Raw genomic sequence first — 72,089 nt, forward strand, 5'->3', positions numbered from 1 at the left:
AGCATAGATCACTAGGATCTTTGATATCTTGAATTATCTGTTTGAACTAGTGTTTCCTTGGAGAAGAGCTAACCGCCCTCCTTGAGACCTAGTGTTCACTATCGGCTCGCACCTAGGCATATCTAGAAGCCGTTGATCGATATCCCGACAGGTGAATCGATCGGCGCTGCGAAAGGTGTATCGCTCGATATCACTAAAGGATATCGATCGACTTTTTTTCTGGTCAACATACGACAGTTGAGGCCAGAGATCTAGATTATTTAACCAGTGAGACATCACTGAGAGTTAAGCGGCTGAGTTCTATAGTATCATGCAAGCAACTTATTAGGCATTTATGGATATTATAATCTCCATTCCTGAATAAAAGCCCTAAGTCTAGCACTCTTCATTATCATTTAAACAACCATCATATTGTTAGTTAAAGCAACTACCTTGCTCATTTTAGGATTGTCATTTACATTTCATCATTTAAAACCAACTTCACCTAGGACTGATTAATTGATTAGATTTAATTGGTTCCCTAGCTCCTCGTGATTCGATCCCTAAGTACTACAGCTGAACCTCTTATTTGAGAGAGTAAGCTCTATAGGGTAATTTGAGCAGTACCAAATTTGGCGCCGTTGCCGAGGAGCTTTGATCGCCATTAGATTTAATTTTATCAATTTTAGGGTTTTCTTTTTCTTTACCACCTTTCTGATTAAAAATTTTCTTGTCTTCTCAGGTACATGCCCATCAGTACCAGAAGCAATAAGGAAAATCAACTACTATTCTCAGAAGATACTGCACACTTGGAACGTTCAATCCGCAAAGACCTACGCTCCGCATCGATCGACAGAACCGCAGTACCGTCGACTGATATTCACGTTCAACCGTCGACCGATACTCAAACAGCACCGTCGACCGATACCGTTCACCGATCCACATCGTTCGATACTACCCACCGTACATCGATCGACAGTAACTCGCGAGGCATGGTTGCATTTGTTATTCTCACGCAGGGCGAGAATGGAAACATGTATGACCAAGATGGTCATCTGCGTAATGCAACAGGTCAGAAGCTAGATGCACAGGGAAACATAATCCCTGAGCCGGAAGCTGAGGCTACAGGAGAAGCTCAAATACGATCGTTGGCAGACAACAATCGTCCTGATGAATACTACACCAACAGATCAGCTATTCGACTTCCAGATATTCAGAAGCCGAACTTCGAGCTCAAGCCTCAGTACTACTCTCTCGTGTCACAGATACCTTACTCTGGGTTATCACACGAGCATCCTATGGACCATCTGGAGAGGTTCGAGGATCTTATAGCTGCTATTCGTATGGATGGAGTCCCTGAGGACTACCTACTCTGCAAGCTCTTCAATTACTCACTGATTGGAGAAGCTTCACACTGGCTCAAGTAGCTACCTACAGGATCACTGACATCCTAGGCCGACATCAAAAACGCCTTCCTGTGTAATTTCTTTGATGAGGCACGTGCTGAAGACTTAAGGAGCAAAATCGCCACTTTCGCGCAAAAGCCTGGTGAGACTTTTAAAGGCGCGTGGATCAGATTAAGTTCTTCCAGCAAGACTGTCTACACCATGGATTCAATGAAGTGCAGCTGCTAAGCACTTTCTACAGAGGTATCGCCTTGAGGTATCAGATGGCTCTTGATACTGCTAGCGAGGAGGACTTCAACACCATGAATCCAATAGAGCCTGCGAGACTTATTGAGAACCTAGCCAACAGCAGCAGCACCAAGAACACTGACTCTGACAAGAAGAAATCGGTTGCAGCCATCGGGGAGAACCAGATGAATGAAGTCAGAGCTAAGATAGATGCTTTACATGCATTTCTACGGCAGCCAGTCTGCTCAGCTGAAGAAGGAGAGGCTAGAGAAGATGATACAAAGGAAGATGTGAACTACATTGGAGGTACTGGATTTCAGAAATATGGAAACCAGAGTGGAAACAAAAACTTTTTTGGCAGTAGTCAGAACAGTAACTACAACCAGAGTTCACAGTATCAGAAACCGTTCACCAACACCAGGAACTACGGCAACTCAGCTTACCAAAACCCACCACCACCCACCCAGGAGAGTAAGTTTGATGCCATGATTGATAGAGTTCTTGAAGGACAGCAGAAGCTTACAGCGGATTTCAATGGAAAGATTGATTATGTCTTCAACAATCTGAACACAAGGATATACACCATTTGTACTCAAGTTAGGAAGCTTGAGACACAAATTTTCCAAACTGAAGACTCTATCAGGAGAATTGGAACTTCTAAGGAAGTAGGAGAAGGAAGCATGAAACACCACGTGAATGCCATTATAAATGATGATTTCTGGCAAGTCGTGAAGCATGAGAAGCTACAAGAAGGAGACTTTGAAGTGGAAAGTTCACTAAGTTTCGGAGGATCACAATGGTGTCGATCGACACCAACTAGTCCACATCGATCGACACCAACGATGTCATTTCCAGATACGACTGCAGATTGCAACGCGGTTAGGATCTTGACACATGCTGAATTCACGGCTTCACATCCTCATCCACCCACCCCCACCTACGAAGATATCGATCGACGAGATGAGCCACTCATCGATCGACACAAAGATGATACACGCATCGATCGACCCTTTACTCTACCTATCGATCGACACGCACCTCTCACATACCAAGTGCAACTACCATCGATTGACAGCAACTGGATCAATGCACTCCGACCCACACCGAAACCACAAGCTGACCCTGCAGAGACTACTGGTAACCCTTCAGACACTACACTAACATCAGAGGGAACTGAAGGAAGAAGGTTAAGGAGTAGGAAGGAGAAAACTCCTAAGAACCTTAAGAGGGAAGCTAATGAGAAGGAGATTGATGGTTTTACTAAGAGAGTTATCAGAATCCCACTAGAGAAACCCTTTGAGGAGGTTTACTTCACAAGTAGATTGTGGATGTTCTTCAGAGAAACAAGGGAGACTGAAAATGACATTAGGAGAATGTTTGACAATGTCAGAGAAGATATGAGGAAAAGGATCACATTGAAGAAGAAGAGTGATCCTGGGAAGTTTGCAATACCCTGGAGGCTGAAAGTAGAGCCTTCACCAGAGATCTTCACATTTGTGGACTACACTCAGAAGAATTCTGGAGGCTTGATCAGAGACCTGGAAGTGCAGATTGGTAATGCCATTGTCCCTGTGGATTTTCATGTCCTAGACATTAAGTTAAATTGGAACTCTTCCCTCTTACTTGGAAGAGCATTTATGGCTACAGTAGGAGCTGTATGTGACATGAACACCAACAGGATGTGCTTGACTATGATAGATCCATATATCCACTACGACCCTGTCAAACTTGGCAAACCACCAGCCAAAACCGTGGAAAAAGAAGATGATCTTGGTATCATTGCAGTTTGTCATTGTGAAGTAGAGTATGAGACAGAGTACTCGGGATCGATCGACAACATCACTACATCATCGATCGACACCAACCATGGATTATCGATCCACAGAGGCACACCAGATGATGAACTCGACTTACCAGATCATTGCTACCCAAATTTCGCCATCCAACCCAACAGGAAAGAAGATGATTACTCAGTAAGAAGTTGGGCAGATATCGGATTTCATGAGAGTTTTGCAGTAGATACAGCCAGATCTTCCCACAGTGGAAACCACGTTGAAGAATTTGATGAAGATTATTGGGAAGAAAGAGCTTGGAAAAACTACATGGAGAATGATAGATTTGCAAATCGTTTCCCAAAATCGATCGACATCCACCGTCCACCATCGATCGATTATCTACTCCGTCCAGCAAAACGACATCGTCCATCGATCGACATCGCCAGCATCACATCGATCGATATTGACCCAGACGACTTAAAGGACAAAATCGGAATTTCACCGATTAGGACAACAGACGGGTATATAAAGTTGTCAACATCGGCCACGAAAATTCAAACTTCAACAACTTATACGAACAGCTTCCAGCAACTAGCAACATAACCATGGAGGACTGCAACATCAAGAACAATCGATCCAACCCTGCAGCTAGACGATCACCATCGATCGCCACCACCACTGCACCATCGATCGATGCCTTTACCAGAGCTCAATCTCGATTTCATGATCCATATGATATCAGGAATGTTTCACTAACACCTGACGAATTTGGTATTTTCAGGGACAGAGATGGCTTTGCAAAAGCAATGGATGGAAGATTTCTGCAGATATCCAAAGAAGACATAGCAGACATCCTTCAAGTTGCCAATGGACCAGACAACCTGTTCACACATCAACGTGGCCATCCAGACATCCTAGCTCACGTCCAAGACAAACACCACGTCACCATGAGGGAGGATAATCTTCCTCAAAGTTTCGGTCATCATCGGAGTTCACCATCGATCGATATCGTTTCAGCACCATCGATCGATGGCGAGCTACCCAGATCGATCGACAGGGCAAGAGTCAGATCGCCCGACAGACGTTTGGAGTTTGGATGACGTGTCTTTGATTCCAACGGATCCAGAAGATTCAAATGGGAAGCGAAGGATGAATTTGGTGTCCACATAGATGAGTTTGGACATGCTAGAGGAGTTGATGTGAAATCATACCTGTCACCAAGGAGCACATAAGGAGAATCCTGGAGAGAGCATCTCTTTTTCACAGGGGTTTCTTACGCCTTCCGGAACATATACGCCCTTACCATGCCTACATACCACCACCAGTACCTTACAGTAGAGAGGAGATAGATGATATGGTGACTGATGTATGGAGAGCTCAGGCACACCTTGAGGCAGATCTTCACACATTGGTGGAAGATACTTTCCAACCTTTTGATAGCAGCTGTGAAGCTCTCCAAAGTGATATGGCAGTGCTTAGAATGGAGATTGAAAGCATTAGAACCATGCTTGATAAGGAAGCCACGCCACAAGTATCGATCGACACAGCACATGCACTATCGATCGACATCGGCAAGACTACATCCAAGGACCAACCAGAATGTTCATCACCTAAAAGAGATTAATGGGAGATTGCTTACATCAATACACGGATTGGAGACGTCTACAGCCCTCTCAACAACAATGTCGAATTGTTAAGCAAGAGGATTGATCTTCTACAAAAAGAGTTGGCAACAATTCGCGAGAAAGGTCAGGCTCAGAATGCTACTGTTCCGTCGATCGACACCCAGTCTTCACCATCGATCGACACAAGGTTCGCAGCAATGGAGGATGGGATGAAATCATACGAGGAAAGGCACAATCACTTCAGTTCACCTATCATGCGATAGTTGGATACACTGTCACAACAGTTGAACGAGTTGCAACAAGACATTGGCATTGTTCAAGATCATCTTGGTCTTCGTGACAGAAACGCGACATCGATCGACAGGATCAGACCCATATCGATCGACATCGATCAACCACCAGCGCAGAGAGCATGCACAGCAGCAGCAGTTGATCAGATCAAACATGAGCTATACGAGGCTATGAATGCTATGGAGGAGAGATTCAACGGGAGAAGTGATGACATTGACGACACTGTCAACGAAAGAGTGAACAGCCTATGCAGAACTACTCGTCAACTGAAGAACGAGATACGTGCTATGCAGCACCAAAGATAGCTTTCAGAATCGATCGACACAGTTACCACTGGATCGACCGACATTACTCCCAGCGAAACGACCGACGCACATGTTGTAGCATCGATCGACACAGACTCCTTGGCAGACCGAGATCAGCTGATTCATGACAAGATCGACGCATTGCAGAATGAACTGAGGGAACTGTCAGAATACTCCTACAACACCATCAACAAGAATGTTGGCAGCATCGAATCTATTGAAAGAACTCTGAGGAAACTCACGGATACAGTCCTCAAGATAGATGAGAAACAGCTAAGAAGTGATGATGCCACAAGAAGCTTCATTGCCACATGGTTTGATAGGAGGAGAAACGAAATTGATGCTTGTTGCCCGATAATCAGCAGTTTCTGTACCAACTGAGTCACACACCAACCAAAGTCAAGCTAAATGACTATAACAAAGCGCTGAGTGGGAGGCAACCCACTATTAGTTTTTTTTTATTTTCTTTTTAAGTTATTTTTCCATTTTTACTTTTATTTTCGCATTTATTTTTGCAGTTCTTAAACATCCAAGTAGAATGATGATTCCGTCGACCGACACATTCCATTCGCATCGCTCGACACCACACGACCATTACTAACGCTCGACGTACGTCCTTACGTATCGCTCGACACCATATCGGTCAGGTTTAGTCGTTCTATCTTGTTACATTCAGTTCTTATGATTTATTTATTCACTCCTGCTGTGTTACACTGGGACATTGTAATTTAAGTTTGGGGGGGGGGAGTTTACTAATATGTGTTTTTATTTTGGTTTTTATTTAAAATGTTCTTCAAAATTATTTTTCACATAAGTACTAAATGGGGACATTGATATAGATTTATTCCTTATTGTCTAACCACTCTTTAGCACCATTCTAGATTTACTGATTGCAGATAGTACTAAAGATGCTAAAGTGGATCAACCTGTCACCTATATACACTAGCTGAGATTGTTTGAAGGAACCAAAGCTGACCTCCAACACTAATACTGACTTTATTTGCTTGTCTTAGGGCTTGGTAATCACTGGATCGGAATCCTCTTACGAGTCTGGAAGGTAATGTGGGAACCGAAATTCGCACCGTCAATATTTCGTATATTTTAGGAAAGTAGGAAAACCCTAATTTCCCAGAAGGTCCCGGATTTCTGAGAAACCACACGTCAAGCAATCAGAACACGATAACAACGGAAAAATAAAATATAAATCGTAGAAAGAGAGCAAGAAGGGTTTTATTCTGAATCTGCGTATAAGCGTGACAACAACAGGACAATGTGCTTCGGCTACGAGAGCTGTCGGCGAGATCCTAGTTCTAATACCCGAAGGTGGTTAAACCGAATTGAGTCGCAGCTCGAAAACAAAAACGGAAAGTTGCCTAAAATGCTCTAAGTGCTAGTTTGCTCTGGAAAAAGTGATGCCTCTATGCCTCTCGCCTTGAACTCCTTATATACTCCCTCCAAGGTCGGTTTACGCTTCCCCCTTTTGCCCTTAAGCCGTCATAGTCGAAAAAATGGGAATATTCCATTTTTTCCGATCTTCATGATTATCTGCGGAAAGTTTCCATTTTTCCGCGGAAACTGATGCTTATCCACCAAGCATAAACCGTCATAAGGTTTATGGGTTTTAAAGAAATCGCAAGTGGGCCTCGAATCAAGTTTAGGACCTCCTTTGGGCAGTATTTTTGATTCGAGACTTTTTTACGATTTTTCCGATAAGGTTAAGTTTCCGCGGTTTTTATCGCAAACCAAACGGACGATTCAATTTGATCGAGAGATCAAGAAACGGATAGTCGTGAGTCGCGGAGAACGGATATACGGATAGTCGAGAATGCATAGTTTTACGTCGTATCGTCGTTTCGGAAAACTTTGGACGTTTCGGAAAATGATCGATGCACGGATACTCGCTCGCTATAGCGACCGGACTTTGTCCGCAGCTCGGTCGCTATAGCGACCAAGCTTCGTATGATCCTGCGATTATCAAGTTCCTATTCTCGTGTTTCGACGATTCTTTTGCTATCTTCGATGATCGTGTTTTGTCGAGAACTTTGTTTAATCTGCGAACTTTTCGAAAGATTAAAATAAAAATAAAGATAAAATTTATTTTTATCGAATATTTGGATACTAACTTCGTAATGACGGTTTTTGACCCCAACAGTTAGCCCCCCAGTACGTTAGAATCGTAGAAAGATTCAAACGTATGTTTAGGTGAATCGGACAAGACAGTCGTTTCTTTTGACGAAGTTCGTATTCGTAAACTCGTAAAGGTATACGAAAATAATTTTTTTTTTTTTTGAATAGTATGCAGCCACAATCTTATAAGTATTGAGCTTTTCCACTTCATTTCTTTCACACTTCTTTTCTTTCTCTCAAATTTTCTCTCAAGATGTCTTCCTCTCAAGATGGCAAGATGAACTCAGATGCTGAAATGGTTGAAGCTCCGCTGGCCCCAGTTGATGGATCTGCACCTGAGCCAACTTGTGTGCTGGTTTCCTCTCTTTCCGCGAGAGGGTGGCTCGTCGCAAGGCCGAGAAGGAAATCATCCAGACCACCGAAGAAAAATCGTTCTCTCCTGCCGCGACGGACGTCCCAATTTCTGGTTCCGAGGTTCCAGTTCTTCCCGAGGTCGGAGAGCGCTCCGAGACGCAGTCTCTTGGAGCTCCATCCCAGGTTCCGGGATCGTTGTCCGTCCCGATCATCCTTGAAGACAAGGAAGAGGCTGTTGAGCCCGTTCCTCCTGCCAAGAAGGAGATCGTTCTGGGGTTGCGAGCAGCAAGCGCTGTCCCGATCTCTCGGTCTCGGAAGAGGAAGTGTGTGGTACCTGTCGAGGGAGGTCCTCCGCTGCCGGAGGGATTGCGTATTGCACCCGTTCTCCGCGGAAAGGTATGTTGTTCAGATTTTAACTTATCCTTCCGTTTTGATTTTATGCTTATTAACACGGTTTTTCTTCCCGCAGTTCATATCTCTGATCGACGGGATGATTGGGGATTGCAGTACCGAGGCCGCTCGTCTTGCCAGGGAGCTCGGAGAAGCGCAGGGCCAATTATCCGAGGTCCAAGGCGCAATGACGGCGCTGACGGATTCCTGCACCGCCAAGGTGTCTAGGCTCGAAGGACAGGTCGGCGAGCTTGAGAGGGATCTTGGGAAAACTGCGAGTGCTTTGATCAAAGAGAAGAAAACCAGGAAGGCAAAGGCTTCGGAAGTTCGTCGACTCCAGCACCAGATTGAGACTAATGAGGGCTTGATGCGTCGCTAGGGATGTTAATATGGGTTTTGGTTTGTAGGGTTAACCCAGCCCGCATCAATTTTTTTAACCCAAAGCCCGCTACATTTTATGTGGGTTAAAATAGGGCCGACTAACTTTACACACGGGTTAATCCAAAAACCCTTTATTTTTTTTAGAAAACAAATCACTCAACTCAACGGTGCCGTTTTTTATTTCTTCTCTCCATCTCTCTTCTCTCGCGATCCTCCCCATCTCCTTGACGACGATGAAACCAGAAAAGAGATATCTTACTTGAAAATCGAGAAACAAGAAACGAGATATCGCCTCTCAGCTCTCACCATCTCTCCTCTCTCGCGATCCTCCTCATCTCTCTCCGAGATATTGTAAGTAGATGTGTTCTGTAATTTCTGTAGCTTGCTTGTGTAGTTGTGTTCTGTTATGTTATGTCTCAGTTGCAAACTGTTTTTGTTCTCGTACGATGCTCATGTTTGAGCTCACAGGTTCAACAGTTTGACTAAGTTACATGTTACATGTTTTTAGAATATTTCTGATGCTTGAGAGTTCACAGATTTGCTTATATGATGCTTGTTTGACTGCTTTTTACATGACTGCCATCTCTCTAATTTTTGCAGAGTGGAACTGGGAGCTTAGAGGAGAGACACGAGAGTTGGAGACACAATGGGAGGAGTGGAACTTTTTTTTTAATCATTGATATGAATAAAAATATGTAAAACTTGGTTTTTTAAATTTCAAACTTAGAATTTGAGGACAAAAGTGAATAAAAGAGACTTTTTCCATTTATATAATCATGTTTTGAGTTTTAAAAAACATGTTAACTTTGATTAAATTTGACATACAACAATTTTTGCCTTGCATAAAAATTAAAATGGGCTACCCTAGTACCAGCCCTAACCCATGATTAACAAGAGGGTTAAAATAGGGCTGGGCTTATATTACACAAGTGAGGGTTAGGCCCTAACCCGCAAATTAACATCCCTACGCGTCGCAGTGCGGATGACGCCTTAAGTGCTTTGTGTGCCGGGTTCCAGTCTCGTTTGGCGGGTTTTGCCGAGATCCTGGGCTCCTTAGAGCTTGTTTACCGCAGGGATCTGATTTCAGCGAGCATTGATGGTGGGATGGCGGTTATTCATGCGCTTAAAGGCGATCCCTCTTTGTCTCTTCAGTCCGAGGAGGATAGCTTGTTGGCCCGCATGTCCGAGTTGGGATCTGTAGACAGGACTTTCGAACTGCTGCTGTCCTATCTGCGATCTGAGTGCGTTCCGGATCGATTTGCGGAGGATGCTGAGAAGCCCGGTTCGGCGACTGGGGAAGATGGTGACGAAGCGGCTGGGAGCGAGGCAGGTGAAGGGGACGTCTAGGTTTAAGGTTGTGGTCTTTTGGTTTAATCATTTTATGAGTTTGTGTTTGTTCCGGCCTTGAAAGGTCATGTTTTTATCTTCGGGACTGGCCACTTGTGGCTTTGAATCCCTACCGCGTTGCGGTTTTTAATTAATGAAAATTTGGATTCGCGTTTTTATAAGAACTTCCGTATATCGAAGTTTGAAAGGTAGGGTATGAGTTGTCGTCTCACTCCTGCCTTTCCGATGATCACCGTATCTATCGTGTGTTTAAAGCGAGATTTTCCGCAGTTTACAAATTTACGCGAAGGTTCGTACAACGGATAGATTTTAGCGAAGAGGCAAATTTTGGGATCTCGTATCGGGTGTTGATACTATGCCTATGAGATGTTAAGTACCAGTAAGACTGGATTTAGGGCAAGACCTAGGTTTACTTTCGGACTGAGGCTTTGCGATGACAAATCGGCTTTCGTTTTGCCTGTTTGCGATTTTGACCTGACTCGTACGGTTTTAAAATCTGCGAAGTGTTATCGGCTTATTATGTTTTGTCTGGATACGAGTCGGAGCTACTTCCTTTACGAAGTGCCCAGACGAAATTTCGATTTTCTTGTATAGCGCGCTATGGTATCCTGGTCGGATGTAGGAGAGCCTACCCTTAGGTGGCTTGTCTGTTTAGGACGTTAGAGTTCGTTTGTTGTGATCAGCAACAAAGACGTGATGCCGTTCTGTAGGCGTTTTTTATTTTAAAAGTTTTTACGAGAAAAAATTTATTCGGGCACGAAGCAACGTCTCGCAGTGCGGTGAACGGATTTTTCTTATGCCATAAAAGAGTTATGGGTTTTTTGATAGTGTAGTTTAGATGAGTGACGATTTCTGGACGTGATAATAGTTGTTGAAGAGTTTCGAAAATTCGGAGTTTTCCGTAAAATTTAGAAAGTCGTGGGAGTATACGAATATACGCACCCCACTCCCCCCCTTTTTTAATCTGGGGGGATAGCTGAACCCGCCGGTTAGCGAGTTGCCTACATACCCCTTTCCGGGGATCAAGCCATCTCGTAGTTCTTCGATTGTGATTAGTGATAGTATTTTTTGAGATGCATGATGTTCCAAGTTCTTGGGATTTTCACACCTTGCATGTTTTCGATTTCGTAGGAACCAGGTCGGACGACTTTTATGATTTTATACGGTCCTTCCCAGTTGGCTCCTAGCTTTCCTACGTTTCGTTCAGCAGTGTTCTGGAAAACTTTTCGCAAAACTAAGTCTCCTACGTGAAATCGTCGATTTCGGACGTTGGAGTTATAGTATTTTGCGGCTGCGTGTTGATAATTTTGGATTCGGGTTAGGGCCAGATCTCGTTGCTCGTTGACAAGATCGAGGTTATCCAATAGCATGGCATTGTTTATTCCTTCCCGCTCTGGGAGAAGCCGTCTACGGATCCCGGGAAATTCGACTTCTGCAGGAATCATGCACTCGGTGCCGTATACGAGGGCGAAGGGTGTTTCTCCCGTCCCTCGCCTCGGAGTTGTGCGGTGTGACCAGAGGACTCCTTCGAGTTCCTCCGCCCATCTCCCTTTTTTCGTCTAGGCGTTTCTTAAGTCCGACGAGGACGGTCTTATTGATTGTTTTTGCCTGTCCGTTGCACTGCGGATATCTGGGAGTTAACTTGTTCAATCGTATCTTCCATTTTTCGCAAAATGCTTCAAAGCGGGTAGAGATGAACTGGGATCCGTTATCCGTTACTATTTCGTATGGGATCCCATGTCTACAGATAATGTTTTTCCATACGAAATTTTCGACTTGGGCGTCCTTTATACTTGCGTATGATTCGGCTTCTACCCATTTTGAAAAGAAATCCGTGAGGACCAGCAGGAAGCGTTTTTGCTTGGATTTGTGAAGAGGTCCTACAATATCCGTAGCCCAGCGCATGAAGGGGTATGGTGACGTAATGGAGGAGAGTTCTTCTGCAGGTTGCCGAATAGTTGGAGCGTGCCTCTGGCATTTTTCACATTTTCGTGTGAATTTTTCGCAGTCTCCGATCATCGTTGGCCAGTAGTATCCGTGGCGTTTTATTTTTACGGCGAGCGACCTTCCGCCGGAATGATTTCCGCAGGAACCAGCGTGAACTTCTTCCATTACCTTTCTGGCCTTATGTCCCTCCAGACAAGTCATGAGTGGTCCAGAAAATTTCCATTTGTAAATTTCTCCGTCGACCGTTACATAACGGGCAGCTTGGGTTCGGACTTTTTGAGCCGCCCACTTCTCAGGAGGTAATTTTCCGTCAATGATATACGCTCGTATCGCCTCTAGCCACGGCGCATCGTAGCCATATTCGTTTTGTTCTGGCGTTTCTTCTGATTCGACTGCGATTTCGTCCTCGTTATCATCCTGAATAAGATTGATGATGACGGGAGGTCCAATGCTTGGATGTTCAATGAACTCTACCGGGATTACTCTTTTAAGTCCCGGATCTGAACTCGAGGCCAGGGCTGCGAGTGCGTCTGCTTGCGTATTCTCGGAACGAGGAATTCTAGTCAGGGCGAAAGAATCAAAGTCCTGGGATAAGTTTTGGACTAGTTTGAGGTATGCTTCCATCCTTTCGTCCCTGGCTTCGTAGTCCCCGCTATACTGGCTTGCAACGAGTTGAGAGTCGCAGTAAGCGTGGATATTTCGTATTTTCAAACCGTGGGCTAATCGTAATCCCGCGATAAGGGCCTCGTACTCTGCTTCGTTGTTCGAGGCATGAAACTCTAATCTAAACGATTGTTCGAGGATGCCGATGCCGGATCCTTGTTTTGATGATGATCCGTCAACGTGGAGGAGCCATGTTGAATTAGGCTCTTTGTTGGTTATGGCTTTGGTTGGTAACTCCACCAAGAAATCCGCGAGGACTTGGGACTTTGCACTCGTCCTGGGGCGATAGTCTATATCGTACTCGTTGAGTTCGACGGCCCATTTGGCTAACCTTCCCGACTGGCTCGGACTATGCAAGATAGTTCGGATGGGGAATGTCGTAAGGATGATGATGGTGTGGGATTGAAAATAAGGTCGAAGCTTCCGCGCCGATGTTACGACTGCGTACGCTAATTTCTTCATCAGGGGATAACGGGTTTCGGCGTCCAGGAGCGTCTTGCTTACGTAAAAGATGGGTTTCTGATCCTCACGTTCTTCTCTTATCAGGAAGCCGCTAACGGCCGTTGCCGATACTGATATGTACAGGAATAGAGGTTCCCCTTCTACGGGTTTTGCGAGAACCGGAGGAGTCGCCAGATAGTGCTTTAGCTGTTTGAAAGCGTCTTCGCATTCGTTTGACCACTCGAATTTTTTGTTTCCCCGCAGGACGTCGTAGAAAGGCAAGCATATATCCGTTGATCGGGATATAAACCGATTGAGTGTTGCGACCCTCCCGGTCAACCTTTGTACTTCTCGCTTGTTTTTAGGGGAGGCCATCCCGATGAGTGCATCGATCTGTTTTGGGTTGGCTTCAATCCCGCGATAAGTTACCAAGTATCCGAGGAATTCTCCCGATGCTACGGCAAATCTGCATTTGGCCGGGTTAAGTTTCATGTTATGTGAATTCAGCCGGGAGAAGCATTCCTCAAGATGGTCGACATGGTCGTTAGCGTGGAGGGATTTGACGAGCATGTCGTCAATGTAAACCTCCATCGTTTTTCCGAGTTGATCAGCGAACATTCGATTGACGAGTCGTTGATACGTTGCGCCGGCGTTCTTGAGGCCGAAAGGCATTACTTTATAGCAGTAAGTCCCGCGATCCGTAATGAACGCTGTTTTCTCGCGGTCATCGGGATTCATCATAATCTGATTGTATCCCGAGAACGCGTCCATGAAGGACAAGAGTTCATTTCCTGCTGTTGCTTCGACTAACCGGTCGATGTGCGGCAAAGGAAAACTATCTTTCGGGCATGCTTTATTGAAATCGGTAAAATCGACGCATACTCGCCATTTTCCGTTCTTCTTTTTAACCACGACGGGATTTGCGAGCCAATCGGGGTAACGAACTTCTGTTATAGATCCCACTTTAAGAAGTTTTTCGACTTCTTCGTTGACTGCGGTTGCTCGCTCGGGGCCTAGTTTCCGCCTTTTCTGTTTGATTGGGTTGAACGTTGGATCGGTGTTTAGTTCATGGCAGTGATGTTAATGTCAATTCCTGGCATATCCTTCGCAGTCCATGCGAATGTGTTAAGATTCTTCTTAAGACAGGCTTCGAGTTTTGTTTTCAAGGGCTCGCGGAGATTGGCTCCGATTTCAACACATCGTTCTGGGAATGCTTCATCGAGACAAACCGTAACTACGGGTTCACAGGTTGGTTCGCGTTTTTCTTCTAGGGCATCAGCCCTTCGAGATTGCCAGAAGAGTTCAGCCAAATCCTGTGTGTCTTCGTCTGAAATCGTTTTCTTAGTTTTCTTGGGAGCGGTGTCGAGATCGGACCTCTTGCGCTTGAGTTCCGCAGCGAGACATATCTGCGACACTCTGGGATTTCCCCAGATTGTTTCGATCCCGTGGGAGGTCGGAAACTTGAGGCACAGATGATATGTCGATGGGACTGCTCTCATTGAATTTATCCAGGGAATGCCCATGATCGCATTGTACGATGCCGGGAGATCCACTACTAGGAATTCCGTCAGTTTTTCTACCGTTCCAGCTTTGACTGCGAAACTGATCGACCCCAAAGCGATGGTGGGTTCTCCCGAAAGCCCTACCAGCGGGCTGGCGTCTTCTGTAATTTCCGACGGATCGATCTGCATCTTCGCGAGAGTTTCTTGGAAGATGATGTTAACCGAGCTTCCGGTGTCGATCAGTACTCTCGCGACATCGATGTCGTGGATCGTCAGCTCAATTACCAGGAGGTCGTCGCGAGTTTTAGCCTGTTCGGCCGCTGCTCCCTCCATGCATGAGATCTTGTCTGAAATTTCCATCTTGCGTCTGATTGTTGAGCTTGAGCTGGTCGTGAGTAAGATTGATCCGTACCCCCCTCCTTCTAGCGCCAAACTGTGGGAACCAAAATTCGCACCGTCAATATTTCGTATATTTTAGGAAAGTAGGAAAACCCTAATTTCCCAGAAGGTCCCGGATTTCTGAGAAACCACACGTCAAGCAATCAGAACACGATAACAACGGAAAAATAAAATATAAATCGTAGAAACAGAGCAAGAAGGGTTTTATTCCGAATCTGCGTATAAGCGTGACAACAACAGGACAACGTGCTTCGGCTACGAGAGCTGTCGGCGAGATCCTGATTCTAATACCAGAAGGTGGCTAAACCTAATTGAGTCGCAGCTCGAAAACAAAAACGGAAAGTTGCCTAAAATGCTCTAAGTGCTAGTTTGCTCTGGAAAAAGTGATGCCTTTATGCCTCTCGCCTTGAACTCCTTATATACTCCCTCCAAGGTCGGTTTACTCTTCCCCCTTTTGCCCTTAAGCCGTCATAGTCGAAAAATGGGAATATTCCATTTTTTCGATCTTCATGATTATCTGCGGAAAGTTTCCATTTTTTCCGCGGAAACTGATGCTTATCGACCAAGCATAAACCGTCATAAGGTTTATGGGTTTTTAAGAAATCGCAAGTGGGCCTCGAATCAAGTTTAGGACCTCCTTTGGGCCGTATTTTTGATTCGAGACTTTTTTACGATTTTTCCGATAAGGTTAAGTTTCCGCGGTTTTTATCGCAAACCAAACGGACGATTCCATTTGATCGAGAGATCAAGAAACGGATAGTCGTGAGTCGCGGAGAACGGATATACGGATAGTCGAGAATGCATAGTTTTACGTCGTTTCGGAAGACTTTGGACGTTTCGGAAAATGATCGATGCACGGATACTCGCTCGCTATAGCGACCAAGCTTCGTATGATCCTGCGATTATCAAGTTCCTATTCTCGTGTTTCGACGATTCTTTTGCTATCTTCGATGATCGTGTTTTGTCGAGAACTTTGTTTAATCTGCGGAACTTTTCGCAAGATATTTTATTTTTACGATTTCATTTCGTAAAAATAAAAATAAAAATAAAAATAAAAATAAAGATAAAATTTATTTTTATAGAATGTTTGGATACTAACTTCGTAACGACGGTTTTTGACCCCAACAGGTAAAAAGTCTGTGTGTTTCTGGTTCCATTCCTTCTCTCTCTTCGGCATCTCAAAGATCTAAGTTTTATGTTATAAAAGATTGAAATGATTTCTTCAGAGGCATAGGGGTAGGAGTGTCTCCTGCGACCCCAATATTCTAAATCTCAGGGATGATCACACATTGTGGAAACGAGTGATATGTAAATTACCTGAGACCCCAGTATTCGCTACACTTTGTCAAAATGTATGAGTTACAAATGCAAATGTCAATGAGATAGACTAGATGACCTTTGTGGCATCGAAACCTGTTGAAATTGAAACTAATAATAGATTTAGAGAAGAGAGATGAGGGGAGAAATGGATCAGAGAAGACTACCTGAACACAAGGATAGACACCATTTGTACTCAAGTTAGGAAGCTTGAGACACAAATTTTCCAAACTGAAGACTCTATCAGGAGAATTGGAACTTCTAAGGAAGTAGGAGAAGGAAGCATGAAACACCACGTGAATGCCATTATAGATGATGATTTCTGGCAAGTGGTGAAGCATGAGAAGCTACAAGAAGGAGATTTCGAAGTGGAAAGTTCACTATGTTTCGGAGGATCACAGTGGTGTCGATCGACACCAACTAGTCCACATCGATTGACACAAACGATGTCATTTCCAGATACGACTGCAGATTGCAACGCGGTTAGGATTTTGACACATGCTGAATTGACGGCTTCGCATCCACATCCACCCACCCCCACCTACGAAGATATCGACCGACGAGACGAGCCACTCATCGATCGACACAAAGATGAGACACGCATCGATCGACCCTTTACTCCACCTGTCGATCGACACGCACCTCTCACATACCGAGTGCAACTACCATCGATTGACAGCAACCGAATCAATGCACTCCGACCCACACCGAAACCACAAGCTGACCCTGCAGAGACTACTAGTAACCCTTCAGACACTACACTAACATCAGAGGGAACTGAAGGAAGAAGGTTAAGGAGTAGGAAGGAGAAAACTCCTAAGAACCTTAAGAGGGAAGCTAATGAGAAGGAAATTGATGGTTTCACTAAGAGAGTTATCAGAATCCGACTAGAAAAACCCTTTGAGGAGGTTTACTTCACAAGTAGATTGTGGATGTTCTTCAGAGAAACAAGGGAGACTGAAAATGACATTAGGAAAATGTTTGACGATGTCAGAGAAGATATGAGGAAAAGGATCACATTGAAGAAGAAGAGTGATCATGGGAAGTTTGCAACACCCTGTGTAGTAACACCAAGAACACTGACTCTGACAAGAAGAAATCGGTTGCAGCCATCGGGGAGAACCAGATGAATGAAGTCAGAGATAAGATAGATGCTTTACATGCTTTCTGGGGCAGCCAGTCTGCTCAGCTGAAGAAGGAGAGGCTAGAGAAGATGATACAGAGGAAGATGTGAACTACATTGGAGGTACTGGATTTCAGAAATATGGAAACCAGAGTGGAAACAGAAACTTTTTTGGCAGTGGTCAGAACAGTAACTACAACCAGAGTTCACAGTATCAGAAACCGTTCACCAACACCAGGAACTACGGCAACTCAGCTTACCAAAACCCACCACCACCCACCCAGGAGAGTAAGTTTGATGCCATGATTGATAGAGTTCTTGAAGGACAGCAGAAGCTTACAGCGGATTTCAATGGAAAGATTGATTATGTCTTCAACAATCTGAACACAAGGATATACACCATTTGTACTCAAGTTAGGAAGCTTGAGACACAAATTTTCCAAACTGAAGACTCTATCAGGAGAATTGGAACTTCTAAGGAAGTAGGAGAAGGAAGCATGAAACACCACGTGAATGCCATTATAGATGATGATTTCTGGCAAGTGGTGAAGCATGAGAAGCTACAAGAAGGATACTTTGAAGTGGAAAGTTCACTAAGTTTCGGAGGATCACAATGGTGTCGATCGACACCAACTAGTCCACATCGATCGACACCAACGATGTCATTTCTAGATACGACTGCAGATTGCAACGCGGTTAGGATCTTGACACATGCTGAATTCACGGCTTCACATCCTCATCCACCCACCCCCACCTACGAAGATATCGATCGACGTGATGAGCCACTCATCGATTGACACAAAGATGATACACGCATCGATCGACCCTTTACTCTACCTATCGATCGACACGCACCTCTCACATACCGAGTGCAACTACCATCGATTGACAGCAACCGGATCAATGCACTCCGACCCACACCGAAACCACAAGCTGACCCTGCAGAGACTACTGGTAACCCTTCAGACACTACACCAACATCAGAAGGAACTGAACGAAGAAGGTTAAGGAGTAGGAAGGAGAAAACTCCTAAGAACCTTAAGAGGGAAGCTAATGAGAAGGAGATTGATGGTTTCACTAAGAGAATTATCAGAATCCCACTAGAGAAACCCTTTGAGGAGGTTTACTTCACAAGTAGATTGTGGATGTTCTTCAGAGAAACAAGGAAGACTGAAAATGACATTAGGAGAATGTTTGACAATGTCAGAGAAGATATGAGGAAAATGATCACATGGAAGAAGAAGAGTGATCCTGGGAAGTTTGCAATACCCTGTGTAGTAAAGGGGATTGAGTTTCCTCATACACTATGTGACACTGGTTCTTCAGTCAGCATCTTACCAAAGGTTATGGCAGACCATCTGGGCCTGAAAGTAGAGCCTTCACCAGAGATCTTCACATTTGTGGACTACACTCAGAAAAATTCTTGAGGCTTGATCAGAGACCTGGAAGTGCAGATTGGTAATGCAATTGTCCCTGTGGATTTTAATGTCCTAGACATCAAGTTAAATTGGAACTCTTCCCTCTTACTTGGAAGAGCATTTCTGGCTACAGTAGGAGTTGTATGTGACATGAACACCAACATGATGTGCTTAACTATGATAGATCGAAATATCCACTACGACCCTGTCAAACTTGGCAAACCACCATCCAAAACCGTGGAAAAAAGAAGATGATCTTGGTATCATTGCAGTTTGTCATTGTGAAGTAGATTATGAAACATAGTACTCGGGATCGATCGACAACCTCACTACATCATTGATAAACACCAGCGAGTCAGAAGAGATCGACACCAACCATGGATTATCGATCGACAGAGGCACACCAGATGATGAACTCGATTTACCAGATCATTGCTACTCAAATTTCGCCATCCAACCCAACAGCAAAGAAGATGATTACTCAGTAAGAAGTTGGGCAGATAGCGGATTTCATGAAAGTTCTGCAGTAGATACAGCCAGATCTTCCCACAGTGGAAACCATATTGAAGAATTTGATGAAGATTATTGGGAAGAAAGAGCTTGGAAAAACTACATGGAGAATGATAGATTTCCAAATCGTTTCCCAAAATCGATCGACATCCACCGCCCACCATCAATCGATTATCTACTTCACCCAGCAAAATGACATCGTCCATCGATCGACATCGCCAGCATCCCATCGATCGATATTGACTCAGACGACTAAAATGACAAAATCAGAATTTCACCAATTAGGGCAACAGATGGGTATATAAAGTTGTCAACATCAGCCACGAAATTTCAAACTTCAACAACTCATACCCAGCAGCTTCCAGCAACTAGCAACATCACCATGGAGGACTGCAACATCAAGAACAATCGATCCAACCATGCAGCTAGACGATCATTATCTATCGCCATCACCACTGCACCATCGATCGATTCCTTTACCAGAGCTCAATCTCGAATTCATGATTCATATGATATCAGGTACCAACGGAGCTAAGGTTGGTTTTGTAATAAATTACTTCATATGTATACATGATGAAACATATTTTTGATCAATCCTTATATTATATATATATATAACGAGCATTGTATAAATATTTAATTTAATCACAAGTTATGCCTTTCGGTATTTTTTTTTAAGTTTTCTGCATTTTATAAAAAATGTCTGAACAATTTTAGGTTCAATTGTTGTTTAATTTGTACTTTAATCAAAAGCATGAATTTCAGAACTCAAATCTGTACGGGCAAAGGTTACATTATTAATAGTCATCCGCACAATTACCATTTCGACACCTAAAACTTATATTTATTAAACCTAGTGCAATGAGTATTAAAAATTTGTAAACCCCATTTTCTGAAACCGGAAAATTGTGTTTTATTCGGGATACCTAATACTTAAACAATTCGTGTTCTGTTAAAGAATTTGTTGCATTCACTCGATCACATTATACATATCAGTTTTATATATTCACCTAACTTTTTTCCTTGAAAGTTATATTGATGGTAAGGATAAATTACCTAATAAGGTTCATGCAAGAAAATGGAAAAGGCTAAACTAGCTTATTGAGAAGGTTGACAACTTATAGGTACAAGCAGAACAATATTCCAAAGGAAATTTCAATAACTCCACTGGATTTAATATCATAGTGCAATATTTCATACAAAATATTGGTTGTGAAACATGTCTGAAAGAAACAAAATCTAGGCCGGGTTTTATATAAGTCAAACCTATTTTCTAACAAGAAACCAAATGTTATTTTACTATATTAGATTTTTGTTTTCATCATAGACCTTGGAGGTTGGAGGTTGCAGAGGAAGAAAACCACAGACAGTTGGATGCTGTCCATGAGTCATTCGATGGGAACTTCGACACTCTGTACCCACCCACAGAACGATTAATTAAAGACATCACGGATATTCAGAGACAACTTGCAACTCAACCTTCAAAAAGGAAATCAACCAACGCAACACCTCATGTGTCGCTCGATACTAACAACCCGACACCGATCGATTACGTAATTGTTGCATCGATCGATACTGCCACACCACCCGACCAACATGAACCTACTATGGTAGCGCTTCATTCAATGCAAGAGGAATTGACAGAGATGTCAAGATACTTTTCTTCCAAACTTGGAAATCACCACTTCCGCATTGAAAATTTTGAGAGGAGACTTCAACTGCTAACATATGACTTAGCAGATATGCACCAAAGATGTACTAGATCAGATGATGCCACAAGAAGCTTCACTGCTACTCACTCCACAAAAGAAGGAGATGTTTGCCCACAAGCAAACAACTGCTCCTACCACAACTAAGTCACTCACCTCCAAAGTCAAGCTAAATGACTATAACAAAGCGCTGAGTGGGAGGCAACCCACTATTAGTTTTTTTTTTTATTATTAGTTTTTACTATTTATTTTCGTATTTATTTAATGCAGGTCTCTATAAAAAAAGATCCAAGTAGACGTTTACCTTCTCTATCGACCGACACGACCAAGTTGACATCGATCGACATCACCACATCCGCCACGATCGACAATCTTTCATCTACATCGATCGATATGGTATCAGTCAGGTATAACGTTCGAACTTGTTCAATTCATTAACTATACTTATGTTTTTATAAACTCCGACTGTTTTACACTGGGGACAGTGTAATTTAAGTTTGGAGGATTACTAATGATTTTCTATTATTTTGAGCTTTTATTAAAAATGTTTTCAAAAAGTTTTTATTGAGTCAAGAAGGGGACAATGATCTTATTGATATTATCTTATCATTTTATAGACCGGTTTTAGATTTACTGATTACAGAAGTGCTAGAGATACTAAAGTGGATCAGCTTGTCGACTATGTTTGCATTTACTGAGATTATTTGAAGGAACCAAAGCTGACCTCCAACCTAATACTGATATCACCTGCTTGTCTTGGGGCTTGGTATACACAGGATCGGAATCCTCCTACAAGTCTGGAAGGTAAAATCTGTGTGTTTCTGGTTTCCTTCCTTCTCTCTCTTTGGCATCTCAGATCTAAAAAAAAAAGAACATAAAAGATTGATATGATTTTTTGAGAGGCAAAGGGATATGTAAATTACCTGTGACCCCATTATTCTAAATCTCAAGGATGATCACACATTGTGGAAACGAGGGATAGGTAAATTACATGTGATCCCATTATTCGCTACACTTTGTCAAAATGTATGAGTTACAAATGCAACAATGTCAATGAGATGAAATAGATGGTCTGAATCAGCATCGAAATTCATTGAAATTGATACTAATAAGATATTCAGAGAAGAGAGAAGAGGGGAGAAAGAAATCAGAGAAGACTACATGTATGTTCAGAAACTTGTTTGAGTTGAATCCATGTGTCCTGTGATCGATACTCCCAAGGTAAACCTACACTTTTATTTTATGCAAGAAATGAGGTTTAGTAGAGGAACATATTGTATAGTGCACTTTTGTGATTGGGATGTCTATAATTTGGATTGCACTACTAGAGAGATATGACTTTGAATGATAGATATATTGAGTCTCTGCTGTTTTCAAACCTTTTCCAAGACTGCCAGTTGTTTTTGCTTGAGGACAAGCAAAAGGTTAAGTCTGGGGGAGTTGATATACAATGATTTTGACCCACTTTTAGGCATGGTATATTGGTATTTTGGATATATTCTATCCATTATGGGGTCTATATTGCATATTTATAGTTACAGGAGCTAATGGAAGAAAGATGATGACTTTGGAGCATTTTGGAGCATTTGTAGAGATTACACCCGAGAAGGACCATGAGAGACGCGCGTCGATCGATGTACACTCAGTACTATCGATCGACACTCAGCCCCAGAAGCCCACATTTAGTCACAACCGACTTGAAACCCAAGACACAATCTATTTACCATAATGCCCCTGGCGTGTTTTAACCTAATTATTCTAGTATTTAAGTCTTGCCTATGTGTTTTGGCAGACAACGGTTTTTCTAATATAGCTTTAAGTTTCATTGTTTTGGTGAGAGAGAGAGTTTTCAAATGTGAAAGCATTTTTGAACACCATTTATTTATCTATTCTATTTACAGAGCTTTTTATGATTTTGTCTATGTGTTACTTGGCTATGTTTGAGTAGACACCTTTGTTAGATTTGAGGGTCAAATAGGTATGAGAGATTAGCCCAAAATATGATTACCTGAGCATGTGATATTTATCTTAGAAGATCATGCTTAATGCTTGTGTATGAGTAGCTAACCTACACATGAATACAAAGATACAATCCTAGGATCAATCTTCTTAGAGCCAGCAACTCACCTGGAACAAGCGACAGCTGACTGGGTGATTGTTTGGTGAATTGTATTCAACCTACGATCGGTAAAGCTTACTAGTAGCGCATCGATCGATACTCCTATAAATGTGATCGATCGATAGACGCGGGATAAATGACAATCGATACATGCGACAGCATATCGATCGATGCATGCGACAGCAAGTCGATCGATACATGCATAGGCATATCGATCGATATCTTAATCTATGACCCGCCTGGGCGTGTTCATCGGTTCTAGTAATAGATGGTCGCAACGACAGTTGGGCTATTGTTTAGTTGGGTTCTTTAATATCATGCAAGCATCTCATATAGGAATCATACCTCTATAATCCTGATAACATGAATAGCAACCTTAGATCTAACTCTTTTAAATCATACTAGTTAACCCATCCAATCATCTTGAGTAATTGTTCTGCTCAAACCAATTTCCTTGTTACTTTTATTTCACTGCTTTAATAATAAATCTTCAGCCTAGCTTAGTCACAATAAGATCTCTTGATTCCTCAGCTCCTTGTGGATTTGATCCCTAAGTACTACAATTGACCTCTTTTGATGAGAGTAATATTGCTATAGGGTAATTTGAGCAAGTATCAAATAGCATGCACTTGATGGAGTCTGGTGGCACACCATTTTTTTTTTTGAATGAATGTTAAATTTTATTCATCAAAAAAGCCTTTTTTACAACTAGTGCTTACTTGAGCAAAAAGCAAAACAAACAACTCCAAAATATAAAACTAACACAAGCACAAAACAATGCTAAACCCTTGAAAACAAGAAACCCACTTCTCAAACTCCTTTATCCTCCTCAAACTTGATCTTAAGAAAATCAAGTTTGAAAATGCTATAAGATTCTCCTCATTAAAACCCACATTAGAGAAAACCCAAATGGGACAAAACTCTAATGGGGAAAAAGAGTAAGAATCTTATAGCTAGAGGATCAAACTTTGAACCAACTTCAACAACTTCAAACCGAGAAACACAAACTCGCAAACTATCTTGAACTGATCCAATAGAGCAATAAATCCTCCATGCCTTTCCCTCCCTTAGTTCTCAAGGCTTAGCTTATTTCTGATCCTCTTATCTATAAGCTTTTGAACTGCAATCACAGGCATCGGCTTCTCCTCATGCCTAATCTTGTTTTTATCACCATTCTGCATTCCAGTCAACTCAACCACTTCCAACCATCGGTTAGTATATAAGCTCCCCAGCATACGACCCACTTGATATTCCCAAATTTGAGAAGAATATGAACACTCAAAAAAGAGATGGTTTCGAGTCTCTGGTGCATTTTTACAACGAACACACAAATCATCTACGCCATGACTCCATTTAGCTATTCTGTCCATGGTTAAAAGCCTCCCCAATACAGCTAGCCAAGCTACAAACGAATATTTTGGAGTTGCCTGAGGAAACCAGATCCCTCGATACCAGTCCTTTTGAGGATGAACTCCTCACAAGATATTCCACGTCTCCTTTGTTAGAGAATTTTACTTTAAACCCCGAAGCTCTCTTCCAAAGATAGGTATCTTCTACATTCTCTCTTCTATTCAAAGCCACTTTAGATATCTCCTCTTCCACTTCATTAAGAATCTGAGAGCGATGTCTCCTAGTTCTTCTTCTGCTTAAAATGGCCTCACACACCGTAGCGTCCTTTCTTATACCCATGTCAGTGACCCCCCTATCTCCCAAAACTTCAATCATCACTCCTTTAGTTGACCATTTATCAAACCAAAAGGACGTACTACAACCATCTCCGACATCAACACAATAGAAAGATTTAGCAATGTCTCTGAGCTTTAGGACTTTTCTCCACAACCACGAACCTCCCTGAGAATTTATCTTAACTTCCCAGAAATTCTTTCTTTTGAGCAAGTAGCTGTTAATCCAATTCCCCCACAAAGAGTCACCAGTTAACATACGCCATATAATCTTAAGACCATAGACCACATTCACAACCTTTAAAGCTCGTAACCCCAAACCACCTTCCGCTTTAAGCTTGCAAATGTCTTTCCACGCAACTTTAGCTCCTGCAGTTTTCAGAGAAGGTCCTGACCAGAGAAAAGAGGCACAAAGACTCTCAACTTCTTTAATACACTGACTTGGCAATCTAAACACAGCCGCCCAAAAGTTCACAATGCTTAAAAAAACTGATTTGATCAGTTGCAGCCTTCCTGCATAAGAGAGAAATCGACTTTGCCAAGTATTGATTCTACTTCTGATTTTTTCAACCAACGGCAAGTAATCATTTTTCCTCATAGCCTTAGTCATAAGCGGTAGACCCAAATACTTCACAGGAAGAGTACCCTCTGCAAATGGAAAATCTCTCAAAATTCTACCCCTTTCAATGTCAGAGACTCCAGCCATATAAACGGTAGACTTTTCGATACTTATATTCAGACCAGACCAGCTAGTAAAATCACCAAAAACTTCCAAAGCTCCCTCAATAGATCTCTTTGAACCCTCCACAAATATCATTAAATCATCCGCCAAACAAAGATGAGTTAATGATATAGACTTACATCTTGGATGGAAAGCAAACTTCTTCTCACGAGCAGCTCGATCAATTTTATGAGAAAGAATATTCATACACAACACAAAGAGGTACAGGAGTGAGAACACCCCTGACGCAACCCCCTTGTGCTCTGGAAATAGCCTGCAAGCTCCCCGTTAACCTGAACTGAGAAAGACGGAGTTGTGATGCAAAGCTTTATCCAGTGAATGAATTTTCCCGGAATTCCCATAGCTTCTATGATATTCAGAACAAACTCCCATTGCACCGAGTCAAACGCCTTCGAAATATCTATCTTCATTACACACCGAGGAGAAACAGAGTCCTTATGATAGTCTTTAACCAGCTCTGAAGCTAACATAACATTCTCCATCAAGAGTCTACCTTGAACGAAAGCAGATTGGTTCGCTGTAATCACCCGAGGCAGGATCATTTTGAGACGATTGGCAAGAATCTTAGAGACGACCTTGTATAGAACGTTACAGCATGCAATGGGACGATAGTCCTTCATCTCCATTGAGTCTGTCTTCTTTGGCACAAGAGCTAGAATAGTTGAGTTAATACCCTTAGGAAGAAATCCATATCTGAATATAGACTGAACTGCAACCAAGAAATCCGGAGCTATAATCGACCAAGTTGTTTTATAGAACTCGCAAGGGAACCCATCTGAACCAGGGGATTTGTTTGAAGGCATTGAGAAGAGAACTTTCCGAATTTCTTCCTCTGTTACCTCTGTCTCAAGCTTCCTACTCTCCTCCATAGTACATCTGAACTCAAACAAATCCTGCAACTCTTCTGTGTTTGCACCTCTAAAATTCCCAGGAGATCTATTGAGAAATTCCTGGAAAAACCTTTCTGCCTCTCCTTTGATGTCTGAATGCGTTTTAACAATTCTCCCATCAACACATCTTATCTCTCTAATCATATTCTGGGCTTTACGCATCCGAATAGCATTGTGAAATGTTTTGTTATTCATATCACCAACATCCAGCCAGTGAAGCTTAGCATGCTGCTTAAGATGATCCTCTTCTAAACACGCTATGTGAATCCATTTCTCATACGCCTCTGCTTCCTCCCTAACATAATCCTCAGTTGGATTAGTAAGAGTTTGCTTCTGCTTATCACATAACTTCTCATGGGCCTCATTAGCTCTCCTAGTAAGATTTCCAAGCTTCTCTTTCCCCAATTCTCGAATCAAAGGCTTCAAACTCTTTAATTTCTTTGAAAAGCGGAACATTGCAGATGTGGAATGAAATAATCTTGGGGTAGAGTCCCAATACTTCCTCACCATTGGTAGAAAACTCTCCAAATTTCCAATAATATTTACATACTTAAACGGCCTTCTTTTCTTCTCAATCGGTGGTAACAGATGAACATTGCTGCGCAGATGATCCGAGCATCCACCCGCCTCAAAAACAGAGTAAGCATTTGAGAATCTCTGTAGAGCTAAATCGTTCATAAGAACTCTATCCAACTTCCTACAGATCAACCCCTCATCCCTTTTGTTACACCAAGTGAACAACGGACCCTGATAACCCAAATCCGAGAACTTACAATGCAGAACCATTCTCTGAAAGTCTCTCATACCACAGGAAGTTCTACTCAAATCTGAAAACCCCGAACTCTCTTCAACCTCTAATATCTCGTTCAAATCACCCATAATCATCCATGCCTTGTTATTGAACATCGGAGAGTTTTGATGATGACATAAGTCCTCCCAGAGCTCCCTTCTTTCTTCCACACCATTTCTCGCATAAATGAATGAGCATAAAAAATCTTCCTGGTCTTGTAACCCAACTGAGCAGGTTATCATCTGATCAGTCTTATAAATCGGTGTCATCCTTACTGAATCTCTCCACATCACCCAAATTCTGCCTCCTTCACTATGCTCATAATTGGACATAGTCGACCAATCACTGAACTCCATATTTAAAATTCTACCAGCCTTCCCTTCTTTAACCCTTGTTTCCAAGATGCAACCAAACTCCATACTGTTACTTCTCATCCACTCTTTGACAACGGAATGTTTCAAATGCTTGTTAAATCCGCGCACATTCCAGAAGAAACTCGTCATGGATTAGTTCTTTCGGCGAGAAACCCTTGTGCTCTTAACCTGGTTAGGATCTTGAGCTTTGGATTTCTGACCTTTCTTTCTTCCTCTTTGCATCCCTATCTTCACTTTTTCTTTGACATGTTGATCCAATAAAGAATCTTCAATATGATCACTCTCTTGATTCTCAGCTTCATCATTCTCTTCCTCGCTAACATCCTCATCCAGATTCTGTTTCTTTTCTATAATTTCTCCTTCCTCCTCTTCACCAATGAGCACAGAATATTTCGAAGCAGATATCTGAATCTCCATAGTACTATTTAGATTATTCTGCAGCCTCCCAATCTTCGCTGGAGACACTTCAGACCATTCATTTCCCAACTTCTCTACAATTTCCTCATCTCCCTTAACTAAAACTGTATCTTGGTTATCCATCTTACTAGACTTACTTGAGCTTACTTCCCCCACTTCTTTCTCCACTACATTCTCTTTAGGACTTTTGACTTCACTACCCTGCATTCTAGCAACAACTGGACTACTATTTTGCTTTTTTGCCTTCGCTTTAACCCCACACACAGCTTCACCATGTCCCCATTTCTCACAGAAACTACACCTTGCAGGAAGCCAAGGATAATAGTATTTAACTGTGAACTGCTTCCAATCCTTTGTAAACGTGATCTCCTTCGGCAACACCTTTGAAGTATCAACTTTCACAAAAACTTTTGCTTCCTCCAAATTAGAACAGGCAATGGTCTCCTGATGCAACTTCACTGGAATCCCCACTGGACTAGTAATGAAACTAATCCCTTCCCACGAATACATATGCAACGGAACCTTTTCTAAATGAACCCACATTGGAATTTCTTCATCTTGCTTATCCTCACCTTCTACTGTAGGCGTCCATTTGGTAACCACCATAGGCACCCCTGCTATGTTCCACATCCCTCTTCTGAGAATTTTCTCTCTCGCTTTAGGATTAGAGACCTTGAATCGCATAGTAGTGGGGTTAACATCATAGACATCAATCTTCGTTTTAGAATCTCCATAGCACCAAATTTTGTTGAGCACCATATGGACCTTCGCTATGTGAGGCGCTTGATCCAAAAATTTCCCCACGACAAAGTCTTCCCACATAGGCGTAGCATTCTCGATGATTTCATCAGGAATCTCCACCATATTAGCTCCATCCTTCTTCAATATCTCAACCTTATGCTTCTTCAGAACCTTCTTATCTTGAGCAGCCTGAACCCAGCTCTCAACCCTCTTCCCTTCTTCAATATTTTTTTTATCACTTCGATTCACTTCCCCCACCAGAGACACCACCGTCGCCTCCATCGTATCGCTGTTTCCCTCCGGCGGATCCGGCAAATCTGGCGGAAGAGCCAGAGCCATCGAACCAATCCCTAGAATCGCTCGTCGCACTTTTCGTTGCCAATAAAATCGCCCTTTTCAAAACGCTGCGTTTCGAAAAATTTTCCTCTATGTATATCTCCTGGTGGCACACCATTCGTGCGAGTGAAACTGCAGACTTTTTCGAAACTCTCAATATGCTCCATTGGAATTTCTGCAGAGAGACCAGAGAACACTTTTCTCTGTACCAGATCAATCAAAGTAGGCTTGATCTCGAAGTCCCGCCTGGTGCAGAGTGGAGGAACAATGGCAGAGTGCGTAGTAGGGATGTTACGCGGAAGGTTTCTCTCCCCGATCGGAACAGTGTGCGCCGCCTGTTCCTGCTGCGCGTGAGCAGCCTGTTCCTGCTGCGGGAGAGCAGCCTGTTGAGCAGCATCCAGTTAATCTTGGATGGTCTGCTGCATCTGAAGCATCTGTTGTTGCATCAGTTGCATTGCTGCAGCGAGATCATCCTGATGACCGTGATCATTCATAGTGGTGTCGGTTGGCCTTGGCTATTGACGGTTTGTTCTTTCTAACCTTGCGAGCTCCTGGTTGTTGAGTGTAACTAGTTCTCCTTGTGTGTTTCTCTGAGTATGTCTACTGGTAATGCACATGGAACATTAGCTGCACCAAAAATGGTAAAGCAAGTTAGAAGTCTTAGACTAAATAAATAACCAAAAAAATAAAGGTAAAAAGCTGGTCTCCGGCAACGGCGCCAAAACTTGATACACTAAAACTGTGTCTTTACTACTGCAAGCTAACAGTGTAGATGTAGTAATTGAGATTCAATTCCAGAGGACCAGTTTACACTTTATCTTTATGGGATCAATATTTTAGCTAAAACAATGATAGTTTTTGAGTTTTGAGGTAACGTAAATAAACAAGTAACAGATTGAATTAAAGTTTCAGATGATTAAGAGAGCTAGCCTAGGGTGAAGGATTGGGTGTCAAACAATCATGAGCCAAACATCTATTCAAGGTTTTATTAGCACGAGTCTAGAACTTGGAACACAATGCTAGATCAACCCACTGTCGTGGTGTTTCACCTTTCATCGATCGGCCTCAAAGCCTAAGCTATCACTTGGTCTGAGAGCTGATGATGAACATTAAAAGTAGATCCGATCAGTTCAGAAATTGCCCTAACATCTACTTTCGCTGGCTAGGGACAAGCTGCCGATTCATGTTGTTTCTAGCAACCTAAGCACTGTTGATGATTAGATTAAACCTAGTTTTAAACACTAGTTTAATGCAGGCAGTAAGCATAACATGAATGGAGACAATAAAACAATGAACCTTATTTGTGTTTAACTCAGTGATCTAAACATCCTAACACCCTAGACTAAGCAAGCGGATTACTCAGCCATGACACAAGAGATCAAAGACATGAATACTGAATAATACTGCATAAACATAACATAAACAAAGAGAGTGTTCAGGATAATCTTCTCTATGGAGAGAGATGGAGCCTTCTCCCTTTGCAAAGTAGCAAATCCAAAAGTAAAAAGCTCTAGAGTCTGTTTCTCTGTGAAAAGTATTGTAGAATATAATAGAAAATAGGAAAAATAGAAGATATATAGATGTCCCTGACGGCTGGGAGAGAAAATAGGGAAATTAGGGCAAATCCTTAAATAATTGTGGTTTCCATAAAAATCTATGCCACTGAAACAGTCACTCGGGTTGCTCCGCTCGATTGGGAACAGTCACTTCAGACTACTATGCGTGAACATCACCAAATTGCACTCTTTTCTGTCTCTCTTGCTTTAACTTGTCAATTTCTCATCCAGTGCAACTCCGAACATGTAAAGACTCGAAAAGGACTGAAAGGACTCGATAAAGACTTGAAAACCATTGTTAGAATGTGCCAAAAACACAACATATCACCTAGCCTCTCTCACTCTTCCTCTCTCCCCCTGCGCTCTCTCTCTCTCTCGTCTCTCTCATTTTTGTGATCTCTCTCTTCTCTCTCTCTCTCTCTCTCCTCGTCGGCACCCCTATGTCTCTCCTCTACATGCCCTCTCTATCTCTCTCCTCGGGAGAACCAAGAAGGTGTTCACGGTGGTGGTGGCCACGAGTTGTTGTTGTTGTAGGATCTCTTCTCTCTTTTCTTTTGTTCTCCAGATCTAGTTCCAGGTCTGATTAAGGTGAGGTGATTCAAACTGAGTATGTTCTCATGATCTCTTTACTCATTAAGTTGGAATTAGGTTTGGTTAGACCATGTTTGAAAGTTAGGATGTTAGATCATAATGGATGCTAGGTTGCTAGATGAATGGATCATGATGCATAAGAACTTTCACACTGTTTTAAAGGATTTAATGGACTACCTAGTCTTAATGTGATGAATAATAATGTTTGTGTGATTGGTGGATGTGATTCCATGTGATGATTGCTAATGAGAAGCTAGGTTGCTAAAAAGAACTGCACGCCTAGGTAAATAGATGATTGCAATTGGGATGTTACAATTGGCTTCAGATGTGAATGTAAGATGAATGTTATGAAAGAGTATGGAATGCTGTGTGTCTCGTATGTGACATCGAAAATGGGTAGCGTCTAATGGATGAGTGAATAAGTTTATGAGAATGATGATTTAATAAGAAATGATGTGATGTTAAGACACCAAGAACGGGTGGCGTCAGAAAGAGGCGATAAGTTAAGGATGAAACCCGTGGGACAGTAGCCTAACAAGAGGCACTCACAAGGACTTAATGAAAAAGGCCGGTGACCGCGGGAGGGGGATATAAGTAATTAACGGCGTCATAGGATAGATTCATACCGAGTACTGGCAGATGTGGCTATTTTTACCGAGGTGGCAGATAGCGCTGGAAGGGGCGAACGAACGGAAACTCGGATAGTCATTTATGAAGCTTGAAGAAAATTATATAATGTAATATCTCTCGGGTCAGGCCAACATGAGAAGGGACGAATCGTGAGCTTTACGTATAGGTTGGTTGGATTCAAATATGTTTAGTTGGTTGAGTTCATGTGTAGGAATGGCTGAGTTCATTTTGTTGATTGATCGCTATATTGATAGATATTCATAGAAATGTTGAGGTTATGTTATGTTAAGTTGCATTTGACTGCTTATAGTGGCTAGTCAGTCCTCTTTCCTGCATCGAGTAGTGTAGAGCATCATGTGGGGATGTTGGTCGAGAACCATTTTACTGAGTAATTCAGTTGCTCATTCCCTCTCCTCAAATTTCACCGTGCGCAAGACTGTAAATAGAGGTATATGAATATTGGTGGGTTAGTATTTCACAGAAGGCAATGTGTCAGCTGACTTCTGGGACCAGTAACAGGACACATCGGTTTTCTAAAATAAGTAGAAGTGTGTCAATAACACCTGCTCGGTAATCCTGGTCGGACATCAGGGGATCGGGTCGTTACAACCATACTATACAATAGGTAGTATAGTTTGAGGTATCCGATGGAAACATATTTGAATTTGAATGTGTTGGAGCCTAAGGAGCAGTCTATTATCCATATCTAATATCCAGGTGCACAGTCTCTTTTGTTAGATGTGCCATACTCATGATTTCCCCATTATATTGTTTGCTTATGTTTCCCTTGTTTATTGTTTGTTTAATGATATCAAGCACCCCTTGTGATCAATTAAGTTAAGGAGAGCTGAGAGCTCTTTCTTTATTATTCTCTTCATACTCTCTATTCTCTGATCACAATACTCTCATTCTCTTAGTCTCACACGAGCTCATTCTCTCCCCATACTCTCCAAACCATTATTCTCTGTCACTTATAATCTCAGCAATCTTGCTTACTCTTTTTGACACTCATACTCATGCCAACTCTCATTCTATCTTGTTCTTTCTGAACCAGAAGCTCATCCTCACCATATACTCTTCATTTCATCTCTATTCTCACACGATGTTCGTAAGCATGTTATTGGCTAACATTAGAAAATATTTATAATCAGAGGAATAGAAACACCATTCTCGTATACAATTAAGACCGCAACTCATTAGCAGACGGATTGGAAAAACAGAAATTTCTAATATTATAAGACAAAACATCAGGTCAACAAAAATTAGACAACCTGTGCCATGTGTGAATAGTATATTAGTTAGCTATTGGATGTTTTAGTAAACTATATACATAAAATGGTTATGACTTTAGCTCAAATGGTCGGGGAACGGAAGTCGGTACGCTGAAATAAACTAATAATCCTATTATGGACATTATGATGCTTCATGCCTTGTGTGAAGTAACTTGCGTCTAGCACCACACAAGAAATAAATTAATAAAATTTTACTATGATCACTGGTACGAAAAGATAATGAATATATGCCCGAAACATTTTGATTATAAAAAGGTTATGGATTCGGGGTTCTTAGGAAGAGTCACAGCAATAGAGGGAGAAAATATCAAATGGATTTTATTTGGTTTTCATTGTTTTGCTTGAAAAAAAATATGCATTTTAGTGACAAAAAAAAACTAGCTATCCTCTAAAGACCAGATTGTGGCAAGTCTTGTCACAAGGATAAGCACAGTCGATGAGTTTTGCTCCTCCTCTTTCGAAATACCAATCTCCCACAGCTACTGCAATTCCCTGTTTTTGTGTAATACAACAAACATCAATAAGAATTTTTTTGCATTTGTGAGCAAAATAGTTCTCCCTGAAATAGTTTAGTTATCAAGTCCATAAATATTTAGGTCAGTCCAAAAAATGCTATTTTTCTCAGAGCAAAATGTAAACAACAGTGGTAGCTAAAAGTGTTATTTTGGATGTTTCCCAAAATCTGTATCTTTTTGACTGGTTATGAATCTCAAGACCAACGTGAAAAATACAGTTTTGTCGTTTGATTTGTGATTCATCAATATATAATAGACCAAAAATGTTGATTACCTTGTTCTTAACGGAAGGAGAGTTTTTGGAATACCACGTGTCATACCTCTCTGTTTGACAATGAGCAAAGCAAGAGTTAAGAAAGACTCCATTCTTACTTGGCTTTGCGAAACCCTTTACCAAATTCACCATACGGTTCCTGAAACCTGAAACACATAATTTCAAAAGCAAGAGAGTAAAAAGGCATTAGCTTAGTTGGTTATTAAAAATCCAGGAGCATTATTCGCTCATGTTCTACCTTGCAGGAAGTGGATCTGAGATGTGCTACACTTGGCGTAGTTAAGTCTACAATCATGCCAACTTCCACTTGGATCTGCAGATTTAGGAGCTATACTCTCTTGGATCTGCACAAATACGATATAAAATATATATTTTCGCCTTCTGTAGATAAATATAAAGAAGATAACAAAGTCAACAAACCAACCTGCCATGAATCATATGCAGCATTTAGAATAAACAACGGAGTCTTGATTTGGTTTATTAGATTTTGTGGGAAGAAACACTGCAAATATATAAGCATTTGATGAGTACACTTCCTGATGAGATCTATCTAAATTGTTTTTAATCATTAAGATAACTAGAAGAAGTAGGATGAGAACAATTACCGAAGTTGGATTGAGACTATTTAAACAGTCTCTAGGGAGCTTTGTTTCCAGTTTCTGTTGAAACATTAGACAATTCTTGATCAGTATTCTCGAGAGAGTAAAACATAACAAACTTAAGTTAACCTACCTGTAACTTAACCACACCGGCATATAAACGCCTAAGAGATCGACCTCCAGACACATCAATGCTTGAGTTACAATACCAGTCAGATTTATATACCAAAGCCACTAGTAATGGACTTATTTGTTATTGAAAGAAAACTAGCAAATGACTCACGCGTCTAGGAAAAAGCCAGCATCGCTCAGACATTTCACTCTTGTGGAAGGAGAAAACATATTCCCAAAATCGTCACAGCGTAGAATCGAGGCAAGACCTCCAGCAGAACATCCAGAGAGCAGAGCCTAATGTACATATTATTGGCTATAACATTTCAAACCAACTAGTCCCATAGCAAAATGACACACAAAAACTATGTACCTGCTTGGCTTGACGCATTCCTTTCGACATCAACTCTTCCATAGCAGCTAGCCATATTCTCTTTCCTCTAAACTGAAGTTGTGCAGCCTAAGTTGTAGCAAAAAGAAATAAGATATAACAATCGATTCTCACACAAACAGTTATCAGATTAATGTTTTATACTAAGCTAACCTTATTTTCACTGTCTCCGCTAAAGGATCCACCATCACAGTACCTAACTTTTACTCTATTCCAGTTGTAAAAGTCTGCATAGCATTTGTATTAGCAACCAACTACACAAAAAGATAAAACAGTGATTTAGTAAACATTAACCTGGGTTTTCCGCGGCTTTGTCACTTAGAATTCCTATAAAAGGTATCTGTTTCTCCATATACTTAGACGATCCACGACGAGTTGTTTTGCGGTATACACAATTTCTAATGGTATCACACCATCCACCTCCCTATCAAAGCATATACAACAAATATTGTTTAATATCTAATATAAGAGACAATACTTATGATGCAACAAACCTCCAATTGAACGAGCCAATTCCTAGCTCCTGAGCCGGACCCTCGATGAAAATGATATCCAGGAAGACTTCCATCAAGACACACTGCAAGAAAACACAGAGATAATCAAGGGATATTATTATGAATCAATATTTGAAAAAGAGTGTAACAAGAAACATATATATTATCCAAAGAAGATGAATAGAGACAAATAACAGAAGATGTTTACCTGCTCCTTTAGCAGCAGCAGATTGAATGAGGGTGAGTCCTACTACTGGAAACTTTGCATCAGAATAAATATCACCTTCAGTCTGAAACATCTTTGTTCCATTGAAATCTGTAAACCACTCCATTTCATCAAACTCCACCATCCCATTTACAGGGAGTAGTATCAAGAGAGTGAGACCAAAAAGAGTCAGACTCCATAAAAGCTTCTTCATTTTAATGGAGAGACAAGGTGTTTCAGACTTATCAGAAACTTTTGTTTACATGGAAAAGTATATAGGAATGAGAGTGACTTGAGAGCAATAATTATCAGACGTTTTATTTATTTTTAAATAATTGAGCGATAACACTAAATTACCAAATTAATGAGATTTAACGTCATAGTTAGCTGCATTTGACAAAAAGATTCCAGATCAAGATCTTGCACCAAGTAAAATATAATTTGGTTTACTCGTATAGATCAGATCGCAGAATGTTGCAGACCGATTGCAATTATTTCCGTGCTGACCAAAAGTCTATTCCTTTCACACTCACACACACACAACTTTGCAGCCTTGCTTTAAAGTTTAAACTAAACCATTGTTAAAAGATATTTTATAGAAAGTTTAGGTTCGGATTCTTACGAAGCTGCCACCTTTTTGTCATTTATTGGTAATTATGTATGATTTGGACACTTGTGAAAACTAGTTGTGCATCTTCCTGTGACGATCTTATTCTCTGTTTGACATTCTCACTATCACCCCCTGATGCAATTCTCTTACGTGTAATACTAACTAAGATTTATGTTGAGAGCCACATGATTAAAATATGTATTGGTCCCAGCCTTTTCTACTTGCTGGGTTGGGAAGGGACATTGGTCTCAATCAACTTTTTTCTTTTCTCCACCAAGGCATCTAAACTCATCAAAACCGGTCAGGAACTCAATCATCAACGGTCATGCCCTCTTTCTTTCCGAAACTTGTTCTTGCATGGATTTTTCACCCTGATTCGTCAATAAACGCCTCAAAGAGGCTTGGTCTTTTCAACGTTGCTCTCTTGTCATCACGTAGGTGCCTTGAAGACGAGAGTTCAGCTTACACATAATTGCCCGTGATAGAGTGCTATCTAATGTACACACACTTTGGCAAGACTTGATACATCGATTGAATGCAGAAGCCAAGATATGTTTACTTGTCTGATACAGAGAATCTGTATTGGAGAAGATGATGAATAGTAACTTTGGAATCACGTTCGTAAAACGCCAAACCAACTCTCAATGTGTGAAGAACTTAGAAAAAGAAACAGTTCTAGAACATCAATTGAGGGAATTTCCCAGAAAATTCACAGAAAAATCATAGTAACCACAGAGAAAAGGAAGAAGAAAACTCTAACAAACTTTTGATCTTTTTCGATGAAGTAAAAATGTAAACGAACTCTGCTTTTATACTACTTCCTATTGCTCTCTCTCTCTCTGATGAGTCTTGATGACGTGACTTAGTTGCATTCCCTGTATCATTGTCATTGATGAATGTGGAATTTTGAGGACATGACAGATGAGAAAGTTCATGGTTCCTAAGAAAGCTGGATACGAACCAGTTTAGACCTGACGGTCCAATGACATAGCCAGCAAGATTTGCCATCTGTAATTGTGATACTTAAGTCTTATTTTTCAGCCATCGATGTATTCGTTTGCATGAAGGCAACCACACTAATAAAACCAGGAGTATTGAGCAAAAGCTATGTACCATGAGGCATGTGATTGTGACAGCACCAGACAACGCTTTGAATTCACGAGGGAGGAATTCTCCAAAATCATTCTTAACCTGCGCAGTACTTATCATGTTACCTACAGTTTCCATGGACACAACTCAAACACCGCCACAACTCCCAAGATAGTGGACGTGGTCCAAAACATATGACACACTGCCTAGTCTCAAACATCATTATAATATGCGATAATTTATGTGAAATTATCGTCTCGTATGCTTAAGTCTTGGAACTTATGAGGCTTCACTTATATTGAGTGAATAAACTAATCATTGTTTAACAGACCTTAAATGCACTGGATGCTGAATTCAGTAACAATTCGGGCATGAAGAATAAAGATGTTAACCATGCCCATGAAAGAAGCTTCCTGATTGCAAACGAAACAATCCACCACATGAGAAGTTGGAACGAATAGTTCATGCAACCTAAAAAAAGCATATGAGGGCGATGGATTACCATTCTTAATCATGCCACATGGCAACAAATGTAAATACAACCCACACATTCAGAAGCTTTTTGCGTGAACCACCAAGAGGAATATACATATACCTAAAGGCTAAAGGAAATTGTTGACTTATCAATTACGGGTAGTGACGCTTTAAAGTTGTGACCAGGAGTTTAGGGTTACGATTCTCATTTTGAAAATATTTCACAACCAATTAAAATCAGATCTAGGCTCAAAGTACATCACTGTGGTGGGACGTGGGAGTTTACCGTGAGAGAGACGAAGCGATATCTGTAGAACATAGGCGTAGAAGAGTATAAGAACGAGCTCTCTCTGTTTCCATTTTTGCGTATCCATTAGTTTATTGGTTCATGACTGATCACATAAACTATTGATTCCGGGAAGAGATGAGTTGGTGGCTACTGGGTTTTTGCTGAGTCTTTGATCTACTTCTCCATTTGGTAAAGCGTGAGCAGAATCTTCATCCTACACACGGCCATGAAATTGAAATCTGTTTAGAGGGGGGTTCCTAAAACCTTATATGGGCTTGAACTTTGTTTTTGTGGCTGCCCATGTAAGCGAAAAAATATATCCTCTGCTCTGTTTTTTGCAAGCACGTCCGCTCGACTAGACATAGGCATTTGGGGTTCCAATCGTGTTTTGGCTTTATCCATTCGAATTTCGGTTTTTCGGTTTATCCAAATCAGTCTCATTTGGGTTTTCTAAAAGTTTTGTTCGGGACTGGTTCGGGTTCTATCGGATTCGAGTCAGGGTTAGCAAATCTTCAAAGAATCATATAACCTATTGTATTTTCGGATTTGGGTTCCAATCGGTTCTTCGGTTTAAAAATACCTGATTAATACCTATTTTGTAACTAAAAATAAGTGAAATCAGTTCTTCGGATTTAAAATACATGATTTGTACCTATTAATTTTAATAGCCAAAACATAAGTAAAATCGATTCAAAAAATAAGAAAAGAACATCAAACATAATCATTCAAAATCAAACGAAAGATAAACATAGTTATTGATAGAAAAAAAACCAAATAAATGAAAGTATAAAACAAAATCTAAGTTCTCATGAAATGAAAAACATTATTAATGAAAACAAAACCAAATTCTAAAAACATCAAGATTCAACCGCTACCTTCAACCATCAACCAAATGCAATAGATAATTATTTTAAAAGTTCAATAATATCTTAAAGTATTTTGAATACATAGCAGGAATTAAGATCATGTTTGGTAGAAGTTCTTTTTGTGTGTTTTTAATGTTTCGGCTTATATTGGATATTCATTTAGGTCCGGTTTGGATCGGATTCAGATTCATTTTTATCGGATTGGGTTCGGTCCAGATTTTTGGATTCGGTTTATTTTTCCAGCCCTAAGCTCGACCATTCCTACCTCGAAGAATATGAGATAAACTCACATCTTTGAAATGAATTATACAGATCCTTGAAGTGAATATGGGTTTGAACTCTTTTTGAGCTCATTTAAACAAAATAAAATTGTTACTTCTTTCATTCTTTTTAATATGTTCTTATATCATAAATTATTTGTCTAATTTGAAAAGTATACTCAAAATTCTTTTGTTTCAAGGTCGCAAATTCGTTAAAAAAAATATTCAATGACGTCTGAATTTCATATAATTCTCCAACATAGTCCAAGTAAAATTGTCTCGGGTGAATCTCCTAAAATGGCTTAGAGTGATATAGTCTGGCATAAATCCTTACAAAATTATCCGTAATGGTTTTAGGATTCAAAATTTTTTTTTCTGAACAACTGATTATATTAGAACTAAAGATCCTATGGGTTAGGATGATTACAATCTGAGAACAACTCGACGGTAAACTGAATAGCGAGAATAACTAAAACATGACAAATGATAGATATGGCTAAGGAGAGAATAAATCTGTCGAAGATCTTCACTTGTAGTCCTATAATACACGTTCGAAAGAACACACAGATGTCGAAATCAACATTGAAAAACCCAACCAATGGATTGTAAGAGCAGTTAAAAACAGTCTTTGAAGATGTCTGGTTTTTCGACGTTGCAGTGAGGTGCAGAGAGGCTGCCGGAGTAGGACTACACACAAAGTCGTCGACGGTACAGCCTCTAGATAATAACAGCTGATAGAGTCCAGAGATGCTGAGTTTAGGTGATGTTGCAGTGAGATATAAAGGCTGCCGGAATAGAACTACACACAAAGTTGTCGACGGTACAGCCTTTGAAGTTAAATAAACGTACACATGTATGGAGACAGTGAAGCAACAAACTCACATGGCTGGGACAGGACTGAGGATGAGGGATTGGACAAGAGACGAGAGAAGTTGCGGACCGGACACTACATGTTTGCCTGAGATAGTGGAAGCGATCTCCATCGGGAGAATGAAGAACGTCACGACATCAAAGCAAACGGTGGTGGTTTCTCGCGCAGTCTCACTATAGAAGTTTCTTTATATGGTAAAGGAGACAGAATAAAGGAGAAGTTTTGGTGGTGGGCTCTATTCAGATGAATATAAATTTTGATAAATCGGAGTGACGACTCTTCATCTGGGAGTGGCTCGAATCAAAAGACGAGAGCGACAATATAGAGGAGATGGAGGGGAAACTGCGGAGGAGAGTCTAACAGCTCTGGTATGCTCACATACAGGCCGTGTAGATGTGTCGAATCTCGATTCCGTACAGTAGGTGAGCAACATGAGATGTGTCGGCACTGGGTCTCAAGCCAGTGGAGACTTGTTAAGACGCGACGACAGAACGGCTCCTTGTTATGGATCTGATTGTTCCGGCGGAGAGAAAATCCGTAGATGAGAGAGAAAAGAAGGTGAGGAGCCACGGTAGAGGAACTGGCGAGCAGATGTGCAGATCGAAGCCGGATTATGGAGGTCCAAGACAGGCGAACGACAGCGCAAGTGAAAGGCTTCAAGCTTGAGGCCAAGTATTTCAGCGGAGAAGAAACTTGAACCAGAGTAGGAATGGACAACGAACCAGAAAACATGAAGAGGTAGATGTGAGTCAGGAGCGGAGAGGAGCGTCGGTTAGCCGGCGAGCTAAAACGCTGCCGGCATCGATAATCGTTAACATTGTAGGCACCTCGACATTCGGGCAAGAGAGGAAAGTGGAACTAGGGCGAATTCGAAGAGGATTCAACGCCTTTTTTAACTTTGAACATTTCACAGCATCTCCTCTTTCTTCCATCTCATTATTCAACATATACTCAAATTTTATCCAATACAATAATTTTGATTAACAAAATTCATTTTACCAATTAACAATTATGTTTATATCAAAATTAAATAAAACTAGTTTTTATTGATTGAGAAATTTAAAAATAATAAATCCTCGTATAGAAAATAAAACAAATTATTTTATTTATAATATGATTGTAGATTTTAAATAATTACGATAATATGAAAATATAAAAATCCCTAAAATGACATGTACAGTTGGTGGTTCTAATTTTTTTCAATATGCTGAATCTTTTCAATACCATATAATTTACATCATTGAATTAACTTTTCAGCAGCCTCATTGCAGTGATTCAACACTTAAATCTTTTATTAAACATATCCATTATAAATTGTTTAAGGCAGGTAGAACTTTTGATTATAAAATTGTCTATGTTTTAGTTCAAAAAATTTTCAAAAATTTTTCAGATTACAAAACCCAATTACCATGTACCCAAATACCCCATCCAGAAAGAAGCATAACCCAAATGTATAAGCATGGTTCAGTTCAAATTCTCACTAGATAACTAAGAGTTAATTGTGTCATTTAAAATTAATTAAGTAATATAAGACACTTTGATAAAAACATATTTTAAAAAAATTTATATGGTAAACATTTTTCATTTAAAGTTTGTGATAGTTAACAGAAACAATTTCTTTTTAAACTTGTATTTTTTAAAGAAAATTTAACATTATTATTTTTTTAAAATATCAATTTGAATAATATATATTTAAAATAATTTATAATATTTAAAATAAATTTATAAACTAAATACTTCATCAGAATTAATTCCAAAATACCAAATTACTTAAAAATATGTATTTAAAAAAAATTAACATATTTGTATCATCCAATATTTTAGTTTGAAACATCCAAATCATTTAAAATAATATTTTTAAAAACTAAAAGAACCGAAAATAAACTGAATATTAGTTTTTTTGGCATCAGAGCATCTCCAAATATTATGTATTTAAAAGTTTGCAAAAGTCTATATTTGAAGTTTCAAGGTGTTCTTCTCCAAAATCAAAACTTCAAATTTAATTTCGAAAGTATTTGTATTTTACTCTATGTCCTTGTATTTGGCACTATTAATGTAAATCCATACAACTTTTATAAATAACTAGAACATATATAAAAATATTACAGAAATATTAATTATTATAAAATGTTACACTACAATATAAAGTTATAAATATAAATACATAACTAAAACACAAAAAAATACAACATTATTTCATAAAATTATTTCCGTAATGCTCCATCTTCGGTGTCACTAAATTTTTGTGGACAATATTTTGGAGGTTCCAGAGCATATTTACAAGACTATTTTTGTTGTTGTAATATTTAAATGTGTGTAGTAATTATGTCTTCATGTTTCTTTAAAAAAATATTAAGTATATGTTGTAATATTCTTGTTGTCTAATTCTAGTTTTAAAATTATATAAATCTTATATTTACATTTTTTTATTTAGTTTTATGTGTAAACTTAAATTTATAAAAATAAATCTGAAATATTTATGAGATATAAAAGAGTAATTGCAAGGATTAAAACGATAAATGAGAAATACTTAAAATCATCACTACAAGAAAATGAGCCTGTAACGACGAAGAATTACGAGGAAAATATTTCCCCGTAAAATTACGAGTTTATTACGAGTACTCTACGATAAAATTGTTTCATCGTAAAACAGATGTAAAATTATATCGAAACGCTTTCATCGTAAAGTCAATGTAACTTTACGACGACAGTACGTCAAATGAGAACCTTCGTAATAAACGAGATGTGACTTTACAAGTGTTTTACGACGAATTGTGTTACTGTTATACTTGGTGGAAACGTGTATCTAGTGTGCTTTTACTTACCTAAATTCGTTGTAAAGCATATGTGACGTTTAGTAAAACTTTTCATTGTAAAATCCTTGTTATACCTTTACCTACCAAACTCGAAAATCTTCAATATATATGTCATTTCTCAATGCTAAAAACACACCAATGGAGTGAAAGAAAAAAATCTAAAAAAAATAATAAGAAAGGCTGATGGATATAATAATATCTACGAGATACAGAGTTGGATGTATTCACATAAATATTCCGCCGGTAAAGTGACGGATGCCTTTCTGACCGGGCTAGAGACATTCATGCACCAGACAGGCTCTACACCGATCATACAGGAAAGCGGTAAGATGTTCTGCCCTTGTCGGAAATGCAAGAATTCAAAATTTGCACTTAGTGAAACTGTATGGAAGCACTTAGTAAACAGAGGATTTACACCACATTACTATATTTGGTATCAACATGGAGAGGGTTATGGTGGAAATGAAGTTAGTAGTAGTAATAATCATTTTGAGGATGCTGGTAATAATGAAGAACTGAATCAGTTGCATAATGACAATAGTTACCATCAGGATGGGTAGATGGTAGATCATGATAGGGTTCAAGACATGATTACTGATGCATTTTTAGAAACAACCACAACATTAGCTCATGAAACTGGAAATGTAGAAGAATCTAATTTGGATGCAAAAAAGTTTTATGAAATGCTAGATGCTACAAATCAACCAATCTACACTGATTGTAGAGAAGGTCTCTCTAAATTGTCTCTAGCAGCTAGGATGATGCATATTAAAACATATCATAATTTATCTGAGAATTGCATGGATGCTTGGGCGGAGTTGTTTAAAGAGTACTTGCCAGAAGATGATATGTCAGCTGAATATTATTATGAGATTCAGAAATTGGTTTATAGTCTTGCGTTGCTTTCGGAGATGATAGATGTTTGCATCAACAACTGCATGATCTACTGGAAGGACGATGAGAACCTCGAAGAGAGTCGATTCTGCAAGAAACCACGATTCAAACCGCAAGGACGTGGAAGGAATATGGTACCGTACCAAAATAAGTGGTACCTACCAATTAAAGACATGTTAAAAAGATTATATAATCTGAGAGGACTGCTGCATCGATGAGGTGGCTGCTGAACATGTCCAGAAGGATGGCCACTCATCCATCAGATGCACGAGCGTAGAAACATTTCAACAAGGTATACCCAGATTTCGCTTAGAATATTCGAGATGTCTATCTTGGGTTAAGCACTGATGTATTTAGTCCATTCAGAATTTCTGGGAGACAATCTTCTTTGTGGCCAGTCATTCTTACGCCGTACAACCTGCCGCCGGACATGTGAATAAAACAAGAAATTTTATTCTTGACGATAATAATCCCTGGGAAGTAGCATCCAAAACGGTCGCTAGATGTTTTTCTTCAACCATTGATACAAGAGCTAAAGGAGTCGTGGTCAGAAGAGGTGAGAGCGTATGATTGTTCCATGAAAAACAATTTTACGATGCGAGCAGTTCTACTGTGGACGATAAATGACTTTCCTGCTTATGGGATGTTGTCTGGCAGGACAACTCATGGAAGGTTATCTTGTCCAATTTGTCGTGGATCGACAAATGCTTTTCAACTGAAGAATGGTAGGAAAAGTTGTTGGTTTGATTGTCATCGTCGATTTATTCCCATTTCCCATCTGTACAGAAGAAATAAGACATTGTTTAGGTACAAAAAAAGTTTTAAGAGATAGTCCTCCTCCATATCTCTCCGGGCAACAGATCGAAGCGGAATTTGATTATTACGAAGCTTTGGAAACTGTGAAGCGTGGAGGAAACTGGCATGTTCATGGAAATATGCCTGATGGGTATGGGGTCTCTCACAATTGGCATAAGAATAGTATATTTTGGGAGATGCCTTACTGGAAGGATCTTCTTTTACGCCACAACTTGGATGTGATGCATAAAGAGAAGACTTTTTTTTACAACATCATGAATACAATATTGAACATCCCAGGAAAAACAAAAGATAACCAAAAGTCAAGGATGGACTTACCTGATATTTTCTCAAGAAGTGAGTTACATATCAAGAGCAATGGAAACGTTCCAGTTCCCATCTTCTGATTGTCATCAGAAGCGGAAACAATTTTGTTTGACTGGGTTTCATCAGAAGTTAAGTTCTCTAATGGTTATGTTTCAAATCTGTCAAGATGTGTTGAACGAGGTCAAAAGTTCTTCGTAATGAAGAATCATGATTGTCATGTGTTTATGCAACGACTACTTGCATTTGTTTTTGCTGAGCTCTTTCCAACAAATGTACATGAAGCACTTACAAGTAAATATTAATTAATAATATACTACATACGTTATAAAATGTAATTAATTAGGTTACATTTGCAATATGCAGCTATTGGAGAATTCTTCAGAGATCTTTGCAGACGTACGTTCAAGGAAGAAGTCATTGAACAACTTCATGAGAACATTCACATCATATTGTGCAACCTAGAGAAGATATTTTCTCCATCATTTTTGACGTGATGCAGCATCTAGTCGTTCACCTCCCGTACGAAGCATAACTTTGTGGACCTATTCACAATGAATGGATGTATCCATATGAGCGGTACATGAAACATTTGAAGAGGAAAGCAAAAAATCTTGCAAAGGTCGAAGGTTCAATTATTGCTGGGAGTTTGACAGCAGAAGCTTCTATGTTCACATCATACTATTTTTCTTCAACAGACCGTACGAGGAAAAAAGTTCCTAGAAGATATGATGATGATGGAGTACCTTCATCATATGCAGTAGACGATGTTCCTGACATTTTATGTCAAATTGGACAGTTTGGTGGTAAATTAAAAGAAGTATGGTGGTCCAGTGAAGAGGATAAGCATAGTGCCCACACTTATATTATTTTCAATTGCGAGGATACAGTGACGCGTTCGTTTGAAAGGTAAAATTGTTATGTATGTTAATTAATTTTATTGTTGTTAATTATATGACATGATACATTTGTTTAATTTGCAGCATGTTTGTATCTCAAGTTAAAGAGGCAATACCATGAATATCCGCAACTGAAGTGGAAGCAAGGAAAGATAAACACTTTGTCAAGTGGTTAAAATCACAGGTAATATATTTGATTTAAATTAAGCAAGCTTTGGTACTATACTATAATTCATGTAAAATTCTAACGATGATGTATTTTGTAGGTTAATTGACGATCCATATTACCATGTATGGTTTTCACGATTTGGTCCAGGGTCCAGTAGCAAAGGTCACCACATCACATATGTACTTCACACGAGGTTTTACTTTTCATACATACGAGTATGGGAAACATCGGGCAACAAGTAACTGTGGAATATGTGTGAAAGGCGAAACATATTTTTACGGGATCTTACAGGAGATTATTGAAGTAGAATTTCTAGGGTTATTGAAACTAAAATCAATTCTCTTCAAATGTGAGTGGTTCGCTCCCGTTGAGAATCGAGGTGTTCAGTTTAACAAATTTGGTGTTGTGGATGTCAATTTTGGGAGAAGATACAACAAATCCAAGCCTTTCATCTTAGCTTCCCAGGCCGACCAAGTTAGCTTTCTTCATACGCTCGCCTTCGAAGTTTCGGGATTAATTGGTTGGCTACTATCAAAATTACACCTCGTGGACGAATTGTTGCTGGAGAAGAACCACCATTGCAAGAAGAAGATGCTATTAATGAAGTTGATATTCCTGATCAACAAACTGCTGAAATCCTTCTGATCGACCCAGATAACTGTCAATACGAAGATCTTCTCGAAGATGCGACATATGAAGCACGTGAAGACGAGTTCGAGGAAAGTGACGACGATCATTGTAGTGATGTTGATGACAACTTAAACAATTCAGAATGATGTAATATATGTAACAAATGTTATTTTTTATTAGTTTTTTTTTTTGAATGAATGTTAAATTTTATTCATCAAAAAAGCCTTTTTACAACTAGTGCAACGTGTTATTACATCAAAAAAACAGAGAACAACTCAAAAAATCAAAACTCAAACTCTAAAAAAAACTTAGCCTTCAAAACCAACTGCTCCAAACATCAAATTCCCCCTCAACCTAGACCATATGACACAAATCTAGATTGGAAATGCTATGAGATTCTCCTCATTAAAACCCCATTAGAGAAAACCCAATTAGGACAAAACTCCAATGGGAAAAAAGAGTAAGAATTTTTTATTAGTTAACTAAGACACTTAATGCATGTGTAACAAATGTTGTTTTATATAATATGTTTCTTTGGGTTTTAAATTTTTTATTGGAGTTTAGGGTTTAAGTTGGATAAAGAAGATGAAAGTGTAAAAGATGATGATGTTATAGATGAGTAACTTTTAGGTTTACGGATTTGATTTTCGGGGTTTCATATGTTTCCTAGTAAAGTCAAAGTAAATGAAAACACGGGTCTGGTAACTTCGTCGTAAATAGATTTAAAACCAACTTTCTTCGTAAACTCGTCATAAATCATAAAAATGCGGGCCTGGTAACTTCGTTATAAACGAGAAAAAGTTTTCCTCGTACGTTCGTCGTAAATGAAAAAACGCGGGCCTGGTAACTTTGTCGTAAACAAAAAAGAACGCGGGTCTGGTAACTTCCTCGTAAAATTACGACAAGTTTACGAGGAATGTGTTTTCTTATATATACGCGAGGCCACTGAACGAGCATTGCTCGTTCATTCCTCCCGAACTCCTTCCCCCCTTGCAAAGGTATTCTCTCTCTCTAGTTTTTTTTTAATTATTAGTTTAGGGGATTAGCTTAGGTGGTTAGGCTAGAGAATTAGTTTAGGTGATTAGTTTAGATAATTAATTTAGGTTATATAATAATATTCAATTGTATTGCGGTTTTTAATGAAATTTATTGTAATTTTTTTTAGATGGCTCATAGGAAGAAACATGCAGCACCTACTTATTCTGATTTGTTTGGTGACGGTACATCTTCTTCTAGCCGTCTGTCATCTTCCGAGGCTTTCCTGACTCTCAAACATCTCAGAGAGTTTCTTGGAGTCCTCCTTTTCCTTCACCTTAGATACCCTCTCAGATGCCTCCAGCGCCTCCCCAAGCAGCTCCACCTTCTGCCCTGGATCAGCCTCCCCCAGCGGCCGTAGTTCATCCAGATTTGCGGGTGCCTCCCTTTGCACCATACGCGAGGTATACATTGGAGGATTTGCTTGCCCAGCTGGACGAGAGGGTTTAGACATTCTGGACCCCGATAAACCGACGGGTACTTATTGGTAAGAACATTAAATTATTTAATTTAAAAATTAAAATCTTTTATTTTTTTTTAACAAATTGGTTCTATTTCCAGGTTTGGGGCCAACAACCGTGTTGGCCGGAGCGTTTCGGAGACGATGAAGTGATATTACGACGGGGCCTATCCGAACTGGAGCATGACTCCAAATCACGTTAAGACGGCGTAGTTTAAATGTTTTGCAGTAATTCTTTAATATTTATAAATATTTATTTTTAATAATTAATTATTTATTTTAATCTTTTCAAAATTTTGTTTGTTTCAGCAAATGTGGCACTGGTCCTTAGAAATCACCTAGAGGGTGAAGATGGAATTCGTTGCAAAGGCGAATAATCGTCTTTGCAGCACCGTCTTGGATTGGAAGGACAAGTGGGAGATCTACGGTTATGAGGGGAAGCCGAACGAGATCACGAAGGATGCATAGGATGACCTCATCGCCTATTGGAAGCTACCCAGCTCGATCCGTAAGCCTAACTCGTTCTCCGCTTCCCGATAACAAAGGATAAAGATGGTCATTTTCCCATGGTTCATAGAACCGGGAAAAAACCCCACGCCGGGGTTCGTCTAGAAGCTGTAAGTTTTAGACTAAATTTTTATTTTCATTCATTTAAACTTATATTTATTAACTAAATTATATTTTAATTTTATTTATTATTTCTGTTTATTAGTTTGAGAGGACGGTAGTCTTGCCATCTCTGTCGGATCTATTCAAGATGACTCACGCCACACCATACGGGATTTTTGTTGATCCTGCATCCGAGAAACTCTTCAAGACTGTGGCTGCTCGGGTTGAAGAGCTAGAGACGCAACTAACCCAGCAGTCTCCGGACGGATTCCCCGTCAAATTGACAACAGAAGAGGTCGACCGGATTTTTGAGGAGGTAAAATTTTAAAATTTTAAAAAATTTAATTTGACTATTTTAGTATAATTAACTCTATAATTATTTTTATAGGTGGCTCCTAGAAAGAAGGGACGGACGGTAGGAATAGGTTCTGTTAACGAAGTTGCAAGAGCGACTTCATCATACTCTTCGAGACGGGACCAGGACAACTCTCGGATGCAGGCTCGGATGGATACCCCCCAGCAGGAGCGTTTGGACTCTCTTGAGGATCTGCTGGATGTGATGGCGGTGGGAAATCCGAATATGCAGAGAGTGTTGGCGGCCAGATGAGCAGCTCTCAGGATGGAACATCTGGATCCCGAATCGACCGAGCCAGCAGGAGGTTCCACAGACCCGAACGCCGCAGCCAACTACTTCGATGATGACGTTGGCCTCCAGTAGGTTTTTAAAAAAATTGTTTTGTTTTGTATTATAAATTTAAATATTATTTTATGACATTTATATAGTTTTTAAAAAATTGTTTCATTATCATATTTAGTTTTTATATTTCAAATATTATTAAGTTTTCATATTTTATAAAATTAATATAATAATAATATTATTTATATTATTTATATTATTAATAATAATGTAAATTCGTTGTAAACATTGCATGTACATTAATCGTAAAATCATCGTAACATTTACGTGAAATTTACATTGCAGTACTTGTAAAATCCTCGTAATATTTACATGGAGTTTATATCGAAATGTTACATGTATTTATAACGAAATATAACAAGGGGTTTACAACGAAATTTAATGTGGGTTAACGAGGGTACTACGATGAAAGCTTTCCTTTCGTTTTACGACGAAACCCTTTCTGCGTAAATATTAAGTGGATTTTACGACGAAATATCTGCTACGACGGGAGTTTAACAGCAAAACGCGTTTCCACGTTAGTTCTTCTTAAAGCCCATATTACGATGAATTAACATGGAATACCGCCTTCGTAATGTTTTTTTTTGTTGTGCCATGTAATTAATTTGGAATGACCGAAATGCAAATAAGAAATATGAAACTTCAAATTTAAAATTTTGTTTGTTAAACTTCATCGTAATTTTGAAGTTTTATTTTGATAGAAAAAACTATACATTTAAAATTATAAGATTTCTTTTGGAGATGTTCTTAAATGCTTCCTATTTTTTTTTAGCAGGACGGAACAAGAAAACCGAAAACGATATGAATTTCATAAAGCTTATTATTATTAATCAAACATTTAGTTTGTAGTATAAAATACTTTCACCATGAAATATCATTTTACACCGCTTATTTAAGAAAAAATGTATTTGTCTCAAGTGGCGTATATATGTACCCTTGTTGGAGTATACCATATTTTTGTTTCATTTTTTTTTCATTAAATCAAATCGGACGATCTATGCTTAAAGCTTGACTGGTTTAAATGCAGCGGTTGCATTACGGTTGCGGAGGTTGCGATTTTTAGCGGTTTTAAGAGATTTGTACGACTGGTACTATGGTTAGAAATTGATGCCTTTGCGGAATACTTATGACTGATTAACTACTAGATACAACAACAGTTAAAAAAAATAAATGAATAGTATTTAAGTTTTATATAACTATAAAATATCAAAAATTATAATATTATAACTAATATAAAAATTATATTCAGAAAATTATAGTTTCAAATTTTAAAATTATAGAAATATTTTTATTTTAAAATTTTATAATATTAATTAAAATATAATAGATATATTTTAGTATTTTCATAAAAGTTTTATTGAAAATTTTTATTTTTGTATTTATATTGTTTTTAAGAAAAAGGAAACAAATATTCTCCAGCAACCATCCGCAACCGCAAACGTTAGCTGGAACCAGTTTTTAAATTTTAGAGGTTTAGAACTGTTTGAAACAGTTTAGACCAGTTTGAGTGATAGTTGCAAAATGTCAACAGGCGCTATTAACCGCAAAATCTGCGTTTGCGGATGGTACCGGAAAAACTAGTCATGCCCTTAGTCCCGTAATATGATTGGACGAGCTTAACTTGAAAATAATTATACATAATCTCCGTATTTGGCACAGTATGTTATGCTACTAATATATTTTTCAACTACTCGCATTTGATATCGATGTGTGTGGTCAAGCAAGCACACTTGCCAAAATAGCATTGGGTCAATCTTAGACAGGAGGTTTAATTTCGGATTTGTCTATTCATTACATCGACCCATGTGTTGGTCCCCCAACTTTAAGCTTGAAAGTTGAAAATTAAATCAGAATCGTTTATTGTTTGGTAGATTCATTGATTGTATTGTATAATCAAAGATTCCATCCTCCATGAAAAAGAAATGAATTTGTTAACGAAAACAAAAAATATTTCATCCTCTATACCGAATGACTTGTTATAATCAGGCAAAAACATTTGACCATAAACAAAGTTCAAATTATCAGCGATTTTAGATAACAGTAGCTCAAGATTATCAAACAAAAACTAAATATCTCCCGTTCCATTCTTTGGATTCTTTTTAAAACACCAAAGAAACAAACTTGAAGAAGAACCTCCAGAAACACTGGTTAGAACTTAGAACCAGAAGTGAAAAAGTGGTTAGAAAACCAGAATCTGATGAATCAATCTCTGCGACTCTGCAAAGAATCCTCCAAATCAAGATCAACACCAACACATTTCCGAATCGATGCGTTTGCGTGGCACGAGTGATACGAAGATGAAGAAGAAGAGCAAGACGCCAGCTCCCACTTCTTCTCAAGTTCTTTAAACTTCTCAACATCAAACTTACGACTCTTGAGCAACTTTCTCTGCCTAGAAAGAAACAACCTCTTCATGAAATCTTGATAAGTTGGGTCTCTCGAAGTCATCAAGAAATAAGCATAACCCACAATTATCCCAGTCGCTGTAGTGAAAAACGTAATGGGTTCCATCACATCCCAAGAAAACTCCCAGAAAGTTAGTCTAAAAAACAGACCAATCTGAACAACAGAGTAACCAAGACCACACCACAGAATCTTCCTCACTTGCTTATGTGCTAAAACATCGATCTCTTCCTTCATACTCCTCAGCTTATCGAACTCCACTTTAACTGGATTATCCTCTGGATTTAAACCCAAAGGCACTGCCTTTCTAATCAATTCCACCACCTACAACAAGACAAGGATCAATTTCAGACAAACATTATGGTTTTACAGAACATGGGTTTCAGATTATCAGACCTTATCTGGATGAAGATATACTTTATCTCTGAAAATCAAAATCACACCAGCATCATCTAGTACACGAGCGAAAGCGTGAGCTTCATCGAGAGATCTAGCGATACCTAAACCTTGAGATGCTTCAATGAGTTTACTGTAGGAGACAGTTTCTTCATTCCCCATACATCCGAGCTTCTTCTTCATCTCATCAACATTCACTAATCTCATTAGCTTCTTCGCTTCCGTTACAGTTAAATCCTCCTCCTTCTCCTTCTCCTTCTCCTTCTCCTTCTCCTTATCCTTGGCTGTTGGTTCGATGACGGTGAGAAACCTGCAACCACCACCGAGCCATGGCTTGACCGGATAACCTTTACTCACGGCCGAAAACGCAGTACGCCTCAAAACACCCACCGCCGACCACATCTATGAGGATGGACCCACGAAATCAGATCTGGGTTCTTGTGGGCACTAAAAGACTATGAAAGAGAAAAGAAGGTGTGTGAGATTCGATTGTGACGCAGAGTGTAATGTGCGCTGCACCAAGAACGTGGAAGGTCAAAAATAGTAAGGAGGACGAAGCTGCGTAATGGTAATTTTCAGGAATTAGGAAAGTTTGGTCGACATTGTTGACTGACTCTAGCCATGCCTTTTCTTCGATATCCCTAAACCCATATTTAAGGAGAGACGTTCGTGGAGGGATTTTAGGGCTGGCCGGCCGAGAATAGGAAATATGATTTGGTTCGGTTTTGATAAACCGGAGATATTTGCTTGCTTTTGCCTTTTTGCGGATCAATTGTTTGCTATTTTGTGGTGAAGAGAAAAAAATGTAAAAGTTCTTTTAATATGGAAATTTGATTATAATTAAGCAAATTCACATAAAAAGTTAAAAAAAATTATGGTTAGAATATAGAAAATACAATATTTTTGTCATCCAACTACATACAACATAAATTAGCTGGGATTTTATTTGCGTTGGAAAAGTTTTATTTGATGTTTTAATTTTATAAAGAGCACAAAAATAAAAAATCAATTTATTATAGTTTTCAGAATATTTTTCATATGATTTGTGCGATTTATTTATATTTAAGAGCTCAAATAAAAATTTCTCACATAAGTTCCAGTTAATATTTGTATTTAGTTAGGTGTTTTCCGGCCACTATGTGCAGTTAAATTTAATTATATTTTAAAATATTTTTTTTAAGATTTTATTTTTTTCTTATTAATTATTTTAGTTTTACATAAAATAAAAATAAAATAAATTATTTTGATAATTTAAATTATATTTAAGAATATATATGTATATATTTAAAATTATAATCTTAGAAAGATTTCTTAGCTATTTCTTTTGAATAAAATATATTAAATCAACTTGTATAAAATTAATTAAATATTGATATAAAATTTGAATAATTATCAAAAATAAAACTAAATAGTATTTCTAAAGTTCTTAGATATATAAAGGAAACTAATAATATTACGATTTAAAATTATACTTTCTAAAAAACAAATTGTAAAAGATTTTGAAAATCTTTTTTGTAATAAATTGTATAATTATTTAAAACATAGAAATATGTAATATTTCAAAATTTATAAAATATCATTATATTTATTTTATTATACTATTAATGTTATATTTTAATAGATTTACTTTAATTTTTTTTAAAAAAGACAATGTATAATTTACTACCATATTTTAAAGAGTTTAGCAGAATTTAAATAAGCATTAAATGTAATTGTTCATGTCATATTTAGCTATAAGCCATGTCATTATTTTAGTATGTCATGTCCCATCAATTTGGTGAAAATGATTATAGAGAAGATATCTGTCAAAATCATTTTACGAATAATGTCTAGGGGATAATTATGGTGCATAGATAAATTGTTAATGAATTTGTACTTATGGCTAGAGAAAATACTAATACCTAAAATTTAAACCCGACCCAACCCGAACTAAGAATTAGATTGAAATTAAAATACTTGAAAGTTTAATAAAGTTAGTCGAGTTAATAACAACATCATACACTAATTTGTTATTCACTTATTCTTCTTGTTTAAATATATTTTAATATTTTCCAGGTCATTTAGTGAAGTTTGTATTGTTATTTTAATGTCTTTGATTTTTTTTTGCATTTTCTATCATCTATAAATTTTGGTTTTCATGATGTATGAATTTTTTATTGTTCAACAAATAGAAATCATTTTGGATCATTATTTTATCATGTATTTAATGATAATGAAATCATCAATACATGCAATTTATAGCCACAAAAATTTATTTGCATGTTGAAGATCATATTTCTGAATCTTAATTGTGTGAATCATATCTATCTTATTAAAGCAGAAACATTCTGTTGGACCTAACATTTATTTTGTAAGTTTTTAAATTAAATACACATTTATACTTTATAGTTAAACCTACATTAAATCACTAATATTTCTTTCTTTATACTACTATCTATGTTTACAAACAATATACTTATTTCTTTATACTACTATCAATGTTTCCAAACAATATATTTTTATACTACTATCAATGTTTCCAAACAATACAATAATTAATCTTAGTTATTTTATATCTATCATTTTCTTTTTAAAATTTTGTAGAAACGTTATAATTTCATAAATTGCAAAATAATGAACTTTAAATTTTGGATTATAAGACTACAAAATATGAAACTATTACAATTTAAATCCAATTAGATTACATATCAGTCATCTATCAGTTCAATCGGTTAGTCTCGGGTTTTAGTGATTTTTTTTAATATGAATATTTTAAAAACCTAAATTGAATTGTCAGATCTCCGGATTAACCGGTATAATCACAATCGGGTTGAATTTAAAAACACTGATTTAAATGCAAAAATATTTTAAATACACACTCTTTAAAAATTACCAAAATATTTGTTAAGTTATTATTGAAATTTTTCATCGTAAAATATTCCGCGCTTCCAAAACGCGGGTCAAAATCTAGTATATATTAAAACATAAACATTTGTTGTTAATGTGTTCACACTATATCCATCACGTAACATTTTCACATTGATTTCAGTTTAATTATGCTGATGTGTCGGCCTCACAATCATTTAACAATTAATGTGTTTACATACTATTGTTCTTAACTCCACCGCATACAATTTAATGTGTTCACCTAATTTTTTTTAATCAACTCATTTTTAATTCCTAAATTAACCTTTGTATTAGTGACCTGAAATTCTCTCCGTACAACTATTGAATAATATCATTTTGAAAAGAAAAAAATTACAAAATCATTAAGATTAACATCTTTTTTTTTTTTTTACTCTAAATTTCCGTTTTATTAAACAAAAAAACATACAAAAAAAAGAAAGCCAAGCCCATACAGACATGGAACTCGACCAGAAACAGCAAAGCAGAAAAAAATAAAAAACGAAACAGGAAAACCTTACCAAACTTACCTTACCGGCCTGAAGAAACCCCGCTGAGAAGTGAACAAACCTTCAGTCTGCAAAGAAAGAAAACCATGTGGCCAACACTGAGTTTTGGTCAGGCTGGAGCACTTGTCTCCGAGCAATTGGATCTAAACGGAGTCTCACTGTTTGCTTGATCTCTGATACAATTGCAGCTGCAGGCTTTGTCACTGCAGTATGAATTCTAGTGTTCCTTTCCTTCCAAACAAGATACAGAGCTGCTTGGAAGATGAGCCTCAAAATCAGAGACACTTTTGTCCCTTGATGGCGCCTTAAGCCAACTCAAAATGGCCTCAAAGCTCTGAGGAGAGGCTAGCTGCAGCCGAGAAACGAAGTAGGTCCATACTTGATGACTGTATTGACAATCGAAGAACAAGTGTTGTTTTGTCTCATCGAGAGCTGAACACAACACACAAGTAGATGGGACTGTCAAACCGCACCGAAGGAGTTTATCCCTTGTCACCATTCTGTCCCGGGCAGCAATCCAAGTGATGAAGGCGTGCTTCGGAATTCTGTCGGTAAACCAAACAGTCTTATGCCAATCTACTACTGTCGGGCACTGATGTAACACTCTCCAAGTCTCACTAGTAGAAAAGGAGCCAGATCCTCTGCCCGGTTCCGGATACCAAACATACCGATCATCCACCTCGGAGTTTAATATCTCTTGAGCACTCGGCAAACACCTCTTCAGCAAAGAGAGAGTATGGCTTCTACTTCTACTGCGATCCCATCTCCACCCATCATTGGTAAGAGCTTCCGCAACAGTTGCCTCAATTCGAAGTCCAGAAATCTGAGGTCCTCGTTCTCCTACCACCTCTATAAGGGGACCAAAGGAAGTCCAATTATCATACCAAAAACTTGCAGTAATACCTGACCCAACTTCACAGAAAACCATGGGTCTAGCCAATGGTCTCAGCTTGCATATTGATCTCCAAATCCAGCTGCCTCTCCTAGTCGAATCTAACAGCCAGAAATTCTCACTTCCAATTAAATTCCTCCTCACCCACGAGACCCACAAAGAACCTCCAGCTGTAAAAATGAGCCAAATCAGTTTTAACCCAAGAACTCTATTCCAATCGGAAAGGCGTTTAAGACCCAACCCTCCGGCCACTTTCGGAGTACAAATCGACTCCCATGAGATCTTGGCTCCTCTGGCTGAGTTTGGAGCTCCACTCCAAAGAAAAGCGTTGCACATACGCTCCAAGATATCCACACACTCTGCTGGGATTATAAACATGGAAGCCCAAAAAGAAATAGTGGAATAAATAACCGCTTGAATCAATTGAAATCTTCCAGCAAAGGACAAGTGTTTTACTGTCCACGAGTTGAAACGAGCAGCAATTTTGTCTAGCAATGGCTGGAAATCTGATCTTGTCATCTTCTTAGGGGAGAGAGGGACCCCCAAATAGCGCAAAGGAAGCGCTCCTTGAGCTATATCAAACTCATTTGCTATATCTTTGCATCTGCCAGTGTCGCCACCATCCAACAACAGCTCTGACTTCTGCCTACTGATTTTCAGCCCTGAGATAACCCTGAATTCCTCCAAAATTTGCAAAATACCTCTTAAAGAATATGGGGAGCCATCAAAGAATATCAACACATCGTCAGCAAAGCTCAAATGCGTTATAAGAGGTGCTTCACACTCCGGGTGAATGCCAAACCGACCTTCAACTGCCCCTTTGTCCAACATTTTTGAAAGGACATCCATTGCAATGACAAATAACAGAGAAGAGATGGGATCTCCCTGTCTGAGTCCTTTCTTGCCGGGGAAAAAACCCTGCAACTCTCCATTAAGAAGAATGCTATACGAGGGAGTTGTGATGCACTCCTTTATCCACGCTATTAATCTGTCCGGCAACTCAAGAGCACTCAAAACCTTGATCAAGAAGTCCCAACTGAGATTGTCATAAGCCTTAGTAATGTCAATCTTAAGACAACCTCTAGTTGTAGGACCTTGATCATTGAAGTCTTTAACCAACTCAGAGGCCAAGAGGACATTCTCACAGAGTAATCTATCTTGAACAAACCCAACCTGATTCCGCTGCACTATGTCTGAGACACAAATTTTCAGCTTCTTTTAAAGCAATCTAGCCATTACTTTGTATACCGTAGAGCATAAAGAAATCGGCCTGAATTGAGTAAGCATATCAGCGCCTACTAACTTGGGAATGAGAGAGATAGCAGTGGTGTTGAACTGTCTAATCAAACGACCAGCCTGAAAAAACTCCTTCACCGCCTCAATGGAATCCTTGCCAACTATTTGCCAGGTCTCCCAAAAGAATTCAGCTGAGAAACCGTCTGGACCAGGAGCTTTATTCTTGGGCATGGCAAAAAAGGTGGACCGGATATCATCATCTGACGGAATCGACGTCAACTGATCCGATATCTCCTGCGGGCACCTATAGTTCAGTAGACTTTTAAGCTCTTCTATGGAAATGTTCTGTAACTCTACATCTTCTGACCCCAAAAGGTTCTGAAAATAAGCCACCACCATCTGTTTTATTTGATCCAGATTAAAAACTCGCGTCCCACCTGCATCTTGCAAGAAATTAATGGCATTTCTCAACTGATGCGCCACCACCGCCTTATAGAAGAACATGGTATTAGCATCTCCACAATCCAACCATCTCACCCGAGCCTTCCTACTGAAAAAAATCTCCTGGGCTGATTCAAGAAGCTGCCACTTCTTGCGAGCTATAAACTCCTGTCTGAACAAAAAATCTGAGGGGGAGGACAGTAATTGCATCTGGATTTCCTTTAGCTCATTGAGGGCTTCAGCTGCCCTCTGTTGAATATTACCGAAACCTTCCTTATTCAATCTTCTGCAAACCTCTTTAGCTCTCTTTAGCCTCTGACCCAGCAAAAATAATTTAGAACCCACTGGAATACTTTCCTCCCACTTCTTCAACATCTCCGAGATGTAATGAGGATGTGAAGAAATGAAAGAAAAATATTTAAAGGGACACTTCCTACTCTGTACTCCTTCAGCGAAGTTGACAACCACTGGCGAATGATCTGAGTCCCCTGGTGCTTCAAAAATACTCACTGCCTCCGGATATCGATCTCTCCAACTGTCATTGCACAGAGCCCTATCCAACTTCCTCAGAATCGGATCTTCAGGGCGCTTGTTCGACCAAGAGAAGAAAGCACCCCTGATTTCCATATCTGATAATCCACTACTTTCCAAACACTGTTGAAATTCCTCCATACCACGAATTGGAAGCTCATAAGGCTGCAGAGAGAAATGCTCATTCGCAGATAAAATCTGGTTAAAATCTCCCAAAATTATCAACGGGGAATTTCGGACCAGACCATTGTGAGAAATGCTAAGCAGGTCTCTCCACAAAGACCGTCGCTCCACCTCCGTGTTATGGGCATACACAAAAACAACTGTACTCTCAATTCCTGAAGCAGGATCCAAGACCCCGCACAGAATTAACTGATCAGTCCGTAAGTACACCACCACTGAAACCGAAGCTTTCCAAAGTACCCAAATTCTTCCTCCAGACGCATGGGAATAGTTTGTATCCCATCTCCATCCTGGAGCAACTTTACCAAGCACACTAATAAGATTTTCTTCCTGAACATGAGTTTCCAGCAGAGCTCCAACTGAAGTACCCAAACTCTGCAACCAACTCCGAAAAATTCTCTGACGACCAGCACCATTCAGACCACGAATATTCCAACTAAAAAACTGCATATTTACAATGATTAGGGGGAGAAAGGATCAGTGACTAAGCTCCTCACTAGAGGAGTGACCTCGAGCGAGAAACCTAGCAGATTTTGGAGGTAAACCAACTGCTCCCGAAGCTTCCCAGGAGGCCAACTGTCTTAGAGCACGCCTGTAGCTCTTGGAGTGCTTAGTAAACCAAACTGAGTCGTCCTCTTTCTCTACTGACGGAGGCAGCTGCTCAAAGGAAACCTCTTGATTCACTTCCCTGAGCTTGGGCTTCTCAGAATCTGCAACTTCACAGATTTCACCTTCCTCCAATTGATACCCTGACAGCTCCGGCGGAGAGCTTAAGTTTCTCCCTCTGGGGAGACCTCTTGATCGTGATCTGCGACGCCGAGACTTTGAACGACTCCTGTGACTTCCTTCACTATTGACCCCCTCTGTGATGTTAACCATCTCCTCATCTCTACTGACTGCTACGGATTCATCCACCACCTTTTCTTTCAACTTATCCTTAGGCGCCGCTGGACGAAACGCCTTCTGATTGGAACCTCCACTTCGTTGCCCTGCGAGATTCTCCTTATGCATCACTCGACATTTATCTGAAGTATGCCCATATCTGTTGCACGAGTCACACTTCACCGGTAGCCACGGATACGACACTGCTATCTCCACCTCTTTGCCATTGGAAAAACCTGAAACAATTCTTGTTGGAAGTTTCCTTGTCAGATCCACCTTCACGTGTAGCTTTGCCACTTGGAAATTCTCTTTCCTCTCGGTTTCAGGAGCCAAAGAGACTGGCTTTCCCACTGCTGTAGCTAGTCTACTTAGACTCTCTTTATTAAACAGAAGGTAAGGAACATTTCGAAACTCCACTGGAACCACAGCACTGGTTAACGGCTCTGTATCTGGATCAAGCTCGGGGGACCAAGGAGCCACAAACATAGGGAAACCTGCAATATTCCAGACCGAGCGAGACAGAATAAGCTCCCTTGTCCTCATCTTTGTGACCTTTAGCAAGAAACCACCCTTCTCAACTTGATGAACAAAGATTCTTGGACCTGCTTTGGCCCATATGGCATTAACAACTCCAATAACCCTTCCCATAGATGGAACATCACCTTGAAAACGGGCAAAAATAAAATCCTGGAACTCCTCTTTTGCTGCAACTATGTTCTCATCAGGAATAAGCACAAAGGGAGCCCCTGAGATGTGCTCTGATGGAGTGCCAATCTCTTCAAGCTCAGATGTTTCCTTGAGGCAGGAAGCATAGCTCTTTACTTCTGGAGTACCTGTACCCTTAACCTCCGAAGCAGAAACCTGGCCTCGAGGTTCGGCTGGCACCTCCACCTGTTTCAGCTTCAGAGGAAGATGACTAAGGACCACTTCTCTTGAGACTTGTGGCCACTCCAAGACGCTCACTTTATCCAAAGAAACACCTGCCTTGGCTTCGGTACTTTGACGGTGAGATAACGTATACTCCATTTCTTCAGGAGAGAGGTTTATAACTGAATCTGACTTCAGAGAGAGGGAACTATGACTTGCTGACTTGATTGTCAAAGGACCATCCAAACAACGGTTGCTATCCTCTGTCACCACAGTGAGAGTTGCTTCGACGGCACTAGAAGCACCGGAGAGAGGAGGAGCATCGCTTTTGGGAGTCGAGCGAGACGGGCCATTCCCAGCAGAGGCGAATCGAGACAACTTCGTCGAAGCCTTGAAGGGGTATTTTCGTTTCTTCTTAGGATGCATCGGACCGGAGGGATTTAGAGGAGAAAGGCGAGATGGTTCTCGTCGGCACGGCGTCAACATCAACTAATATGCTGGAATGAGAATGCTTTTAGAAATTATTTTTTTTATCTTGCCAAACTTAGCTATGGTTGAGACATATGTATACAAATGCAATAAATAGTTGTGATCGGTTATGAATTAAAAAATTGAGGTAAAAAACACCACACACAACGTTAGATCTTTTGTTTAGCAAAATATTGTTTTTCTTTAGAAGTTTTCATATCAGAAAAAGAATTAGAAACATAATAAGATTGCTAGAAAAATGAGAAATCATAAAAACTATAAAAGGAAACAAATTTTGAAATCAATTGAAAAACATAATTCAAGTGCCGAATGAAGATATCACATTATTTCATGCAAAAACACTTTTCACTCAATTGTATCGTGTTTTTATTATATTTACCAATATTGTTTTTAAGAAAACACAAGTTATTGATTATAGACTATGTAAACTTTGCAATATGCCCAACAATATTGACAAGACGCCAAGCAAAATTAATTGTACTCAACATGGATGAGTGGATATAGTGAGTAATGGTATTCAGCTTGTCTTTTTCTTTCAATATCTCATCCAAGTTTCCTTCTCGTGGAATCAATGGTCCTTGATTACGAATGTTAAAATGATCTCAACCTAACTTAGTTACCATAACCATATATATCAAAATATTTAACTCTAATCCTAACTTACATAATAAAAATTAAAATATATAGTATTGATAGATTAAATATGTATATGTGTTTAAACTTTTTAATATGCATATAGTTATGTTTTCTTTATATAATCATCTATATGTTGGGCTGAGCATTCGTAATTGTAATTGTGGACCGAAATCTATTTTGAATTTATGATGAGCATGATCGATTTGGACCTAAAATTTTTAAAACCGTGTTTATACCTATAAAAACCGTAATGTGGTCATCAAGTGAAATTTTTATTACAAAAAACAGGTTCTACAATTTTTTTAATAATTTAATTTAACATCAATGAGAACCATTTTAATAGTTTTAGAACCAGCAGGTTAGTATTGTTTCCAATATGAAATTTTACTTTGACATTAATGTTCCACATATTTTTGAAGGATTTCAACTAGACGACTAAACTGATGCAGCTCATTTTCTTGCTTTAAGTCGTTAGTTGTATATATATATATATATATATTATATATATATATATATATATATATATATATATATATATATATAAATCCATATTAATGAAATTTTATGATCATTTGTATCTTCTTATAACAAAACAAATTAAGTCACTGATCACAAAATTTTCAGAATGGGATTTTATAATTTCTAATAATTTATAATCGTTTTGAAAAATTCAAAATATAACATATAAGAAAAATATTATTTTTTATTTTATAAAATTAAACTAAAAAAGAGCTAAGATACACAATTTGTTATCAAATATTATTATTCATTATCACTAATTTTCATATATACGTTAATAATATTAGTTAATTTCGTAGCTTTTATTTAGGGAAAGTGCGAGGATATTCTTTTCTATACTATTTATCAATTTGATAGTTAGTTTAATAAAATATATAATATAAATAAGATGGACAAAACTAAGAATTCTGAATTCCATTCTCATTGTGACATGTGGATTTAAAACAATGTTGAGAGTTTGAGTAACTGAACCAGACAAAAGAAATGCACTAAAGAGACTCTCAATTGTATCCAAACAACCTATGGGCAATATGAAAGCAGAGCTCCATAAATTCACAATGCTATATATGACTGACTTTATAAGTTGCAAACGACATGTGTATGATAAACTCTTATTTGTCCAAGATGGCAGACGCTTCCTGACTTTGTCGATAAGTGGTTCATAATCCTGCCTTGTTAGAGTCTTTGTTGTCAAAGGGAGCCCAAGATAGCGAATAGGTAGTGTGGGCAGTCCTATACCTTTACCCAATGCAGCCATACTAATCTCAGTTCCACAACCCCCTGAGACAAGAATATAATATTTTGTAGCATTTATGTGAAGCCCCGAGAATCTAGCAAAATGGTTCATCACCTCCAAGACCCCATATAGAGACCGCACTGATCCATCCGTAAAAACAAGAATATCTTCAGCATAGCTCAGGTGCGTCAAATTCACTGCCCTGCACTGAGGATGATACTAAAAACGCCATTTTCTGCAGCCTTATTTAATATTTTTGGATAAGACATTATTCAGGATCATATAGAGGTATGGTGTGATAGAGAACAACCTTGTCAGATTCCTCTTGCGCTTGTAAAGAAACCCTCAAGACTTCCATTGACTGCAATCGAGAAAGATGCTGTGGAGATACAAGTATAAATCCAGTGGATAAACTGAGCTGGGAGGTTCATTTCTTTCAACACATCAGTGATAAAAGACCACTTAACTGTGCCAAAGGCTTTTGATATATCGAATTTGATAGCACAGCGAGGCGAAGTAGAACTCTTATGATAACCATTACAATCTCGGATGCAAGTAGAACATTCTCTAGCAACAATCTCCCCTTTACAAAAGCGCTTTGGTTTGGTTCAAAAGCTTATGGCATGAGGGCTTTAAGTCGAGCAGCTAGGACTTTAGAACTAACCTTGTACAAAAGATTGCAGCAAGCTATTGGTCTAAACTCCTTCATCGTCTGAGCATTGTCAACTTTTGGGATTAAAGACAGTATGGTTGCGTTGATTCCAGTAGGCAGAAAACCGTAGAGAAAGAAAGATTGGATTACTGTAACACATTCCCCTCCAACCACAGACCACGCTGCCACAAAAATTCTTTGGTGTAGCCATCAGGCCCAGAGACTTTATCACTTGGCAGGGAGTGCAAGGCAGAGATAATCTCCTGTGGAGTACTAGATTTGCAGCCAGTTCGGAGGAACATCTGAAAGTGAGCAGATTCTGAAGAGACTATACTGAAATCACCTCACTATATCCCCTTGTTGTTGCTGAAGAAACCTTTGGAAATGCATAACTGCTTCTTTCTTTATCGTGCACTGCTGTAAGGGTTTCTTCTTCCCTGTTTATCAAGATTTTTATCGAATTCTTAGTATTCTTGGACTGAACTGCACGATGAAAGAAAGCTGTATTGTGGTCTACTGCTTGTAGCCATTTAATGCAAGATTTCTGTCGAAAGAAACGTTCTTCAATGGCTGCCAGTTTGTACCAGATGTTTGATAATTCCTCAGCCTCAGCAAATTTGTTTGGTGTGGGATCAAGCAAAACCTGATTCTGGCAGATACAAAGTGCCTCAAAAGCTTGTTTTACTCTTTCTGAAATATTTCCAAAATGGTTCCTGTTAAGAGCCCGCAGCTCTTTTTTCAGCTCTTTTAAATTATGGTGGAATCGGCTGAGGGTAGTTCTAAAGTGGTGTAAAGGCTCTGTCGAATCCCACATTGCCTTCACTGTATGCACATGTTCTGCCAGGAAGTTAAAAATTTGAAAGGTCTCCTAACTTCTTCTCTGCTATCTGATAATGATACCATACATCTCGCATAATCTAGGAGCCCTCCAGTATCAAACCTAGCATAAGATTAAGGAAATTGATGCATCCAATTTTCATTTATCATGGCTCTATCCAACTTCTTGCCTTCTGGATTACGTTCTCTTTTATTCCACCAAGTAAATAAAGTGTCCACATAAGACAAGTCAGTGAGATCACAAGCTCCTACTACATCCTGGAAGTGATGCATTCCTGCCTGGTCTGAAAGATAGTCAAGTGCTCTAGAGTGTTCTCCTGATGCTATAGTGACATTACAATCACCTATCAAAATCCAGGGGATCGCTAGATGACTATAAGCCTTATGGTTTGCCCTTATATCCTCCCACAAAGACCTTCTTTCTGATGCTGTGTTATAAGCATACACTTCTGAAACAATAAACTCCTCCCCTGATTCTGGAACCTGTATCGCACAAGTGATGATCTGAGCACTCCTATGTAACAAGGTGACCAAAACTTTATTCGACAAGCAAAACCAGATTCTTCCCAATCTATGATAGTCATAATTTGTTACCGAATTCCATCCCGGTAGCGCTGCCTTCATGCATTTCAAATGATTTTCCTGACGAACCATTGTCTCAACCAGACAACCAAACAAAGGTTTCTCAGATTGTACCCAACTTCTAACTACTCTATGTTTGCGTGACATATTGAAGTCACGCATATTCCAGGAAAAAAAGACGTCATAACTTCCTAATGGAAGCTTTTTTGATGTTGATTGGGCGTTCACAAACTTCAAGTCTTTTGTACGTACCACCTTTTTCTTATTGGACTTATGAGCAACTACCTTTTGCTGCTTCCCAGTGCGCCTGTTTCGGTTTTCCACTTGGTCCGCCAGTTTATCTGTATCTGCCATCTCAGTATGCTCATTTTCTGCATCAGCCATCTCAGTTTGCTCACCCTCCGGTACTACTTCTCCTTCTTCAACCTTTGTATATCCTCAATCTTCTCGTTTAGAGTAGCTAGGACACTGAAAGGCGAAGGAGACACCACTGCTTCATTCTCCTGGAATTCGATACCATCAGAGGGCTTAGAACTCGTTCCCTCATTTAAAGATTTCTTTCTCGGCCCTCCATTGATAACAATCCAATTATGTTCTTGCTGAATCAGCCCTAATCTAACATATTAATGATATTTTGTTTTAAGATTAATCAAACACCTATAATATAATTTATAAGATAATAATTTATATTATTAAATATAATGTTAATTATGTAATTTTTGAAATTATTTTATTTGAAATATTTAATTATCAAAATTATCCAATATTAAACATAGTAAACTGAACTACTCGATACTTTATCTAAATGATTTGAAATGTATAATATTTTATCCAAAATTATCTTAGAAACATGGATCACAGATATGTTTGATTTTTTTTCTTTTATATTAGTCGGTTCATAATTTTATCAACCAAACGATACAAAAACCGAAACAAATAAACCAAAATGAAGCGAATTTCACAAATATATAAATGGTTTCAAGATATTTTCTTTTATACAGAATACCTTCATTTAGTTTGCAGGAGACGGCGAAAACAAATATGGCAAGTCATTCTATTGAATTCGAGCTAACTCTTTGGATACTCTAATATCATAACAATTTTGCCATCTTCGACTATGGGGTTCAATCCAAATACCTCCCAGTTTAGTTCTACTTTTTGTCCAAAAAATAAAACATAAGAAATTGCACTCTATAACCTTCAAACAATTAATAATTCACTCAGTATCTAAAAACCCAAACTCACCGATATACCATATCCTTTTTATAGAATATTGTCATATTGCCCTTAAGAACAACCGGGAAAACCTGCTTGATAAAATTAAAAAATATAATTTTTATTTTAATGTGTACCCAACTGTCGTGCCCCTTCTTAAATCACACCATTGGTGCACATCTCTTTCTCTTCTTCTTCCTCTTCCCTTCCAATCTATGTTTCTTCTTCATCTCAAGGCGAGGAAAGAGAATGGATCATGGGCTTACATAATTGAGTTTGGAGGAGAAGATATCACCGTAGGGAATGACGAGATGACATCGTGTTTTCTTTGATGTCATTGATCTTGATTTTTTCGTTGTTATTTAATTTGTTATGGTATGCTGAATTGCTACAGTATGATGAAGAATAATTACTATAGGCCAGTAAATGTGTGTATTGCCAGGTTTGCAAAAAGAGGAAGAGTGAATAATATGAACTTGCCGACTATACTATATGTAGTAAAAGAAAGTTATAGTATAGTACAGTTTTTATTTTTAAGTACCAAACTAAACAATATGGAACGGTTCTTGCATTTTTTGTACCATTTGCAAGAAATGGAATAACACTTACATCTCCATTTTTTCACTGACATTGGCTAACATATATACTTCTTGTTACTTTGTACATATCACCTACACATGTACGATCAGAATTACTATCACCATTGATTATTTGCAAAATTCATTATTTATCAATTCCTAGTTTACAAGTCCAATCATATTCTAAAATTCATATTTATGTAGTATGTTTTAATATTATATAATATTATGTATTATTTTCAGATTTTGATAATTGAATCTAAAGTTTATATCTAGATTTAGGGTTTATATCTGGGTATAGTTATTAGGGTTTAGGGTTTATTATTTAGAGGAAAGGATATGTATAATGAATATGTTTGTGGTAATATTTGGGTTTAGGGTTTATATTTGAATTTAGGGTTTAGGGTTTAGTATTTAGAGGGAATGGTATGTATAATGAATATGTTTGTGGTTATATTTGGGTTTAAGGTTTATATTTGGGTTTAGGGTTTAGGGTATAGTATTTAGAGGGAATGGTATGTATAATGAATATGTTTGTGGTAATTAAGTGAAAGTGTATGTTCAGTATTCAGGGATTGAGGATGAGGGTGGGGTGGGATTGGGTTAGAGTTGCGCATTATACTATTTTGTTGATGTGGAATAAAACACTACGGTGGTGCATGAACCATTTTATACTTTTAATATTTTGTTCCATTCTATTCAGGTTTAGGATTTATATTTAGGTTTAATATCGGAAATAATTTTTAGATTGTATTTGGATTTATAGTTTACTGACTAAGGTTTTAGATTTATTAGGGGGTTGGGTATATTATTTAGCGGTTGTAGTTGGCTTTATATGTGTAGTTACCAGCAGAGGTTTGGGTGATGTACTATGTCACCGAAATAGTACATGTGCAATCGAGATAGAATAGCATACGCGCAATGCATTCATTTTTTTTCTTATGTGTTTATTTATGCGGTAAATATTAAAGTGACATAATTCTTTTTTTTTCGTAAGTTATGCAAAAGTCACATAAATACTGGGCCAAATAAGTTGGTGTCAACTTTATCTCTATACTAGATTTTTACCCGCACGCCCGTGCGGGTTTATGTTTGTAATTTTTAAAATATGTAATTGTGTTTGTTATAGATAAATATTGTTAGATTAGTGTTGGATTATTATTGTAATTAACTATTTTTATTTTAATTATGTAATATTTTAGTTTGTTTGTTTCATTTTAAATATATTTATAACATGGATAAATGATTATTAATAGGTTCAGCAATTAATTATTTTGTTTTTTGTTTCACTGTTAGTTTTATATTGTTCTCATACCCTAATATTTAAAATGAACACGAAGAAGGTTAGATTCAAAATAATTTGATGAACATGTATATGTTAAAACATTAAAAATATTAAAATAGATCAGTCTTCACGTATGCAGTGCTGTCGTATTTTCTCTACCTTTGCCATGCTATTGTTTTCTTTTCATAGCATTTTCCTAAACATATCAAAATAACAACAGTTTATAATAGAAGGCTTTGGCCATCTTCGCAAGGAATGCCATGTAGCAAAGATAAAAGAGCTTAAGTGTATTGAATGCAAGGGTATCGGACATACTGCAAGCGAGTGTCCAAGCAATCTGAAGAAAGACAAATCTCTTTTATGCTTTAGTGACACTGAATCAGAAAGTGAGAGTGATGAAGAGGGTGTGTTGAACAACTTTGTCGCTCTTACTGGTCAGAATACAATGAGTGATCATCATTCTAGCTCAGACTCAGATTCAGAGAGAGAGGGAGAAGATATGATTGCTGATCTCAAGTCTGAATATAGAGCATTGTTCAAACAATTCGCAGAACTCAGCCATGAAAATATGCAACTCATCAAAGATACAGCTATGTTGAAGGCGCAAGTCAATATCCTGGAGTTAGAACAACCTAATACAAAAGCTGAGACTGAGCCAAAAACAAGAGAGAATGGTGAGAAAGCCGAGCTTCAGTCCCTTACAAAAGCTATCGCAGAGCAGAACCGAGTTCTACAAGAGTCTGAAACAAAGTTTCATCAGATGAAACAGCTGCTGAATCAAGAACTTGAGAAAAATCAGTTTCTGGAAAGGCAACTCACTGAGAATCATAAGAAAGTGAGGATGTTGAACACTGGTTCAGCAACTCTGGATCATATTTTATCAATTGGACAGTCTCCAAAAATCAGTTCAGGTCTGGGTTATCAAGGGTTGACTTCACAAGAGTATGGCGAGTCTGAAGGGATAAGGTTCATAAAAGCTAAAGAAAAATCTGGATCAGTGATAAAGATGAAAGAGAAGCAAAACACAACTTGTGGGAATGAATTCTTGTTCAGTGCAAAGCGATATTATCATGGGAGCAGCTCTCAGACGGTTGAGAAGAATGAAGAGACCAATTTTGTGAAGCGCTCAATCCCAGTGGTCTCAGCTGACAACAAAGATGAAACTCAAGCAAACACTGTGACACAAAAGATACAAGACAGTAAAGTTGGTGTTAAGCGAAGGAACGACTGTCACTTTTGTGGCAAGATCGGACACAGAGTTGCTTATTGTTACGCTCGTAGAAATCAGTTTGAAAGAGCATGGAGGCTGAATTTGTGCTTCATAGAACCCAAGAAGTGTGGATATGTGTGGATTGCTAAACGAGATCTCTATCCTAAATTCAGTAGACAGACGGGTCATGAGTTACACCTTCGAACTGATGTATCACACGAGCGTGCTGCAGAACAAGAGGAAGAAGTTCTATGTAACTTGGCACGCATTCAAATCAAAGAACCAGAGATCAAAATTTCAGCTAGTCCGAAGCTACATCATAAACGTGGCTTTTCACACCTGGGTAGAGAGAAACATGATGCGGTTTGTGAATGCAAATTATGTCAATCTCACATTGAAAAGAAAGTCAAGATGGAAAAGGAAAAGGAAACTTCAGGTCGTGGTGATCAAGGAGACACATATTATGTAGCATGTAACAATGAGGAAACTGTTACAAAAGTGAATGGGCACGTGGATCAGATGGGGTCAGTTCAACATAAAGCCATTGGTTCTAAAACAGAGAGTCTGTCTCAGAAAGATGTTACACACAGGGAAAAATGTGTGACACCCCCGACTATAAGTGGGCGTTCGAATTACCTCACTACTATACGATCACAACACAGTCTTATCACTGACATATGCACCCTATGGCAAGCTGCTTCAGAAGCATCACACCCACTGGTTGTCCGAAAAATCAGTAACCACGTAAAGGGTATCCTTGAACTCAAATTACATAATTCCCTTGACACTAACATGATGATGACAGGAGTTTGTGATGCCAATTGGATGTTTTTCTTGGACAACGACAACCTGAAGGTGTGTTACAAGGTGTCACCGTGTCTTGCTGAAACGGAAAACATAGTCTTGAGAACGTTGAGGATCCATATGTTGGTAAAGAGATCGACACATGCTGAGTATGGTAATACTTTTGACTCTTTTTATGTTCACTGTAATAACTTGAATGTCATCTGCATACCCATGAATCTTGTTCAACTATCATTGACTGAGCAAGTAGTTATTAGACATCATCTTGTTAGAGAATTAGAAGAGGAAAAACTTGTTACCATTGAACATGTTGCATCTGAGAACAAAGCTGTTGATATAGTTACCAAACTACCTTACTTCATTTGCTTTTTGTGTATGCGAAAAGCTCTTGGAATCTCTGATCTCTAACTTGTTTTGTCTTTGAGAGAAGGTCATGTGTCTAGCTGATATCGCATATGGAGTCACACCAACTAAAACCTCTTGTTAGCAAGTTTTGTCCATGTGAATAACAGAAGCTACAATGACTGGGTCTGATCATAGCAGTTCACTAAAGAAAGGCACTCATCTCGGAACAGGATGCAACACATTTTGATTTTGGTGATGATCACTGTCTGGATTGAACAAAGTAGCACGGGAGAGGATGAGTGTAACACATGCAGGGAGAATGTTTAAAAGTGTGTCCTGCAAATAACAGGAAGTTTTGCACACTGTGAAAAGAAAGACAATAAGGCCTGACATGAAGGACACTCATCTTGGATCAGGGTGCTGCAACACTTTGTATCTGGTGATGATCACTGTTTTGATTGGGCAGAATCAAATTTCTCAAAGCACTCATCTTGGATCAGGGTGCTACAACACTTTGTATCTGGTGATGCTCTTTGTTTTGATAAGTATGTGGTTCTGGTGAAGTTTTGAAATGGATGAAAGAACATTAACAGAACACTACCGCAGAGGAAGAGGTAGAAACACAAGATGACCATGTGTCCTCTGAAAACGGTGTGATCATGATCCCAGTCAAAGTGGAATCTGTTAGTTGCTGGACAAAGGAACTTGTGACAGCTACTCGGCTGAGAAATAGCTACAGGTTTAGGCTGACAAGTTGATTTCATTAATCGCCTTTTGTGATGAAATATGTGATGAGGTTGATGCTGATCTATCTTACTGACTCAGGAAAGTTATCTAAACTCAATTCTGTAAATCCATTTAAATTTAATTATCTCAGATGTACATGCTAGGTGATTTATCATGGGGTCCTTATCTTTTCCTTGCAAATGTGTCGAACTCAGCTTGCTTTGTCTCTTACTCTTCAGTGTTTAAGTGAAGTTGAATCTCTGGGTTGATAAAGTGAATAAGTTTGGTCTTGATTGTCCTTACAGTCTTGGTTGTCTTTACTAACAAGATCTTTTGAGTGAGTCTTATATGGTACATCCTTATTCCTCTGAAGGATAGTCAACAAATAGGTGTCATTCCTCTCTATGATCTTGCGACGTCAGGTAAGTATTCTCTCCGTGAACCGGTTAGTTTTATCAGAATATGCAATCAAGTAGAAT

The 72,089-nt window shown here is 38.9% G+C and overlaps 5 protein-coding genes and 1 long non-coding RNA gene across 8 annotated transcripts; all 6 read right to left on the minus strand.

Moving 5' to 3' along the window:
• Positions 1-11,615: 11,615 nt before the first annotated feature.
• Positions 11,616-15,121, minus strand: LOC108850266 (uncharacterized). Its single transcript, XM_057008082.1, has 2 exons — positions 14,489-15,121; positions 11,616-14,288 (listed from the first exon to the last, which is right to left on the minus strand). Exons 1-2 carry the CDS (start codon positions 15,119-15,121, stop codon positions 11,616-11,618), a joined length of 3,306 nt encoding a protein of 1,101 aa, XP_056864062.1.
• Positions 15,122-27,966: 12,845 nt separating this feature from the next.
• LOC108850267 (uncharacterized) lies at positions 27,967-29,331 on the minus strand. Its single transcript, XM_018623833.2, has one exon. The coding sequence runs from the start codon at positions 29,329-29,331 to the stop codon at positions 27,967-27,969; it is 1,365 nt and encodes a 454-aa protein (XP_018479335.2).
• Positions 29,332-33,700: 4,369 nt separating this feature from the next.
• LOC108852317 (pectin acetylesterase 2-like) lies at positions 33,701-36,496 on the minus strand. The gene is made up of 12 exons (XM_057009913.1): positions 35,990-36,496; positions 35,782-35,864; positions 35,582-35,711; positions 35,441-35,514; positions 35,270-35,356; positions 35,069-35,193; positions 34,919-34,979; positions 34,792-34,845; positions 34,611-34,688; positions 34,425-34,530; positions 34,187-34,332; positions 33,701-33,889 (listed from the first exon to the last, which is right to left on the minus strand). The coding sequence occupies exons 1-12, from the start codon at positions 36,198-36,200 to the stop codon at positions 33,779-33,781; spliced, it is 1,266 nt and encodes a 421-aa protein (XP_056865893.1). The 5' UTR covers positions 36,201-36,496; the 3' UTR covers positions 33,701-33,778.
• Positions 36,497-36,851: 355 nt separating this feature from the next.
• On the minus strand, positions 36,852-38,761 carry LOC130510699 (uncharacterized). 3 transcript variants are annotated; one of them, XR_008944422.1, is made up of 4 exons: positions 38,446-38,761; positions 38,017-38,156; positions 37,710-37,810; positions 36,853-37,604 (listed from the first exon to the last, which is right to left on the minus strand). XR_008944422.1 is itself a non-coding variant. In XM_057007270.1 (4 exons), exons 1-4 carry the CDS (start codon positions 38,531-38,533, stop codon positions 37,317-37,319), a joined length of 594 nt encoding a protein of 197 aa, XP_056863250.1. In that variant the 5' UTR covers positions 38,534-38,761; the 3' UTR covers positions 36,865-37,316. The 3 variants fall into 3 exon arrangements, 1 of the variants encoding a protein (XP_056863250.1); XM_057007270.1 differs by having other exon boundaries at positions 36,865-37,604; positions 37,710-37,787; XR_008944421.1 differs by having other exon boundaries at positions 36,852-37,810.
• Positions 38,762-40,005: 1,244 nt separating this feature from the next.
• On the minus strand, positions 40,006-41,504 carry LOC108849748 (uncharacterized). The gene is made up of 2 exons (XR_001949232.2): positions 40,457-41,504; positions 40,006-40,373 (listed from the first exon to the last, which is right to left on the minus strand). It is a non-coding gene; the product is annotated as an uncharacterized LOC108849748 (long non-coding RNA).
• Positions 41,505-51,735: 10,231 nt separating this feature from the next.
• LOC108849242 (calcium uniporter protein 5, mitochondrial) lies at positions 51,736-53,239 on the minus strand. The gene is made up of 2 exons (XM_018622782.2): positions 52,573-53,239; positions 51,736-52,500 (listed from the first exon to the last, which is right to left on the minus strand). Exons 1-2 carry the CDS (start codon positions 52,972-52,974, stop codon positions 51,976-51,978), a joined length of 927 nt encoding a protein of 308 aa, XP_018478284.1. The 5' UTR covers positions 52,975-53,239; the 3' UTR covers positions 51,736-51,975.
• Between the last annotated feature and the right edge of the window lie 18,850 nt (positions 53,240-72,089).

Source organism: Raphanus sativus, chromosome 4, assembly GCF_000801105.2.
Source record: "Raphanus sativus cultivar WK10039 chromosome 4, ASM80110v3, whole genome shotgun sequence".
Classification (NCBI taxonomy): domain Eukaryota; kingdom Viridiplantae; phylum Streptophyta; class Magnoliopsida; order Brassicales; family Brassicaceae; genus Raphanus; species Raphanus sativus.

Coding starts and splice junctions, on each gene's coding strand:
- LOC108850266 (XM_057008082.1), bottom strand. CDS start 15,121: ATGGAAATTTCAGACAAGATCTCATGCATGGAGGGAGCAGCGGCCGAA. Junction 14,289..14,488: donor CCTGTGAACCCGTAGTTACG/GTTTGTCTCGAT, acceptor CCAATCAAACAG/AAAAGGCGGAAACTAGGCCC.
- LOC108850267 (XM_018623833.2), bottom strand. CDS start 29,331: ATGGCTCTGGCTCTTCCGCCAGATTTGCCGGATCCGCCGGAGGGAAAC.
- LOC108852317 (XM_057009913.1), bottom strand. CDS start 36,200: ATGAAGAAGCTTTTATGGAGTCTGACTCTTTTTGGTCTCACTCTCTTG. Junction 35,712..35,781: donor ATTGGCTCGTTCAATTGGAG/GTTTGTTGCATC, acceptor ATGCTTTGATAG/GGAGGTGGATGGTGTGATAC. Junction 33,890..34,186: donor CTCCTTCCGTTAAGAACAAG/GTAATCAACATT, acceptor ACACAAAAACAG/GGAATTGCAGTAGCTGTGGG.
- LOC130510699 (XM_057007270.1), bottom strand. CDS start 38,533: ATGGATACGCAAAAATGGAAACAGAGAGAGCTCGTTCTTATACTCTTC. Junction 37,788..38,016: donor CAGCATCCAGTGCATTTAAG/GTCTGTTAAACA, acceptor AGTACTGCGCAG/GTTAAGAATGATTTTGGAGA. Junction 37,605..37,709: donor TCACAATCACATGCCTCATG/GTACATAGCTTT, acceptor TCACAATTACAG/ATGGCAAATCTTGCTGGCTA.
- LOC108849242 (XM_018622782.2), bottom strand. CDS start 52,974: ATGTGGTCGGCGGTGGGTGTTTTGAGGCGTACTGCGTTTTCGGCCGTG. Junction 52,501..52,572: donor TATATCTTCATCCAGATAAG/GTCTGATAATCT, acceptor GTCTTGTTGTAG/GTGGTGGAATTGATTAGAAA.